At 31.3% G+C, this 72,089-nt stretch overlaps 1 long non-coding RNA gene and 2 pseudogenes across 1 annotated transcript; 2 read left to right on the top strand and 1 right to left on the bottom strand.

The window, feature by feature from the left end:
• Positions 1-30,601: 30,601 nt before the first annotated feature.
• LOC149493569 (uncharacterized) lies at positions 30,602-32,625 on the top strand. The gene is made up of 2 exons (XR_016322531.1): positions 30,602-30,845; positions 32,421-32,625. It is a non-coding gene; the product is annotated as an uncharacterized LOC149493569 (long non-coding RNA).
• Positions 32,626-42,701: 10,076 nt separating this feature from the next.
• LOC119369096 (receptor-like protein EIX2) lies at positions 42,702-45,467 on the bottom strand (annotated as a pseudogene).
• An 8,027-nt stretch (positions 45,468-53,494) lies between these two features.
• Positions 53,495-53,647, top strand: LOC149493568 (5.8S ribosomal RNA; annotated as a pseudogene).
• Positions 53,648-72,089: the final 18,442 nt, after the last annotated feature.

Raw genomic sequence — 72,089 nt, 5'->3', positions numbered from 1 at the left:
TTTTAAAAATAGAGGTTTTATATGTTAATTTGAGTATAGTTTAAGAATCTTTTTTTTTTTCCTTTTTTTTTACCCCATATATTTTCTGATGCATCATATGAACATTAAATTTATTATTGTTACTTCAAAAAATATAGAAATTCACTAATGTATTATGGAAGACCTTCTGGCATATCAAATTTTGAGAATGACTTCGTTATATATGAATTTTGTTAATATTATACATCTCTCTATATTACTAATAATAATTTTTAGAGTTTTTTATTTTTACATGCAAATACTGATTTGATATGTGGTTATTATAACTTTCAAATAATAATTTTCACAATTTTTAACTACCTAATAAGTGTTTAATTGATTTAATTTTAATATTGAAACATTTAATATAAATATTTTGCAAATTGAAGTGTTTAATGATACAAATATATAAGTTGCAGTATCTAAAGAATCAAAATAAAAATTAAAAATGCTAAAGGTTTTTTGCTAATTTATGTATTTTACCTTACTATTTTTTGTATCATTTAAGTGTTATTTTAAATTATTCCTTCACCACCTCTTAGAGGACATTTGATTTAACTCATTCATACAGCTAATAAATAATTCGTATTTAACAACTAGATTATAGCTCTTTAATAAGAATTTTAATCAATAGTTGATAGATGTGCCAATCAAAAGTTGCTAATTGCATCACTATGTTTTCGAACTTTTTTTCGTATCAACAGATAATTGATTTGTGACCTTATGAGAATAATTAGTAAGAAAATTATTTGTTTTTCAGATTAATATTTTTATTAATTTATTTATAATTATTTAAAATAATAAATTTCTATTAAATACTATTTTAAAATATTTATAACAAATTAAAATAAAAAACAATATAGTCTTCTTAAAAATTAATATATATATATATATCAACATAATGTGAAACGATTATACTATTAACCGTTATTTTATATTTTACCATCAATTATTACCAAAATTTATCAAATATTAACATTTATTAGCTAACTGCCATTAATCATCAGTGATAGCAACTGCTATCAGCCATTAACATATATGAGCAGTCAAACTAAATGAATTTTTAATAATTTTTGTGGTAAACAAACACATTAATTATTTTAAAAAAAAATAAATAAATAATAGTCAGTTACAATTATTTTTTTTCCACAATTATCGTTTAGATAGTAATTAGTAATACTACCTCAAACATATTACAAGTGTGTTGTTTAATATTTTTTTTATCCCACTTCATTTGTTAGTTAGAAATTAATTAGTTTTTTTAACGTTATCCTTGTCTTTTAGTATTTTCACTAAGTATCAATAAGCATTAATTATTTAGAGAATTGATAGAAGGATTTAGTGATTATAATTTTTTTGCCAAAATTTAGGTTGCTTGATTATTATTTTAATCCTTGTGTAATTATTTTAAACACATTTATAATGAAATAAAGACGGTAATTACAAGAGTGAAATCTTGTCAACTATGATGTTTTCTAGTTAATTTTCTCGCTATCTATAAGAACGTGAAAGCGATGGTTTCAAGTTCAAATCCCTCGGTCGTAAGATTTTTAACTAATTTAAGAAGTCAATTAGAAGACCATCTCATGTTATATAATCCATAATGTGTAATATCCTCAATTATAAGACTTAAGTGCTTATTAAGTATATTACGGGCGACATGCTATGTCTTACAGTAAGGTAAGGTGTGACATAATGGCTTAATATATAAATTTAACTTTGAATTTTCGGCGATTATCCTTATAGCGCCTTAAATTTTACGGTGGACTCATCATGATCCTGGACTTCTATTTTCTTCAATAACTATGACCCTCGTTGAAAGAAAAAAAATAAGTGTGTTATAGCATGTTGATGTGGACTTAAAAAATAACCGTGTATTAATTATATTGTACGTAGGATTATGCGATGTCACTTCCATTTAAAAATAAAATGACCTTCTAGAATCCTCTACCCACACAAACGATTCCTATTTGCCTTCTTCCTCACCTAGTCCTTCATTTTTCGTTTTCAAGCTTCATATATGTCTTCCTATACTGATAGGAATCAGCTCTAATACCACTCGTTGGGCATCAGTTCTAATACCACTCGTTGGGCTCTTTCAACTAATTAAAAGAAAATTAACGTAGCGAAAAATAGAAATGGAACACACAGAAATTTACGTGGTTCACCCTCAACTGTTTTAGGGCTACGTCCACGGAACAAACTCCGAATCATTCTTCCACTATTAAATAATAATAGGTACACAAAGAGAATAATACAAAAATAATAGCACACAAAGTGTTTTTCAAAAACACCCCATAATAATTTCCTCACTATTTTTTCTCTCTCCTAATTTTAGGAAACCCTTCCTAAAACTAGATAAACTCTCTTTTTCTACATTTTTTCTCTTTCTGCTTCTGTGTGTCTCAATTGAGGAAAATCCTCTCCTATTTATAGGAGAGGAAATATGAGAGCCGTGTGTGAGTTACACACGGCTCTTCATTTAAGTTGGTTGCCAATCTTTTACCAACCTTTTGCCAATCTTTTTAAATAACACGTTTTTTCCTTTTTTTTTTTCTTTTCAAACTGTGTGGTTCCCACTTTAGTGGGCACCACCACAACATATACTTGATCTCTACCGTTCCCTCCCTTAAAAGATCAAATAAAAACAAAAACAATGGGATCTCGCTATTTCATTGAATGGCGTCAACTGTAGTTGAAACCACCTTTTCTTTTCAATTTTAAAAAATCACTATTAGAAATAAAAAGAAAGAGAGAAAGAGAGAGAGAGAGCTGAAGCTTTGTCATGTGATATTACTATTAGGGATTTCATAATTGTACAAGTGAGGTTTTTGTTCTTCCTTTTTTTCTTTAGTATTATTATTCTTGATTCAATACTCAATTGTTCTTTATGTATTTATATCACTGTTAACAACAATAGAAGCGAAAAGAAAATGATAAGCTGAAGAAAATTTTTTAAATCCTTACAAACCTTTTTAAGTTTTTAACAGAGACCGGGAAAGAGAGAGTGAATCTTCAATAAGAGGAGGTGAAAGAGAATAGTTTGAGGTTTAGTCACAGTTAAGATTTTCGTCACTTCCTGCAGGTGTCTTTAGTGGCGATTGATCCTAAGAGCTTTTTCCACCTGCCTAGCCTATATTGCTAATTGAGCCACTACCCATAGATAGAGAAAGATAAATTTTGTTAACCTATGGATTGTGCGCGGTTTGTTTGGGAGGAGGTATACATGTGGACTGAAGGCTTTATTTGAGTTTGAAAGAGAAGTGCCACGCTGGACACATTTGGTATTAAAATTAAGTTTTCACTCTCCTTCAAGCGATTAAACGCATGCTCTTTATTTCCTACACAGCGAGATGCATAGTTACCGAAGAAAATAGATGTTTTCTAATTAATTTTCTCACTTGCGATTGAACACCATAAACTCTAGTATTACTAAACTCATAAAAAAAAAAAAAGTATTCATATTGATTCCTACACAATTGGTTAAAAAACAAATGCATAGAAAGAAAGGCAAATCGTATTGAATTATATAGCACTAATAAATCAAAATATTTATGAAATTACATAACATAAATGAGAAGAGAAAAACTAAAGGTTAATATTAATATCAAATATAATTAAAGTTTACTTATTATTGCAAAATCTAACTCGTTTAGTTATTAATAAACAAAAAAAAAAATTAGTATAATTAGATAAAACAAACTTGTTAAGAGTCTTTTATTAATAAAACCGGCAATCCATAAAACTACTTAAAATATTGGAGTTAAAATATTAATTAACATTCTTGCATAATAATTAAAATAATGTTAGAAAAATAGGAAAAGAACTTTAAAATTTATAAAAAATAATTTATTAAATTTTAATATCTAAAAAAATTCTAAAAATATTAAAATTAAAATATTATTAATTTTCTCACATAATAATTAAAAATAATATTGAAAAATAGAAAATATAGTTTAAAAATTATAAAGAATAGTTAGATACAAAGCTAAAATTAATAATAGAGAAATAGAAACGTGATTTAAAATCATTCTAAGTATGAAAGAAAACTATAGAATTAATTGCATGATTATCAAAATTAAATCCAAATAAAAAATAAAAATACAATTTAAAGACTACATATCTAAATAAAATTAATAATAGAGAATTTGAAAGTTCAGTTAAGATCATTCAAGAATAAAAAACAGAAAAGTACAAGATTAATTACATAATAATTAAAATTTAATCTAAATAACTATAAAATTTATTACATAATAATTAAAATTAATAAAAAAATGTCAAAAAAACAACAAAATAAATACTCAAAACAATAGAGTTCTACATAATATTGGAAAACTTCTGCTTTCACAAAATTATTCGAGACCAATGCTTTTTGAATCCAATCATGGATTTTATGCCAGTTTAGTCTTATTGGTCTTGTCATTTATTAGAGAATGAGAGATTTTAAGATTGATATTTTTAGATCACAAGAGTTTTACTAATTGAGTGAATAAATAAGAGGGTTACTCATATTGTGTACTCTAGAGAGTTCTTTTGACTTATTTGACATCTCAATAGTTTAAGAAATATATATTAGCTATGTGCAATAGTTGTACTAAACACGTCCTTAAGAACATTTTATTTCATTTATATTTGTGTAAACTTAGATCCTAAAAATATTTGATGTGGGAATAACAAAGAATGAACATTGGATTAACAAAGAATGATGGATTAATTGAAATCTAATCAAACTGAAATTGTTATAATAAAAATATTAATTGAATCAAATTAAATATAATAAAAATTCGAAAACAATATAACTCAATTTGTTATTGGATGATAAGTTATAATGTATAATTTGAATATTATTAACTAATTTTTATTAATGCTCTTTTAACAAAAAAAAAAAACAATATTAGTACGTATTACAACTAAAAGATAATTTCAAATTAAATATTATTAATAGAAATATGTTAAAATTAATATATCACTAATATAATATTCTCTCCATTGTTTTTATATAGGAACGATTGAATTTTCACTAAAATTAAAAAAGGCGGTTTAACCAATTTTTTTTTTACCTTTTGTTCCTAATTTCTCCTCAAATATAAATATATGCCTTAAATTAATTTTCAATCTTAAATAAGGTTTTAAATGCTTGGTTAAAATGAAGGAAATATAAACAGGTAAAAAAAGGTTTATACTCTAACCTTTGGAGGAAAATTTTTCTTCGGTCATTGTTTGAAAAAGTTACGTGAAAATATAAAAATTAGTTCTTATTTAATCTTTTAACCATCTTTGGTTATAGAGAACATATTATAAATATGACGTAATTTTTCAAATATTCAGGTAAGTCCATGAGGATTTTTTTGAATATAGTCAATCTGAAAATTTTGTAGTTCTTTTCTATTAAAACTCTATTTTAATATGCGCTCACATCGCTTATACACGCACATTTTTTTCAATGGAAATTGATGTAAAAACAATTCATTCTCCAAAATTTTTTCATTATATACTCATCTATACCATTGTCAGCCATTACCTTGAGAATCTCTCACAGTAAAAGCTTCACAAATGCATAAAACAAGAGTAACATAGATTTTTCATATTGACATTGTTTCCAAATTATCAAATCAGTCAAAATTCTCTATATAAAAAAACTTAAAATGAAAATTTTTCCTATAAAAAAAAATCGGAGGAAGCCATATTTTATAAGTTAATTAATAAAAAATTCCATTATTTCAAATTAATTTGTTTTTAATTTTTAAAATAACTAAACCAAAATCAAAAGTTAACATTTTTATAAATTAATAACTAAATGAACCAAATTGACCCAAAAAAAAAAAAGAACTGAATGAATCAAAAATTATACTCCCTCTGTTTTCTTACTTTAAAGAAAACAGAAAAAACTCTGGAATTAAGAAAGTAGTTAAACATAAAATTTTTTTTCTTTTTTTTGGTCTATAACAACCTTAATTAGCCTTCTAAATAATAATTAATTGTGATAAAGCCAACTCACTAATAGAGTATTCCAATGGTGCATTTATTAGCCAAAATGTTTAAGGATTGTGAGAGCCTTCTCCACTCAAATTATAATATTTGAATGCACATCATTTTCAAAATAGGGCATTAGTAAGAAGGAAATTGTCCTTAAAATCACTGGATGTAGGAACATAAAATTAAAATTTGTGCACACGTCAGTAAGGATTAATATCCATGTAAAGACAATTTTTTAAAAGTAGGGTGCAATGATATAAATCTGTGAATATATTTTATGCTGAACTTCCAAGAAAAATACTCGTGTTTAGTTATATTTGTGCTTCATGCGTAAATTAGTGCACACTTCTTAGAAACGGAGAACAAACTTAGTCAACAAAGCATTACAATTAAGTTTGTTGGAAGAATTTTAAATTTGTGTCCAAATTAAAAGTGTAATATGGATATAGAAATTTTTTTATAAGTAATGCGCAACAATTAAAAAGTGTGCCATAAACATGTCCAGTGTACGTACTTTAATTCGTGCTCAACTCTACGAAGTCAAGTACATTTCTATCAAACCGTTGATAAGCTATTATTTATGCTTTGAAAACATAAAATTATTAATTGTCCAATCAACTTTTTATCTGCGACTGTACTTGTTAATTGAGCAAAAGAAAGGCAATTGTTGTTAATTGAGAGTATATTAGACTTTTTCTTTTATCATTCTTTCCAAAATATCAATTTAAAATAAAATTTTCTATATAAAATAAATGTCCAAAATAAAAATTTTGTCTAAAGTAAGACTATCTCTGCGCTGAAATAATTGAAATTTTACTAATTTTAAATTATAACCGGATAAATCCTTAGTTTTAAGATTATACATGGTCCACACATGTGGTGTAAGATGTCTAGAGATTCCGCGTTGCCTTTGATGTTATCCTTAGCAGATATGGTGCGAGATAAGTTCTATGTATCCATGTGCACAAATTCACTCCCGTGTATCACGCATTTTACGTGTACTAATGCATAAATTAACCCTCTGATATTTTAATTTTACGAAACTTTTAAATTTTACTTTAATCCATAAAATATTTTAATTTATAAAATCATATATATTAAATACTTTAAACAGTAAAAATATTTTATTGAAAACTTTATATTATAAAATTAGAGTAATTAAACACGTATTAAATATTTAAAATTTGTAAAATTATCTAAATTTCACATCAAATCGATATTATACAGATAAAAATCAAATTTCAAAATTATTGTTTTTAGTATAGAAAATCGTACAATGTTATCAAAATTTATAAATTTAAGATAAAGTACTATTTAGTCCTCAAAATATTATCCAATTTCTTAGGTCGTCCCACTAGTTTGAAGAACTAAAGTTTGAGGTGACATAATGCTAGCGCGGAGAAATATACAATGTTATTGAATTACAATTTCATGGTATAATAAATACTCAATGAAGTTTGAGGTGACACAAATTTTTTTTTTAGTAAAGTATGACGTAAATTTATGCATCATACAGGAGAATTACTATTAAATTTCTTTAGTTTTGATTCAAATTATTATTTAATTCTTATTGTTTTGAGAAATTATTATGAAATCTTTAATTTGGTTCTATTAAATTAATTAGTCCTTCTATCGAAAAAAAATTATTTTTATGTTATATAAGGGATTAAAGAGTAACTAAGTAATTATTGTGAGGAATAATAATAATAACATTATTAATATTGGATTCAAACATTAAAATAGACAATGACTATAAGGATATTTTATAGCAAAAATACATTTTTTGAACGAAAGGATTAAAAAATTTAATGAAAGTAAATCTCAAAGATTTAACAGTAATTTTTCAAAAACATAGGATGAAATAGTAACTTCAGTTAAACTTTAATTATTTCATAGTAATTTATCTAAAGAGACAGTTTTGGGATTCAATGAAAATTTTACACAATTAAAATTTTCTAAACTTATAAATTATGGACCTAATTACCAAAAAAAAAAAAAAACCACTTAACTTTAATATTTTATTCAAGTTAATTGTTTTAATTTTATAATTGATATTTTGAGTTAATTATTTCGTGTCAATTATAACCTCAAATAATTCTCCGTCCAAAAATTGTCAATGTTGGCGTTCTCTTAAAAGTCAGCTACAAGCGCTTAATTAGTGAGCTAACTAAGCATCATACTTAGATCAATAATTAAATAAAAAGAAAAGGAAAATTCTTTTTTTTTTTTTATGAAAAAAAAGGAATTCATTTTTTGTCATTAGGCCAAAGTAAATTCAATAAGATAATAAAATCACAAAAATCAGTATGTGTATTTCAAAAATTTAAATAAAATTCTAATTTCTGTTAAATTTATAAAATTTGACCATTTTTTTCTTTTCGGTTAATTTGTTATTTTTTTTTATTTATTTATACTAGATGTGTTTCTTATTTATTAGGGTAAGTTTAATTTTTTTTTTAAGTTAAAATGGAAAATATTTTATTATAAAATCAAGAAATCCAGTAGAATAGAAGGTGGTATAGAATCCCAAACTCTCAAGTCAGCTTCGGAATGTATTCCAACTGCTAATATATGTGCAGCCACTCAAATCAATCCGCTGATTAATTAATTTGATACTATATATATATATATATAGATATGCTTTCTACAAATATACATTAGCTAAGGACGGGTCACTATTTTTTGATAGAGAGTTGAAAGAGAGAATGAAATTAATTGATAGAATTTGATTCAAGCATTTTCGTGTATGATACACATGAATACTAAATCACGTGGAAATCTTTACATGTGATTTGTCGTTTCCTTGAAAGAGAGTGTCTTTTATTTTCAGTGACCAAAGCAAACAATTATTGCCTCCACGTTTTGTCGTTATATTTATCTAACAATAATTATGGACACGTGGGCAGGCTCTCACCAGAAAATGATATTAATTAGATTGAACTCACAAATTTAATAATTTTGTTTGCACTCTATGAACCTATTGTTTGCTTACAATTTTCCAAATCTAAGTGGTTAGGAGATATGATTTAATAATATTTTTAAATGTGCCGAATTAATATACAGGCTTATCTGTAAATTTTTTTTTTTTTTTTTGAAATGGATCTATAAATTTAATTTAAACATATGCCAAGCATATTAAAAAATGTGTCGGTTGTTATAGATTATATGTTTATGTGATGTCCATATCATTCAATTCATTTCATAACTCCTAAAATAATTATATTGTATAATTTTGTGAATTAATTTTTTAATTCTTGTATATTGTTTTTTAAGAACCCATAAATAGAAACATTTTATATAAATAGATAAACAGTTAAAATGAAATTGAAGTTCTTTCTAAAATGATTTTTTTTTTTTGAGAAAAAATATGATCTTCTCTTTATTCTTCAATTTGTTTTGTATATTTTTCATATTTTTTTAGTTTTATTAATACGTTGTTAGTATGATTTTGTTCTATCACTTCTAATTTAATCAAATAAAATAAATTAAAAATAATTTATAATTTGTGACCACCCAAGTGTAAGGATTATATATTTGAATTTGTATATGCTTGAAAGGTAGTTTTTATTTTATATATTCTTGATAAAAAATATAACTGTAGTTAACCATATAATTTGTTATTTAAAAAATTAAATCTTCGCCACCATTATTTACTCAAATATTTTTTTCATGATTTGTATTTAGTTATTATTATAATATTAAATTAACTATACCCACATATTCTCTTTTTCTCTCGAAATCTAAAACCTAAAAGTTCTTTTTTTTTTTATTCCATGGGCGGCAACTGGTGAGCTCTCACTGGTGGTCACCCATTTCCTTTATTTATTTATCTTATTTGCAAATAATCCTCAAATCTGTTTATAGATCTGAATTTATTGTCGCCTAAATATTGAGATTTATTGTTGCGCATATCTAGAGATTTTGTTCTCAGATCCAGTTCTAAATTATTGTTATGTCATTATGGTGATTTTATCTAGCGTCTTTTATTATTTGGATAGTTATGCGAAAAGAAGTATAAATCTCTTCTCCAGTAGAAGGAATAAATTTGAAGGTAATCAAATCGAACTTGTACAAAGACTATAGAATCGAACAGTAGCTATGAATAGCCATCAAGTAGAGCAAGCGATCGCCTACGACATAAGTATTATACTCTGTCAATTCGATCAGATACTTCAAATTAAAATTGTGTTTTTTATTCTTTGTAGAAGTGGTTTATTATTAGACTTCCTATACAAAAATATAGAAACATATTGATCAGTATCCCATATTTATATACAGTTTTCAATTAATGAAATTTTTTTGATTTTTTCTATATATATATATATTAAATTAACTAATTATTCAAATAATTTCTTTTTTATATGTGGAGGTATCCAGGCCCGTCTCCATTTTAACGATGCATAGACTTGACTAATCTCCGCTTGCTTAGCCCAGAGGGAATTTGACTCATTGTTCAAATAATTGAAGGTAGTTCAAATGATTTCACGAATTAGATTAAAGAAAAAGGGGATGTCATCAATTAGAGGTATTCATGGAATTACGGGTATTTCGTTCGTTCTCAAAAATCATCCCAAATTTTCTTCTTCAAAAAAATCCAATATTAATTTGTTGATAGTCTCATTCCAAAAGTAATTCTGGAACGGGCTAAAAATTGACCCATATCAATATAAAGTCCTGTCTCATTCCACCTTGTTCTGAAAATTAGATATTACCATCCTATTTTTTCTTACAATTCTAGGCGTCTCCCCTTTTTTTTATCAATCTTAAATAATTTACATGAAATCACTTTCATTCTTTTTCTTTTTCTTTTTAACTTTTTATTGCAGTAAGCATTGGTTCAGGTAAAAATAATATAAAAGAAAATAAATATATTTTCCTAAATATAAAATGGATGAATTATTAAATAAAATTTTCAAAAAAGATTTTTCTATATTATTCTTCTATATGTGTTAAGCAAATCTTTTTGAATAAATTTATATTTAACAAAAAATGAAAAATTAACAGCAAGAGAGAAAACATTAACTATAATCTAATTACTGGTTATATTTAATACTATTATCATTTTATTTTTAAGATGACGATGGGGATTATATAAAGTGAATACCAAAATTTGAATTAGCTTAAAAGTATAGTAACAAAAACAATTAAGTTAAAATTCATAAAAGTATGTCAAACTAAATTGTATTGAATATTTACATTATTTTCTTTTATTATACTTAATACTTTTGTAAACTAGAAAGTAACATTAATAAATCTTCTATTATGATTTTAATAGTAGATCAATAATTGAAGTTTGACTTTTTTTTTTACTCAAATTTCTATTAATAAATTTTGTTTAATTGTAATTGATAATTGATAAGCTAATAAAAGTATTAAGAAAAAAAAATCAATAGTGAATTAATAATGAACATTACATATCTTATTTTGATTATATATAATGCTCGGTCAAAAGAATTATTAAAGACATGAAACACATATACATGGTCATCAATAACTGTATCTCCCGTTCGGATTTGGATAACGACTCTGCCACATTTCCTATAAATTAGTTTTTTTGCAATGAGAGTTGCACGTTTCTATTGCTCATTACTCGCTGTTTATACTCATTTATTTTTTATACAATATTATTAAGTATATATTTTAATTTTCTTTTATATTGTGTACATAGAGCATGATCACATTCTGAGATTTAAATAAACATAATATTTAATTTATATTACACTTTAATAATATAATAATGTATTTATATCACATTTAAATATGTTATGGATTATAAATTATTTAACATGTGATAATGGGTCAATTTTTATGAAATTTCTTTTAGTATTATTTTATATTTCACCTAATCACAGCCTGTCCATAGAGCCCCTAATTAAATGATAGTTATGTCGGTTTAGAGATCAAGTCAACCAACTTAGAGCATCTCCAATGCAAATGTAAATTGCTCTTATTTAATTGTCATATTAGAAAAATGGAAAGACTTGTTAAAAAATGTTCTCCAATACTAATATTTATTTACGATGTTAAGCTGATGTGTCAAACAAAATCAATATACATTGTCAACTACATCTTCTATTTCTAGATACTCTCTTAGATAATGTTAACATTTATTGCTCTTTAGTGATTGATTGCATTTTAAATTGTGGGTCCAAAAAAGAGAGAAAAAAGAGAATAAAAGAAGATTCAAAACTAATGCATTGGAGAGAGTTTTTAAAATTCATTGTTTATAAATATGCAATCAACCATATCATCATTCACATCTTCTATTTCACATGACACATCAGTCACCATCCATGCTAGTATTATAGATGTTGTTATATATTCAAATTTAAAATATAGTTTGGTGAGAAAAACCCAAACAGCCCATGTGAGTATCATCTAACTAGGATATACTCTTTGGTAGGATATATTTTGCATCTCTATGATTCGTATGAATGAATTTGATATATATATATATATATATATATATATATATATATATATATATATATATATATATATAGACAAGAAGAAGCTATATGGACCCCTTTTTTTCTTGTTTTATTTCTTTTCTCCAGAAAATTATGGTAGAGATGAAGTTGGCAAATATTAATTGCAAACAGTGGCATACACAATGACCAAAGGGCTCTGCTTTCTAGTGAGCAACTCAGCTATTCTTTTATTAGGCAGTGATGGACCTACAGATGAAAATTAAAGGGAAAAAAAAATTTCAAAAATCTGGGAGTAAAATAAAAAAATTCATTATTGTAGGGATAAAATTTAAAATGTCACAATTTTAAAAGACAATATTTAAGGCAAATTTTAGGGTTTATATAAAGAGAGGCTATTTACTAATTGATTAAGCAAAAGTACCACTTTTATGTGTACCTAATTTTTTTATTTTAAATAGGAAATGTAGAACTAATTGAATTTATTTTTATTATGCTTTTTAATTCATTTATATAATTGCTCATTATGCTAATTTTATTTTTTCTGAATGATGCTAACTTTATTCTTGTATTTATTTAGTTGGATTTATTTTCCCCTTGCAATGCATGTTTTTTAAAGCTAATTAGATTTGAAATAAGATTTTCACAACTTCCATAATAATATTCTTTATAACTTTAACAATAATTGGTATAATAGGAATTTTATGCCAATAATAATTGATAAATATTTTTTAAAAAAAATCTTCTACTACAAATTACAAAAAATTGGTCGCCAAAAAAAATTAATTAATAAACTAAAGAGATTTATATAATGTAATCAGTTGAATAAGATAATATATATATATATATATATATATATATATATATATATATATATATATATATATATATATATATATATATATATAGCTTACAACAAAATTAATTTGTTGCACAAGTTTTTTGCAAAGAATTGGCAGTGATTATGAAGATAAGTACCCTTATATGATGGATGCAATTATAATATGATATTTGATTAGTCTAACAATTTATGAAAATTCGAAACGCGCCTAATGAATTAATGGCTGCCTATTTATATGGCTAACTTGATGTAGATATCTATATAAAAATTCTTGAAAGACTCTAGTTGTTTAAAGCATAAAATTAAATTCTCGAGAAATTTATTCGACTAATATTATAGAGCTCTATATAGATTACAAGATAATGATATCCATGAAATACTGAAAAAATGCTTGAAGCAAGCAAATCTAGACCCCAAGAAATATATTCAAGATTTCTATATGGATTAAAGAAATCTCAATACATATGGTATAATTCCCTTAATGATATTTATGGCTAAGAAAATATTATATTTTATTATTGAAAGCATATTTTTGATATTTATTTTATATGCTATCATGAGTAAGGTGATTTTTTGATTAGTGAATATTTGTTAAAAGAATATTATAATAATATTATTAAATGTTCATTATATATATATATATATATATAAAGAGATTTGAATATGAATTTATCAATATTTGATTTATGAACATTATTGGAACTTCTAAGAGCTTCTAAAAATTATAGATTCCTCAAAGAAAGAGTTTGAGATAAAAATTATAGATTCCTTAATGATATTTATGGCTAAGAAAATATTATATTATTTTATGATTATATTTTTTTATAATATTTTATTATTGAAAGCATATTTTTTATATTTATTTTATATGCTATCATGAGTAAGGTGATTTCTTGATTAGTGAATATTTGTTAAAAGAATATTATAATAATATTATTAAATGTTCATTATATATATATATATATATATATATATATATATAATAATAAATAGAAATGAATTAATATTGCAAGATTTTAGTAAGGCTATAGATGATTGGGAAATACCTAAAGTAGATAAAGAACAAATTTATAAAATTAGTAAATTTCCTTTATGGAACACAGATTATGTTATTAAAACTGAAGAACGTGATTTTCAATTAAGCAAACCTTTTGAACGAATCACTCTTCTTTCATCTAAAACATTACAGCAACATAAAAGTAAAAAGTATAAATATATTCATATAGGATTAATACAAGTAGGTATAAAACCTCTAACTAGAGAAGGATTAAACACTAGTATATTGGCAGTAGTAAGAGATGCTAGATTTTTAAATTTTCAAGATTCTTTGTTAGGATCTGTTGAAACAAGCTTAAGTGAAGGACCAATCTCATTTGAGGTTTATCCAGATATGACTGTTTCTTTAAATGATCTTAATATTCTAGAAAGTATAATTTTAGAAGTTAAAACTCATAATTATAAAATGAAGCAAGGATCTATTCCAATTGCTTTAATCTATAAAATCCATTATAAAGCTATGAATTCAGCTTTTAGTACTAAATACAAATTACAACCAAAAATTGGAGAGACTAAGTTTCTTCAAACTGATTTGGCTAAAACCAACACCGTTATACCTAAAACCATCCAATGGAAGGATATCACCTTACCAGAGGAATGGATTTTGGAAGGGATTGTCCCTCCCCCAGAACCAGAACCTGTTAAACCAAATGTCAATTTACAAAAAATTGAACAATTTGAAGATGGTAAAGTAACTTTAAAATTTAATAGGAGTCAAAGTTCTAGGTATACAGGATCAACATCTTCTGAGATTATAGATGATGATAAGCCGAAAATACCTTCAGTAATTTATGCAAGATATAAAGAAAATGAACCTAAACCAATTATTCAAACCTTAGTAAAACCTAGGTATTCTACTTCAGATATACCTGCATCTAGTCAATCATTTAAAATGAAAGGAGTTGATTATAGTAATTCAGTCCCTCAGGCAGTTTATAACCCTGTTGACAATTATTTAAATCAACAATCTAATTTAGTAAACACTTAGGTCAATTTCAATTATATAAAACCACTTTTCTTACACGATTAATGTTAAGAGAAGATTCTAATCAAGCTTTTTGGAAAGAAAAATTCTTAGCTGGTTTACCCTATTTTTTAGGCGAAAGGGTTAGGAATTATATTAAACAACAACATGGTAACCCAATTCCATACAATAAATTAACTTATGGCCAATTAATAAGTATAATTCAGAAAGAAGGATTACAAATTTGTCAAGACCTAAAACTTCAGAAAACTTTAAAATATGAATTAAAAAAGACTAAACAAGAATTAGGAAGTTTTTGTAAACAATTTGATTATAGTATAACCCCAACTCAGCAATGTAGTGGTCAATGTTCTAAAACACCAAGTTATAAAAAACATTATAGGTCTAAACCTAGTAAAGAAGAATTTTATCACCACTATAAACGTAAACACCATAAAAAACCTAAGAGTAAAAAACCATACAAAAAGACTAATAAAATTTCATATAAAGACTTAACTTGTTTTAAATGTGGTAAGAAAGGACATACATCTAAATTTTGCAAGTTCAATAAAAAGTTGCATGAATTAAACTTAGAAGATGATGTGATAAATAAAATTCATGAATTGTATCTTACTTCTGATACATCAGATTCTGAGGTACAAGAAAGTGAACATCAAATTGATGAACTAGGTTCAACAACCAGTTCTTCAGAAAAATCAATAAATATGTTAACAAAAGATCAGAGTACACTCTTAGAAGTAGTAAATACTCTCACAGATACTAATCTTAAAAGTCAACTTCTTAAAAAATTAATTGCAAGTTTTGAAGAAGATAAAGAAGTAAAAATAATCACACCTAAAATTCAGACTAATACTTATGATTTAACTACTATATTAAATAAGAATAAAAAATTAGAAACAAAAATATCATTAGAAGATCTATATAAAGAACTTAGAATTTTAAAACATGAAGTCAAAGAATTAAAACATCAAGCACAAGTACATGATGCCAAAATAAAACATTTAGAAACTCAATTAATATCTAGTTCCTCTTCGGATGAACCAGATGATAAAATAACAGATGGAATAAATGAGCTAAATGAAGATGAAGACATAAATCCACATTTTCTCTTTCTTTTACAAGAAATAACATCTAGAAAATATTTAGTAAAATTAAATTTACAAATTTCACATGATTTTATAATAAATGGTATAGCTTTATTTGATACAGGAGCAGATTTAAATTGTATAAAATCTGATTTAATTCCACATAGATTTTGGTCAGAAACACATGAAAAACTGACTACAGCTAATAAATCTAAATTAGAAATTCTTGGTAAAATTGAAGCAGATATTATAAATAATGGATTAGAAATTAAAACAATATTCTTACTTTCACCACAGATAAATTATATGGTAATCTTAGGAACACCATTCATTAACCTAATTACACCATATTCGGTAAAAGAAGATTGCATTAAATTCAAGGTAAAAGGAAGTAGAGCTAGGTTAGAATTTACTGAAAAACCTAGGAGAAAAAATTTAAATTTATTAAGAGCTCATTCTATTAAAACTTTGGAAATTAATTCTTTAATAAAATCTAAAGAAGAAGACTTAAATCATTTGAGAAATTATACATATCTTCAAAGGATTAAAAAGCAATTAGAAGATGAAGATATTCAAATTAGAATTGGTAAATTAAAGGCATTTATGGAAAATAGATTATGTGCAGATCACCCAAATGCATTTTGGAATCGTAAACAACACATAGTAGATTTACCCTATGAAAAGGACTTTGATGAAAAGTCCATTACAACTAAAGCCCGACCTATTCAAATGAGCCCTGAACTCATCGACCATTGTAAAAAAGAAATTCAGGATTTAGAAAATAAAAAATTAATTAGCAAATCTAGAAGTCCGTGGTCTTGTGCAGCTTTTTATGTCAATAAAAATGCTAAGATAGAAAGAGGAGTCCCTAGATTAGTAATTAATTATAAACCACTGAATACAGCCTTAAAATGGATAAGGTATCCATTACCCAATAAGAAGGATTTATTAAAACAATTATATCAGGCAAATATTTTTAGTAAATTTGATATGAAATCTGGTTATTGGCAGATCCAGATTCATCCTAATGATAGATATAAAACAGCATTTACAGTTCCCTTCGGTCAATATGAATGGAATGTAATGCCTTTTGGATTAAAAAATGCTCCTTCTGAGTTTCAGAGGATCATGAATGATATATTTAATACCTATAGTGAATTTTGTATAGTATATATTGATGATGTTCTAGTTTTTAGTAGAACATTAGAAGAACATTTTAAACACTTAAAAACATTTTGCATGGTAATTGAAATGAATGGATTAGCATTGAGTAAAACTAAAATGGACTTATTTAAAACTAAAGTTAGGTTTTTGGGTCATTACATAGAACAGGGTATTATCCAGCCCATAGAACGAGCTATGGTATTTGGGTCCAAGTTCCCTGATGAGTTAACTAATAAAACCCAACTTCAACGTTTTCTTGGATGTTTAAATTATGTTATAGATTTTTATCCAAACCTCAATTGCATGATAAAACCTTTACATGATAGGCTTAAGAAAGATGCTGGCCCATGGACAGCCCAGCATACACAGTTAGTAAAAAAGATAAAGGCCTTAGTCAAAGAAATTCCATATCTTTATATCCCTCATCCAACAGCATTCAAGATAGTTGAAACCGATGCTTCAGATGTTGGATATGGCGGTATTTTAAAACAAGTAATTAATGGTAAAGAACGAATTATTCAGTATACGTCTGGTCATTGGAACCAAACTCAAATAAATTATTCTACTATTAAAAAGGAGATTTTAAGTATAGTAATTTGCATCAATAAATTCCAATCTGATTTATTAAATCAAAAATTTTTACTTCGTATTGATTGTAAATCTGCAAAAGATGTTTTACAAAAAGATGTCAAAAATCTGGCTTCTAAACAAATTTTTGCAAGATGGCAAGCTTTACTTAGTATATTTGAATTTGATATTGAATTTATTAAAGGAGATAAAAACAACATTCCAGACTTTCTGACTCGCGAATTCTTACAAAGAACTTTGGGGGGAGAGGATGAGAGAGTGTTTAGTATATGGTTATACAAGCTTATGCCTTCACAAGAGGATAGGCTCCCTTTAAATAACATAGAAAAGAATCTTTACTATTCTACTTTTACTATTTATGAACAGTGCTTGGTCTGCCACCGAATCTTGAGCAGTGTTGACCTTTACTGTGGATGAATAGTTGTTGGTCTGCCACCGAATCTTTACTGTGGATGATGCGTTGGCTTTTCCTGTAGAAACAGTGATTTATCTTTTACTGTTGAATGATGGTGAAATAAGGTTTCACCTGCCTTTTACTCAGATGAGGACAATGTGTCCTTCTTTTTCTTTTCTTTTTTCTTTACTTTGCTTTTTTGTTTTAATTTTTCTTTTGCCTTCTCAGCTTTACTTTTGACTATAATGGATTCAAAATCTTCATCATTACTATCTTCGTCAGAGGATAATGGGAATGATGTTGATGAGGAAGAGGAAGCCATGTCAGCCCACTTCTGTTTACTTGATTTAGATATTTTACTGGAACAGTCTGCCTGCTTTTTACTTGATGAGGGTTTTACTGGAGAATCAGAATCATCCGATTTAACATTACTTACAGATCGACACAATAAAGGATCCATTGTATAATATATTAAAGAATCTTAGAAGCTACCCGATTATGCCCTCCGGTTATACCCTTCACTGCCCAACAAATCTCAACAAATGGGTCTTACAACGGGTTCATATGGAATCGGCTCAGTGGGCAAAGCTAAAAGCTTCATTAATATAGTAAACAATCAACACTTTATTGGGTGATAGTAACCAATACTTAAATCGTTTGGCTCTGATACCATAAGCTGCCAAGATCGACCGATTTAAGTATCAATTAAACAATAAATGATTTATATTATCCAAATTTATATCAAATATATCAACTGAAATAGATCTATTATTTAAATCAATTAATATTTCAAAAATATTTAAATTAATATTATATATTGTAATTAAAATATTATTTTCTCTTAAATTTACAAAAACATGAATATAATTCATATGGTACTTAGCGTTGTAGCACAAAGTTTCCCTTGTTTATCAAGTGCAATGATAAACACCAGGAGGTTATGTGTTTCCAGCTGATATACCAAAGAATTTTAATTTGAACAGTAGTTGTTTAAAGATAAACAGTATCCGTTTTAATCTGAACAGTTAATGAACAGTATATGTTTATGAACAGTATTTCTGATGTGGAAGATCACACGGAGGTGCAACCACAGAGCATACTTATCAATTTACAAACTAATATTTATCAATTAACTCAACCAACTTTAATTGTTTAAGGTTGAGGGTTCCTGCAACCTTAGCCTGGGATCCCCAGAACTAAGTCAGAGTGTGGAGGGAGAAGAGAAGGAAGCCTTTAACAGGGCTTAGTAGTAGCAATTTATAAGTTTAAATAAATAACTTTATTCAAATATGAAAATCAAATTTAAACTTACAATTTAAAAGTTCACAATCCAGACTTCGAACGTTGAATGCTTACAAAGAACTTTGGGGGGAGAGGATGAGAGAGTGTTTAGTATATGGTTATACAAGCTTATGCCTTCACAAGAGGATAGGCTCCCTTTAAATAACATAGAAAAGAATCTTTACTATTCTACTTTTACTATTTATGAACAGTGCTTGGTCTGCCACCGAATCTTGAGCAGTGTTGACCTTTACTGTGGATGAATAGTTGTTGGTCTGCCACCGAATCTTTACTGTGGATGATGCGTTGGCTTTTCCTGTAGAAACAGTGATTTATCTTTTACTGTTGAATGATGGTGAAATAAGGTTTCACCTGCCTTTTACTCAGATGAGGACAATGTGTCCTTCTTTTTCTTTTCTTTTTTCTTTACTTTGCTTTTTTGTTTTAATTTTTCTTTTGCCTTCTCAGCTTTACTTTTGACTATAATGGATTCAAAATCTTCATCATTACTATCTTCGTCAGAGGATAATGGGAATGATGTTGATGAGGAAGAGGAAGCCATGTCAGCCCACTTCTGTTTACTTGATTTAGATATTTTACTGGAACAGTCTGCCTGCTTTTTACTTGATGAGGGTTTTACTGGAGAATCAGAATCTGTTGAAAGATGCTGAAGCATTTCTTGACAGATTCGTCTATACTCATCTGGAGTTTTAGCAGCAGCTAACCTTGCTTGGCATTGTGCCTTTTGGATTCCGAAAGTCGGTTGATCTTTTAGTGCAAGAGTTGTTGCATAGGTTAATGGAGAAACCTGTTTTAATTTATCACGTATCCAGAGATCAATTTTTAGTTCCGTGGTAGAGTTCTTGAAAGATCCCCACCATTTAATCTTATGTCTTTTTACCAACATAGGAATCTGGTACGTTCCTACGGCATACTGAGTGTCCAAATACCATTGATATACCCAGGGCGTGAAGAAGGCCATACAATAGTACATAAGGGAAGGAATATGGGCTTCTGCAGGTTTGGGTTTATAATGGGCTTTAAAATACTGATATAATGCCTGGATTGGAGGAGGGATAATTTCATTGGAAATTCCCCTAGTTTCCCACCATTTTTTAAACCAGTTAGGCAATTTACAATCAGTACGAAAGGATGTGTCAAAATAGATTAACCATGAATGCGTAGCAGTAGGATTTTGAATAGCAAAAATTTTATCCCATGCATCACGATAATCAAAATAATTGTATACAGTACTGTGTACATGTTTATATAAAACTTTAAATTGTACAGGGGTAGAAAGAGAGGGTTTAGGCCAGTCCTTTGGATGAAGAATCCGTTGGATTTTAAGTGAAGAATATAAAATAACAGATTTATTTTTTGAATCATAATTATGTTTAATTTTTACAGAACCAGTATCCAAGAGAATATTATGATAATATTCTTGGGGTTTTGAAAGATCAGTTGGAGCAAAATACCAATCCTCAGGGTAGTACTGTTTTAAAACAGACCAAGGATTAGTGTTATTATATCCATCTTCTATTTCAATTTCATAATGAAAAATAGTTTTAAGAAACCATTTATGTATACCTTGCGTATACTGGATTTTTGGCAAATCCACAGCCATCAACGGATTTGATAAGTCTTTACTGCCTACCGTTTGAGACAGACTAGCCGTACCATGAACGGGTACGATCGCTTTAGGTGTAGAAGACATACCTGGCGCCTCTGTGGAAGAGGACGCTATACTTTGTAACGCCTTAAACACTTCAGGCGATTGACTTAGCTGTTCAATCCATTTTTTAAGATCTGGAGAAAGTTTAGTGTTTAGGGTTTTAGGTAAATCTTCTGAATGCTCAGAAAGGGCTTTAGTAGGTGATTCAGGTTCTTCTTTAGGGGCTTTGCCCTTATCCTTTTTCCTGCCCATCGTTCTGTAAGAATTCGCGAGTCAGAAAGTCTGGAATGTTGTTTTTATCTCCTTTAATAAATTCAATATCAAATTCAAATATACTAAGTAAAGCTTGCCATCTTGCAAAAATTTGTTTAGAAGCCAGATTTTTGACATCTTTTTGTAAAACATCTTTTGCAGATTTACAATCAATACGAAGTAAAAATTTTTGATTTAATAAATCAGATTGGAATTTATTGATGCAAATTACTATACTTAAAATCTCCTTTTTAATAGTAGAATAATTTATTTGAGTTTGGTTCCAATGACCAGACGTATACTGAATAATTCGTTCTTTACCATTAATTACTTGTTTTAAAATACCGCCATATCCAACATCTGAAGCATCGGTTTCAACTATCTTGAATGCTGTTGGATGAGGGATATAAAGATATGGAATTTCTTTGACTAAGGCCTTTATCTTTTTTACTAACTGTGTATGCTGGGCTGTCCATGGGCCAGCATCTTTCTTAAGCCTATCATGTAAAGGTTTTATCATGCAATTGAGGTTTGGATAAAAATCTATAACATAATTTAAACATCCAAGAAAACGTTGAAGTTGGGTTTTATTAGTTAACTCATCAGGGAACTTGGACCCAAATACCATAGCTCGTTCTATGGGCTGGATAATACCCTGTTCTATGTAATGACCCAAAAACCTAACTTTAGTTTTAAATAAGTCCATTTTAGTTTTACTCAATGCTAATCCATTCATTTCAATTACCATGCAAAATGTTTTTAAGTGTTTAAAATGTTCTTCTAATGTTCTACTAAAAACTAGAACATCATCAATATATACTATACAAAATTCACTATAGGTATTAAATATATCATTCATGATCCTCTGAAACTCAGAAGGAGCATTTTTTAATCCAAAAGGCATTACATTCCATTCATATTGACCGAAGGGAACTGTAAATGCTGTTTTATATCTATCATTAGGATGAATCTGGATCTGCCAATAACCAGATTTCATATCAAATTTACTAAAAATATTTGCCTGATATAATTGTTTTAATAAATCCTTCTTATTGGGTAATGGATACCTTATCCATTTTAAGGCTGTATTCAGTGGTTTATAATTAATTACTAATCTAGGGACTCCTCTTTCTATCTCAGCATTTTTATTGACATAAAAAGCTGCACAAGACCACGGACTTCTAGATTAATTTTTTATTCTCTAAATCCTGAATTTCTTTTTTACAATGGTCGATGAGTTCAGGGCTCATTTGAATAGGTCGGGCTTTAGTTGTAATGGACTTTTCATCAAAGTCCTTTTCATAGGGTAAATCTACTATGTGTTGTTTACGATTCCAAAATGCATTTGGGTGATCTGCACATAATCTATTTTCCATAAATGCCTTTAATTTACCAATTCTAATTTGAATATCTTCATCTTCTAATTGCTTTTTAATCCTTTGAAGATATGTATAATTTCTCAAATGATTTAAGTCTTCTTCTTTAGATTTTATTAAAGAATTAATTTCCAAAGTTTTAATAGAATGAGCTCTTAATAAATTTAAATTTTTTCTCCTAGGTTTTTCAGTAAATTCTAACCTAGCTCTACTTCCTTTTACCTTGAATTTAATGCAATCTTCTTTTACCGAATATGGTGTAATTAGGTTAATGAATGGTGTTCCTAAGATTACCATATAATTTATCTGTGGTGAAAGTAAGAATATTGTTTTAATTTCTAATCCATTATTTATAATATCTGCTTCAATTTTACCAAGAATTTCTAATTTAGATTTATTAGCTGTAGTCAGTTTTTCATGTGTTTCTGACCAAAATCTATGTGGAATTAAATCAGATTTTATACAATTTAAATCTGCTCCTGTATCAAATAAAGCTATACCATTTATTATAAAATCATGTGAAATTTGTAAATTTAATTTTACTAAATATTTTCTAGATGTTATTTCTTGTAAAAGAAAGAGAAAATGTGGATTTATGTCTTCATCTTCATTTAGCTCATTTATTCCATCTGTTATTTTATCATCTGGTTCATCCGAAGAGGAACTAGATATTAATTGAGTTTCTAAATGTTTTATTTTGGCATCATGTACTTGTGCTTGATGTTTTAATTCTTTGACTTCATGTTTTAAAATTCTAAGTTCTTTATATAGATCTTCTAATGATATTTTTGTTTCTAATTTTTTATTCTTATTTAATATAGTAGTTAAATCATAAGTATTAGTCTGAATTTTAGGTGTGATTATTTTTACTTCTTTATCTTCTTCAAAACTTGCAATTAATTTTTTAAGAAGTTGACTTTTAAGATTAGTATCTGTGAGAGTATTTACTACTTCTAAGAGTGTACTCTGATCTTTTGTTAACATATTTATTGATTTTTCTGAAGAACTGGTTGTTGAACCTAGTTCATCAATTTGATGTTCACTTTCTTGTACCTCAGAATCTGATGTATCAGAAGTAAGATACAATTCATGAATTTTATTTATCACATCATCTTCTAAGTTTAATTCATGCAACTTTTTATTGAACTTGCAAAATTTAGATGTATGTCCTTTCTTACCACATTTAAAACAAGTTAAGTCTTTATATGAAATTTTATTAGTCTTTTTGTATGGTTTTTTACTCTTAGGTTTTTTATGGTGTTTACGTTTATAGTGGTGATAAAATTCTTCTTTACTAGGTTTAGACCTATAATGTTTTTTATAACTTGGTGTTTTAGAACATTGACCACTACATTGCTGAGTTGGGGTTATACTATAATCAAATTGTTTACAAAAACTTCCTAATTCTTGTTTAGTCTTTTTTAATTCATATTTTAAAGTTTTCTGAAGTTTTAGGTCTTGACAAATTTGTAATCCTTCTTTCTGAATTATACTTATTAATTGGCCATAAGTTAATTTATTGTATGGAATTGGGTTACCATGTTGTTGTTTAATATAATTCCTAACCCTTTCTCCTAAAAAATAGGGTAAACCAGCTAAGAATTTTTCTTTCCAAAAAGCTTGATTAGAATCTTCTCTTAACATTAATCGTGTAAGAAAAGTGGTTTTATATAATTGAAATTGACCTAAGTGTTTACATTTTAAATTACATAAAAGTTCAGCATTTTTATCTTTTATATGTGATGGATCGCCTATAAAATGTAATGAAATGGTTAATATTAAGGTTGCAACTGCATCTTGAATAGGTTCACCATTTTCATCAAATAAAGGTTGATCCTGGTCATTTACTTGAACTGCATTTAAAATATCTAATTGATCTTTTTCAGTGAGATGGTAGTCCCACCATCCCTTTAATTGTCCTGTAAATCCTGCAATGAGGATTTCAGCAACGGCTTTATCAGATATAGGTGACTGGGTTTTATAGGCATTCGCAGCCATGGTCATTTGTTGCAAAATGCTTAATATTTTATATTCAGATAAGCCATCAATATTCCATTCATATAATGTATTAGCATTATAATGAAATTGGGATATGTATGGAGGTTTATCAATTAATCCTAAATCTGGGGCCCTAGAGACTATTTCTCTATGGGTTATATTATTTACAAATTGTTGAGCACTATCTGAGTCAGGTTTACTATCTTCAGAGCTAGAAGTTTCTTCTAAAAGATTTATATTTCTAGAAGCATTAGTAGAATCCTGAACTACTTGGGGAGTAGATCCTGAACTTGCCTCAAGTTGACTAAGCTGTTGTTTTAAAGTTCCTATAAATTGTGAATTTAATTCCTTTTGACTAGTTTTACTTACCTGAAATGGTTTAAACATATGTGACTTTACTAATTCTTTACCTTTAGATTGTTCAAGTACTATGGGTTTATCTTGAAGTAATTGTTCTATCTTTTTTAATTGTGTATTCAAACAAATTAAACTAGCATTACTAAAATTATTTTGCTCAATTAGTTTTTTATCTGAATCATTTTCTCTAGTTACTTTATATGGTGCACAAGTAATATCATTATCTTGATATTTAAATTTACTAATGGCTTTAGGAGGAAAATCACTTTGAATTATCCTATCATTTACTATCCATTCTGGTCTTTTATCACGAATTGTTATTGGGTTAAGACTTTTAGTTGAATTATTTTTAATTAATGAGAACCAGTCTAAAAATCTAATTCTAGTCTGAGTTTGAAATTGATATTCAACATATTCCTGTTTTAAATCTTCAAAATTATGAGTTTTTAATATTTTATTAAACTTCATTAAATTCTTTGTTTTTGTTATTTCTTTTACCAAATCTTTATTAATTTCATCTTTAGTTAAAACATTTAGTTCTCTATTTAATTCACTAACATTTTCAGTGATGGCTGAAGCTGTTGGTGACTCTGGTGAAGTGTTTACTAAATTAGATTGTTGATTTAAATAATTGTCAACAGGGTTATAAACTGCCTGAGGGACTGAATTACTATAATCAACTCCTTTCATTTTAAATGATTGACTAGATGCAGGTATATCTGAAGTAGAATACCTAGGTTTTACTAAGGTTTGAATAATTGGTTTAGGTTCATTTTCTTTATATCTTGCATAAATTACTGAAGGTATTTTCGGCTTATCATCATCTATAATCTCAGAAGATGTTGATCCTGTATACCTAGAACTTTGACTCCTATTAAATTTTAAAGTTACTTTACCATCTTCAAATTGTTCAATTTTTTGTAAATTGACATTTGGTTTAACAGGTTCTGGTTCTGGGGGAGGGACAATCCCTTCCAAAATCCATTCCTCTGGTAAGGTGATATCCTTCCATTGGATGGTTTTAGGTATAACGGTGTTGGTTTTAGCCAAATCAGTTTGAAGAAACTTAGTCTCTCCAATTTTTGGTTGTAATTTGTATTTAGTACTAAAAGCTGAATTCATAGCTTTATAATGGATTTTATAGATTAAAGCAATTGGAATAGATCCTTGCTTCATTTTATAATTATGAGTTTTAACTTCTAAAATTATACTTTCTAGAATATTAAGATCATTTAAAGAAACAGTCATATCTGGATAAACCTCAAATGAGATTGGTCCTTCACTTAAGCTTGTTTCAACAGATCCTAACAAAGAATCTTGAAAATTTAAAAATCTAGCATCTCTTACTACTGCCAATATACTAGTGTTTAATCCTTCTCTAGTTAGAGGTTTTATACCTACTTGTATTAATCCTATATGAATATATTTATACTTTTTACTTTTATGTTGCTGTAATGTTTTAGATGAAAGAAGAGTGATTCGTTCAAAAGGTTTGCTTAATTGAAAATCACGTTCTTCAGTTTTAATAACATAATCTGTGTTCCATAAAGGAAATTTACTAATTTTATAAATTTGTTCTTTATCTACTTTAGGTATTTCCCAATCATCTATAGCCTTACTAAAATCTTGCAATATTAATTCATTTCTATTTATTATTCTTTTTATTTCTGAAGAATCAGAATCATCCGATTTAACATTACTTACAGATCGACACAATAAAGGATCCATTGTATAATATATTAAAGAATCTTAGAAGCTACCCGATTATGCCCTCCGGTTATACCCTTCACTGCCCAACAAATCTCAACAAATGGGTCTTACAACGGGTTCATATGGAATCGGCTCAGTGGGCAAAGCTAAAAGCTTCATTAATATAGTAAACAATCAACACTTTATTGGGTGATAGTAACCAATACTTAAATCGTTTGGCTCTGATACCATAAGCTGCCAAGATCGACCGATTTAAGTATCAATTAAACAATAAATGATTTATATTATCCAAATTTATATCAAATATATATATATATATATATATATATATATATATATATATATATATATATATATATATATATATATATATATATATATATATAAACACTCTCTCATCCTCTCCCCCCAAAAGTTCTTTGTAAGCATTCAACGTTCGAAGTCTGGATTGTAAACTTTTAAATTGTAAGTTTAAATTTGATTTTCATATTTGAATAAAGTTATTTATTTAAATTTATAAATTGCTACTACTAAGCCCTGTTAAAGGCTTCCTTCTCTTCTCCCTCCACACTCTGACTTAGTTCTGGGGATCCCAGGCTAAGGTTGCAGGAACCCTCAACCTTAAACAATTAAAATTGGTTGAGTTAATTGATAAATATTATTTTGTATAAGTATGCTCTGTGGTTGCACCTCTGTGTGATCTTTCACATCAGAAATATTGTTCTTGATTGTTCATAAACATAAACTGTTCATTTACTGTTCAGATTAAAACAATATATATATATATATATATATATATATATATATATATATATATATATATATATATATATATATAAAGAGATTTGAATATGAATTTATCAATATTTGATTTATGAACATTATTGGAACTCCTAAGAGCTTCTAAAAATTATAGATTGCTCAAAGAAAGAGTTTGAGATAAAAGATATTGTGAATATAAAATTTTATCTTGGCCTAAAGTTCGAGCATTTTATAAATGGAATTTTGTGTATAACTCCATATGACTAAGTTATTAAAATAATGTGGATGCTAATCGCTATGAGGTCACTTGATGAGAAGATGACCATTGTTCACTTTGAAAAAAAAATTATGAAGAACTTATTGGTCCTAAAATATCATTTATTAATGTAATAAAGTCTTGCTAATCATATGGCTAGATATAAGCATTTTTATAAATTTTATTTGCAAGATATAATTCTTCTTGAATATGAAGAAATTGAATAGAGTTAAATATGTATTTTGAAATTTCCATGGCATGATATGTATGAGTTATATTATAACTAACATGACGGAGAGTAAATACGCACTGTACTCTTTTTCTCTTTAACTAAGGTTTTTTCCCACTGGGTTTTCCTAATAGAAGTTTTTAATGATGCAGTATTTCAACGCGTATTTAAAAAAAAAATTGTACTATTTATCCTTCACTAAGATTTTTTTTCTTATAGGGTTTTTTCTTAGCAAGATTTTAACAAGGCATATTCTTTAAAGAATGGACATCCAAGGGGGAGTATTATGAAATAAGTGAATGTCGTATATGGGCTAGAAGTCTGTATTCTTAATTATTGCGAATTGTATCTTCCTAATTTCTGTAGAACTCTATTAGGGTTCCATTTATGTAACTATATATATATATATGGCTTCTCATCAATAATATGACACTCTCGTATTCTTTCATATTTCGCTCTCTATTCTTTCTTTTTCTTCTCTTTAGTTTTATATTATTTTATAACATAATTGAATGTTAGTTAGTTTTCCATATTAAGATGTAAAAAGACCAACTATTTACTTTTAACAGACTAATTTTAGTTTCTATGTTTAAATTTAATTTCTCTTCTTTTAAACCCCTTTTCAAACCATTAAACCACATCAAGGAAAAAATTTACCTAGATCGGGTCTATAGTCCTATCTATGGACCAAATCAAATAAAACTCTGAATTCTTTAAAAAGTGTTTCGACTTTATTTTTTTTTTTTATTTTAGTGTATGGTTTCAAATACCCACGTTTCAATAAGAATATTTAATTTCATTGATTTGGTTCATAGATAGAGCCATGGACCCAATCTAGGTAGGTTTTTCTTCAAATCAAATTGCCATTCTAAGTTTAATTTGATTTCAAAATTTTTAACCGCTAAACCAAACTAAATGGAATAAAAATCACCATTCTAGATAAATTTTGATTGTTTGATTTGATTCAAATTTTCCAAAAGACTTGTGCAAAACTAAATTTTTATATACGTATGCATTAGTATTACAATGCTTAATAAATATAGTTCCTAATAATATTAAAATTATGTTTAATATTATGCAAAATGATACTATAATAAATAATTCTAATAATATTATAATTATAACATTACTATTAAAGAAAAAAGTTTTAAATTGTAATTATCTAAATGTAATTATCTTAAAGATAATAGTTAAATAAGATAAAAATAATTTAAAATTTTTAAATTCATAATAATCCATACAATAATTATTAAACTTCAAAAATATATTTCAACATCCAATCAAACTATAAAAAAACAAAAAAAAAAAATTTTAAAATTCCTAAAAAAAGAAAAATAGAAAATTGAAAGGAGAGAACGTCTTGTATATATATAATATCTTAATTTCGATTAGAGTTAATTCAATTGTCCAAACTTTTTTTTTTATTGTTACATAAAGGAGCATAAAAAAAAAAGATCTATCTCAAAAAGCTAAGCATCAGCCCAGAGAATCAGGGATAATGAAGCAGAACTAGAATCCCAAATATATAACAAGATAGTGATAGAATGAACCAACCTAGTCAGATGATCAGCCGCAAAATTGGCTTCCCGATAAGCATGATGAAGAGAGCACTCCTAATCACAAACCAAAAAAGTCTGAATATCCAAGACAATAGGTGTAACGCCCCATTTTTCTGTGTCTGAAATAGTAAGTTATCGGTCTGTGAATAGTATCATCGGTCCGGGAATAAATATTATTTTTGTCCGGAAAAATTACTATGTATGTTTAATATTTTCTTTAATATTTCTGGAGTATGTATACATTATTTTTATGGGTAGAAAGTAAGTAATGAATATTTTTGGAGAATTTAGAAAATTAGTGAATAGTTAATTAAGGAGTGATATTAATTAAGAAAATTAGAGGCAATATTTGTATGGAGTAAATTTGAAATGGTGTTATATTAATTAAGGAAATTAGATGAATTATTTTTATGGAGTAAATTTGAGGATTTTATTGTGGATTTTATTGTGTTAAATAATATTTTGAAAGAATTTAATTTGGAGAATATTTGTAGCCATTAGATTACAATGACTCAATCCTAGCCATCCAATGTTGAGAAAAGACTAAAATACCCTTGTGCTCAATAATTTGAGCAACCACTTTCTCTCCTTCTTCTTCTCTTTGGCGTTGGCTATCTCCTTCTTCTTCTTCTTCTTCTCTTTGTTTTTCTTCAACTTCATCCTTAGCCAAATCCATCAAATTCAACCCATTTAACTTGATTTAAGGAATCAATCCTAGAGTTTAAAGCTTGAGAAATGATATTTGGTGAATAATTTCAAGTAATTTGGAGGACAAAGGGTGGAGAACTTCCTACCAAAGACAAGGGAAAACTAAGGAATCAAGAGTCTTATTTAAGCTTGTTAGAGCTTATGTTTAAGGTTAGTGTTCATAAACACTCTTACCTTGTTTCAATTTTTGATTTTGTGAAGTTTATACTATTTTGTGAAAATTGGAAATTTTATATGAAATAATTTTATTATTAAATTTTGGTGGTATAAATGTGTTCTTGGGAGATTTCTAAGCATGCTTATATGTTGAATTGATAAGGAAAACAATTTCTTCTTCATCCTCCAAGAGTGGCAGAACCTATTGATGAATAAGGCCTTAAGTTTTCTTGTTATTATTTGTGGATTTATGATCTTAAGATGATATTTGATGAGTAATTAGTATGTGGTAGAAATCTCTACCTTGTATATGATTTAAGTAAGCTGAAATTAGGAAAAAGTGTTATTGGGTGTGATTAAGGACTGTTTTTCGATCTTTTTCATTTTCCATTGGTGTCTGAGTCTTTCATGAAAGTTGTAGCTCTACTTCTTAGCTTTCCAACCCATCCTCTTGTGTCCAATTTGGATATGTATAGCTCAACTTATGGCTAAAACACCTAAACTGACTCTGTTATGACGGGCCACATGTATCACTGAATTGAGTGCCCATTTTGACCACTATAATGGTAATATTATGTTCTGAGTTCTTCATGAGAGTTGATTCCCTGTGTCTTGAGACTTCTCTGGTTTTGGATTGGATTGATTTGAGTGTCTGGATAAGTAGGAATTTGATAAACATTGGAATTAGTTCTGCTGAATCAGGTCTGGACTATTGGTCTGTGTTCCTAGCCGTTTTTCACCATTTTACAGATTGATCTGGGCTGTTGTCCCTTGATAACATTTGTATAATTTTGTCTTATCTTTCTAATGAATCAAACTTCACTTAATTTGGAGATCTAGAACTCAAGTTATGTCTTAAAAACCCAGCAAAGGTCAAGGTTATATTAATGCTGGAAATTTTCTATGTCATGAATCATAGGTTTATTTGGATAAATGAAGGTATGAATTATGTGTGATGAAGTTCTCTTCATTCTTTGTATCCTTTAAGATTTATTTGACAAAAATAAGACATAAGTTTGAAAAGTGTTGTTGTGGATATGTTTAAATGGATATAAATTGGAAAGGTGTGGAATTGATTTAGATAATGCATGATAAGGGTTGAAATGGATACTTTTGTGCATAAGAGTTATGTTAGCATGCTTGATTGGAGAATGAAATTCCTCCCTTTGGTACCACCTTAAAGCTTACTTAATTATTTTATATATATGACATAAGTATGATTATTTGATAACTTATATATGTTTAGAGTTTTAACAAAGAAATGGGTATTTAAGGTGTATGTGCTTTGAATTTTTAATAAGGAAAATATGATTTTATATGATAAGAAATTGTCTATGTTAAGTAATTATGTTTAAGTATGATTCTAAAGTAAGCTTACATTATAAATTTAAGAAGACTAAAGAATAAGACAAGTTTTCTGATAAGTGATATGAAGTACGAATTAAAACAAGGATTTTGGGCTCTAATATACTTAGTGTGAATTTGATGCGTGATTTGATTTTTATTCTGTCTGATGAGCATGCTCGGCATTTGATGCCATTCTGATAAGAAGCTATGATCATATGCTAGACACGTGGGTGTCTTCTGTTCTGTTAGGGCGGACGCGCTCTATATGTTATGAAAAGGTTGGCGACCTAAGGCCATTATGAATAAGTTATGAAAACTTATCTGCTTCTCTTTCTCCTAAGTGTATGCGAGCCCTATGGAAAATATTTGTAAGACAATTAAACGAATGAGATCATATTATTTTAGTAAACCTTACTTTGGAAATTAAGGATTATGTTATCAAATGAATTATCAAAGCATGATATTTCGGTACATGGTATTAAATAAAGAGTATATGTATTGGTATAATAAATGTTCAAGTAATGACTTTATGATTTGAAAGAATTATTTGAAGTCAGTTGATATGATTAGTTCATTAAGACTTGATAGATATAATGAATGCAATTAATTGATGGATCTAAAATACTATTGAGGATTTATTCAGTTATAAAAATATAAAGGTGTTGTTATGTTATAATGAGTATTTGGAGATGTTGGAAGTTTAGAGTTTAATTGGGAGTATTTTGTATTCACATGTTTGGCGAGCTCAGTTTTTATAGGAATATTCTTACAGTATTTCTGTAGGATTTTTCCCGATGTATATATATATATATATAAAAAGATAAGAAAAGGAAATGAAATATTACTATTACAAAAAAAAAAAATTTACTCGTGAAACTGGTGACTACTCAGTTACTTCTAATTATAAATTTTAGTTTTATGATTTATATGTTAAGTTAAGACGGTGTCTCCGGCACCAAATGTGGCATCCGCCGTCGGGTCTCTCGGGACTGGGCGGCGGGTGTTACAATAGGTACTAAAGGATGAGCAGGGTATAAATCTGAAAGGACTAACCTCACAGCCTCCAAATAATCAGACTCCACAATAAGCTGCCGAAACCCACGATCCCAGGCAATAACAAGACTTGCCCGAATAACTGACAACTCTCCAATCAAAATCAAAGAGGGACCACTATTGAGAGAAAAGCCCCCAAGCCATTTCCCCCTAGAATCACGAAACAAATCACCACCACTAGTAAGACTACTACCATCACAATTAAGCTTCACCCAACCCTCCTGAGGAGGCTCCCAAGTAGCACTAATCTGTCTGCACCTACTAACAGCCGAAACAGAGGACACAGAAGACTACCCAATATCCAAGGCAACCTTAAAAACACACATGTTTAACTGAGATAAAGTAGTAACAACATTTTGAAAAACATGCAAATTTCTCCCTATCCAAGCCCACCAAATACCAGCTAAAATCCAATGATGCCAAGAAACACCAAGAAGCCTAGGCATACGGCAAGATAAATTCATCTACAACCACAAAACAACATCAGCCAAGATAAAAGAATTAGGAGGCCAACGCCATTACTGCCACCAAGCCTGCATAATAGCACAATCCCGAAATAGATGCAAGAGAGACTCCTCACTAATACCACAACGACCACCACATGTGGAAGCAGCCAAACCCTACAAAAAATGGAATGAATTAGTAGGAAGCCGATGATGAAGAATCAGCCACAAAAAATGCCTCAACTTAGGCAAACCATCAACACACCAGATCCAAGAAAAGTAACCAACCCTAGAATCCACCTGTAACCCCTCAAACAACAAAGAAGAATAAGCTACTTTGATAGAAAAACATCATTAGAAGAAAAATCCCACAAGGGAACATCATGAACAACAACCACCAAACAAAGCGGAACAGCCTGAATTAAGCATTGAACATCATCCGGAAGAAAGGTACACAACACTGAAAAATCCCAGGTACCATTTTGAATAAGCACACCCACCCTAAAATGCTCCTCACCACCTGCATTAGTCTCTAACAAGTGCACCAAAGGACTCACCGATAACCAAGAATCATACCACAAATTAATTTGCTGCCCATTCCCAACTCGCCATCTAACATAAGACTGCAAAAGATTAAAGCTACGAACAATACCCTTCCACGTACTAGAATTAGAAACTCTCACAACCAGATGAAAAGAACGCTCAAACAATACTTGTAAGACAAAACTTGAACCCAAAGGGCTGAATCATTAATAAAAAGCTTCCAAACCCATTTCCCAACAAAGCTTTATTAAATAGACGGGCACTACGAAATCCCAACCCACCAAACCGCTTTGGCTTAATAAGACAGTTCCAAGCCACCAAATGCATCTTTCGATGCTCCATAGAAGAACCCCAATAGAAATTACAGGCTAAACGATCAAGAGCGCCACAAATAAAAGAAGGCAACCATACAGTATTTATAACATATACAGGTAAGGAAGAAATAGAACTTTTAATAAGAACTTCCTTACCTCCAGGACTCAGCAACCGAGAATTCCAATTAGCCAGCGAAAACCCCACCTTCTGAATAATACTTTGATATTGAGACAAGAAAAAGCGACCATGCAACAAAGGCACACCCAAATACCTGCCTAAATCCAAGGTAGCCGCCACCCCAAGCTACTATTGAATTCTACGCTGCACAACACGAGAAATAGACTTAGAAAAATAGATGCGAGATTTGGCCAAATCAGCCTTCTGACTGCTACCACTACAATAGGCAACCAACACATCGTGAACCACCTTAGCCTACCGCACCGAAGCTTTCCCAAAAATAATCAAGTCATCAGCAAACAACAGATGGCTAATAGGAGGGCCACCTTTAGAAGCACGAACAGGAACCCAACTCTTTTTGACAACCTACTAATGAATCAATAATGAAAGTCCCTCCTCACACAACACAAACAAATAGGGGAAAGAGGATCACCTTGCCGTAAACCCCGCATTGGCGAAAAGAAAGACGAAGGGCTTCCATTCCCAAGCACGACCAAAGAAGAGTGAGATAGGGCACTCATAATCAAAGAAACCCACAAACTAGGAATAGCTAAAAGAAATCAACACAAATCGAAGAAAGTTCTGGTTAACTCTGTCATATGCTTTCTCCATATCAACTTTCAAAGCAAAATGGCTCAACTTACTCTTAGAGAACCGAAAAAAATGAAGAAGCTCCTGAGAAATAATAATGTTATCAATTGTAGTTCGTCCAAGAATAAAACTGCTTTGAAAAGGACTGATCAAACTATCAATGAAAGGCCAAACCTGTAGAGCAAGAACCTTCATAACAATTTTATAGAACACATTACACAGAGTAATAGGCCTAAAATTAGTAATCTTTTTCAGCACAGACACCTTAGGAATAAGAATAATAAACCCCTAAGCCATCTGGGGACCCATGATATCAAAAGTGAAGGTATGAGAAACAAAGGACACCACCTCATCACCCACTATATCCCAATATTTCTTAAAAAATAAAGGCCAAAAACCATCAGGCCCAGGAGCCTTAAAGGAACCCATACTAGAAACCGCAACCCAAACCTCCTCCCTAGACACAGGCTTCTGCAAAGAAACAACAGCATCTGTTGGCTCAAGGGTCAATTTCTAATCTCGAATTTTGATGATTAATACAAAACAAATAAATTTAAATTATGTTATTTGTGCTAATATTATTTTATGCAGAATTACTATGGAAAGAAATCATATAAGGCAAGTCCTACATTGAGTGAGAAGATATTCGAAGACCCTAGTGGTTAGGTATTTAGGATACTTTGTAGGATAGAGAGAAAATCTATATATGAGCACATAAATTAATTTTTCTCTCAACAAAAATATTTTTCGGGAAATTAGATTCTTCAAAATAATTTCTTTCGTAAAAATATTTTATTTTCGAAAATATTCTTTAAAATCAAAATGATTTAATTTCCTAAAACTAAAGAGATTACGTCTCCAATGTTTTTGGTAATAAATCATACTCTTTACTTTTCGAAAATATCCTTTGAAAATCTAAGAGTACTTCAATTTATTCTCTTACCTTAAGATGAAGGGAGAAATCTTTTCGTTTTTAGTAAGAGCATCTTATTCGAAAATATTTTCCAAATAATGTTGCCGAAAATCTTTTTGTTTAAAGGAAAGCAAAATCGTGTTTTATTCTCTTACCAAAAAGGATAAAATAAATTTTTGGTAACAAAGATTTTCGTATCTTCTAAATAAGGAAAGCAAATATTCTGATTTCAAATGAAATATTCACGTTCCAAAAGCAAGAGACACGATGCTCTCTATAAATAGGAGCTTTCACGTCTTAAGCTATGGTGAAGTAAGAGTTTTCGTTTTAAGAGCATTCTCTCATTGATCAAGTCTTTATCTCTCAAAACTTACTCTCTACCCCCCATTTTTCTTTTCATTTTTACACTTAACATTTTTATCTTTAAAGTGAAAAGAATTTTTACAACTACTTTTGAAAAACGGTTCTGTGTTCTAATCGATTTTCTAATCTGATAAACTGTTTTTCCTGTGCTTATATATGCATTTCTTTCTGTCTATTTAGATTTTGTAATCTATAGTAGACAGGTTTTTATTTGTTAAACATTTGTGTGTAATAGCTTAGGTTAGAAGCTATTGTGAAAGAGGTTATCAAGCGACCTTCTCCTTGTACGAGATTCTAATGTCTTGAATTGAGTTTCTGTACTCTGCCAAAAACAAAAAGGGTTGAGGTTAACTAGAACCTTTGGAAAATCTAGTGGGATAAAAGGGTAGATCTAGGTGTTGATCTATTGCCTTGTACTGTTGGTTTGTCTCTTACCCTTGAAAAGAGATAACATAGTTGAGGATCTCAAGATGCATCTTGGGGAGTGGATGTAGGCGAGTTAGTGCCGAACCACTATAAATCACTGTGTTAATCTTTCATTTTCTGAAGTTTGCTTGATATTGCTTTTATTACACTTCTGTTTACATTTTAGAAATGCTAAAGTTGAAAATGAATATGATGTTCTAAAATGGTAATAAGTCTTATCTTTTCTGAACATTAGAACTCTGGAATTCTAATAAGTGAATATACCATGTTCTAACTGTTCTTCTATTCACAGTATATTTCACTGCTTGGGTTTCTAATTAATTTTCTAAACTTTATGAGGAAGTTCTAATTACAATAGCTTTCCATCATAAAGTAGTTCTGATACTTGATTAAGGCTTTGTGAAGCAGTTCTAATTTTAATAACTGTCTCTCACACAGTCTTATATGATTTTCTAAACTTTATGAGGAAGTTCTAATTTCAATAGCTTTCCTTCATAAAGCAGTTCTGATATTGGATAAGACATTGTGAAGCAGTTCTAATTAATAGCTGCACTTTGCATTGTCTTTCTATCTTTTATGAATAGAACTTTGTGAGGTAGTTCTAATCCATATTCTAATCTCATGAGTTCTTTATTTTTCCGCTGCACTTAGAATCCTATATTTTGTTTTAAAATTCTAAATTTATATCTGTTTTTAGAAAAACCAATTCACCCCCCTCTTGGGTTCTGCCATACATATACGGGACCCACAACATCCTCTGATAAATGAGGGAAAACAATATTCTTAAAAGTAGTAGGAGAAAACTGACAGTCAACTGAGAATAACTTCTCATAAAAATCACAGGCTAAACGCTTCAAAACAACAGGGTCAGAAACTCACTCCCTGTTCTCAGTTCGCAGACACTCAATCTTATTCCTATTTCGTCGTACCCAAGTAACAACATGGTAAAATTTAGTACATCAGTCCCTATCAGAAATCCAAGAACTATGAGATTTGTGAAACCACAAAAGCTCCTCCTGCTGTAGATTTAACTAATATTGAGAAAGCAGATCTTTCTCAAGATGCAATAAAAAATCAAAAACTTGTTGTTGCAGCGCAGCCTGAACACCCTTAATACGTCTCAATAAAACATATGTATTATAGTAAATATTACCAAAAACCTCTCTGTTCCAAACACGCGCTTGCTCCTGAACACTAGAGAGAGCCCCAGAAATGGAAAAATGAGGCCGAGCCCAAGCCGAAGCCACCACAGCTTTAAACTCATCCTGAGTAGTCCAAGCTGCCTCAAATCGGAAAGGTCTATTGATAGGAAAAGCAGAAAAACCCTTCATAGACAACGACATAGGAAAATGATTAGAATAAAGTCTAGGCAAAGTCATAACAGAAGCCTTCGAAAAAGCACACCGGCACTCAGAATTACATAAAGCCTGATCCAACTGCTCTTGAATAACCCCTACACCTGAAATGGTACAAGGACAAATAAACGGGCCAATATTAGGCCTATATATGAACATATATGTGTGTGTATATATATCGATAGAGAGAGAGAGAAGGTGCCAATATTAGGCCTATATAAATTTTAATTTTTTTGTAAAATAACATTCAAAATTAACTGTCATTTTGTTAAGGTGTTTTATTCATATATTTTCTGTGTTTTACTTATTTATTTTTCTATTTCATATAATCACTGTTTATGTCTAGTTCATGTTTTGTATTTAGAGAATTTGGTCATGCTCAATTGCGTTTTAACAAAAATGATCCTTTACTCCTACTCTTCCTTCATAGGAGATAATGATATGAAATTAAACTCTGAGCTAAATAGCAACATATTGATTATTAGAAGAAAGGATGCTGTTTGGCATACAAAATAGCAAGCCCTAACTAAGGCATCACTAAATTGATGATATTTGAAGAGAATCCTAAGAAAGTACATGGATTTACATTGAAGCAACTTAAACCCTGGTCTGAGATTGATACAAGATCTATCATATTATATAGTTGCTAAAATTTTATGAATTTTCACTATCAAACTATAGAAATTGTACAAATGGTGAGATTACAATGAAGAAGTCTACATGCAATAATCAAACTCATTTTCGTATTATTACATTCTAAATTTCCATTATTGAAGAACCAAAAGAAAAGATAAACAAAGATAATATATACGTTAAAGCCACCAGCCACATCTAACGTTTGATAAGCAGCAACAAATCCTAGTGTCAAGAAAACGAGCAAATAATAAAAAGAAAAAAGATAGTTAGTCCATATATAAAACATAAATTATTTTTCAATTTAAAAATTTAGATTTAAAGTGAAGCTATTAATGCCTGACTAGTAAGTTTAAACAGAAAGAGTAACAAAGGTCTTACCTTGATTTTTAGCAATCCCTTCATAAAAAGTATTGTTCTCACATAAAGCCAATCTCCCAATTTGTCGAGGAACTTGAAAAAGGTACAAGAACCAGCTTGCTAGCTTAGATAATTTGGTCTTAATCATGGTCAACTGATTTCTATTTTGCTCCTCTAACAATTGTTAACAAAAATGATCCAATCAACAACTTTGGCCATGCTTATCATTTTGAGCAGGATGCAGTTTTGATACCAAAGGAAACCTCCTGGTCTGGATATTATACAGATGGATCCTTTACTTTGAGACCATATCTTGTGAAGGCCATTCTCAGTAGTTGGCTTTAGATATTGAGTCAATAGCTTCTTTTGTAAAATAACCATATAAATATAATGAAAATATCATTTGTCATTTGAGAGAGTGAAGTTCTATGTTTTCTCCATGATAATTTCTTTGTTATGAACTCTGAGCTACTTGTTCTTACAACTTTGCATCAGTATTTGAAGCATAAAGAGTTGTGTGAGTTGCTCTGCTTGATTGACTGATTCTCTTTCTTAAAGAAATCATATGACTGATCATTATTTCTTTGTTGTACACAGTTTGGATAATGAAAGTTACAGTGGTCCATTAATGTTGCTGCGGAAGAATTTCTTCTCACACAAATATGACTTACTAAGATTTATTGCTTCTCATTTCTTCAAAATGAAAAATTATTGCTTTACTTCCTGTAATTTTACTCCAATATAAGTTGACATATATTAACTTTTCTGATCACAGAGAGGTATAAAAACAAGAATTAGACTTGTCTAAACTAGGTCTATCACCTCATCTATGAACCTGAAAATATAAATTTTTTAAGAATTATTCATACTTTATATTTTCTTTTTCAATGTATAGTCAGAAATATCATCGTTTTCAAAAAAATCATTTTTTATTGATTTGGTTCATAAGTGAGCTCATAGATCAGTTTGATAGGTGTTAATTTCATAGTATTTTTAATATAGTTTTTATTAGAATTTCAGTAAGTTTTTATTACTCTAATTTGATTTTAATTCACTTCTAGTATAATTGTGTTCAAAGCTTCCTTGATTCTTAACCCGCTTGATCTAAGAGAAAATTGTAGGAAATTGGCTCAGAAAAGAGCTTTAAAATGCAAGACACTTAGCTTCTAGCACGCCTAGGCCGTGCTGGAAGGCACAACCGTGCTAGAAGCTAAGGAAACCAAAGGAGAGACAGAAGAGAGCACGGCCAGGGTGGTGTCAAAAGGCACGGCCGTGCTACAAAGGGACCAGGGCGTGTCAAGCCTAGCACGCCCATGGCAATCCTAGGCAGACTTCCAGAAGAAAGCACGCCCTGCCTGTGCTTGGTAGCACGCCCGTGCTTCAGTGAATCATTAGCCCGTGCTGCCTAGCACACCCCGTGCTTCACTAGCCAGACTTCCAGATTAAAGCACACCCAGCTCGTGCCATGAAGCACGCCCGTGCTGCGCAGGCGGAACCGACGTGAACTAGATACGCAAATCAAGCTTTTTCTCACATGGGCCGACCTCGGGGAGTTTCCTAAACACACTAAACAAGACCTAGACCTATTTTGGGAGAAAAAGGAGTCCTAATCAAGAGAAAATCAAAAGCCTAAATAGTCATGATCTCCTATAAAGGATTTTGCACTAAATAAGGATTTTATTTTCCTAAAAGGAATCAGATTCACCTCCAGGAGCTCTATATAAAGAGGGAAACTTCTCATTGTGGGGGATCTCGTTTTTGTGCAATTCTTTACATAATTCTCTCTCTCTAAAAGATTTCAAGCATCAAATAATTGTGCCAAGAATCAAGGAAGCCATCCACATAGTTTTTGACAGTTTTTATTCTAAACTCTTCATCTTGTTCTTTCTTTTATTATTGTCTTTAAATATGATGAATGATTCGAGTATGATTGAGTTTAATTTAATTACTATGTCCAGCTAAACTCTTATACTAGGGATTTGATGTAATTTAATTCGATTCCAGTTTATAATATTAGATTTGTTTTTCTTTGTTCTCGTTATAAATTATTATTGTGCTTAATGCTTCCAGGCAGAATATTTCTCCTGGATTGAGTTATTTCAATAATCACATTTGGGAGAAGGGTTATTGATATGAAAAAGATAATAATTTACTTGAGAATAATAACTTGATGCGGAAGCTATATGGTTTGACTCAAGGGGGGTTTTCATAAGTTAATAAAGTATTAAGTTGTGAACTCACAAAACAACCATAAAACCTAATGATCTGATTTATGTTTAATTTCACTATTAAAAGATAGGTAATTAAACTGGATTAGAATAGCTAACAATAAATCGAGAGAGCTTGTTAGTAACTTTAGGGTTGTTTCTCCTACTTGAACAATTAAAATTGATTAATGAACTAATAGAATAAGCTGGATAGAATTAAGTGAAATCAATTTCCCTAGTAGCTTAGTTCTCTGATTTCTTTTCACCTGAATTTTGTGTTGATCTCTTCTGTTTTTACTTTAAAGTTTATTTACCTTATAGCAATTTTCTCTTACCATCGTCTAAATAATAATAGGTTAACATAATTTTGGTAATTGATAAACAATCCCTGTGGATACGATACTCTCTTACTCTATATTACTTGTTGCGATTTCGTACACTTGCGAAAAGCGCTGTCACAGTTCTAGGTAAGTCAATCTATAAAAAGAAAGCTTTTTATCTTACACTGACTTTTCGGATTTGCCATTGTTACAATTGCAAAAAACATAAAAATAGAAAAAGAAAAAAGCAACCAAAGAATGTAATTGCAATGGCATTATAACAAGTTGTTTACGTATGAAGATAAATTTTAGACAATTGTCTCAAATTTCAGAACAGCAGTTGGTGGTTTAGATCAGTTAATTTGACATTATTTGATGAGGCTTTTATTTTCTTCCTTTTTGTTTGAATGTAAACAAGTTTTTTTTTGGAGGATCCTTTTTCTATTTTCCTTTTTTTCTCTCTTTAATCTGTTTGTACCCTTTTTTGTGATATACGTAGTAATGAACTTTCATTATCAGAAATAGTACGAACGGTGAGATTACAAGAAGTCTTCATACAATAATCAAACTCATATTTTATACTATTACATTCTAAATTTCCATTAATTATTGAAGAACCCAAACAAAAGATAAGCAAAGATCATAGGATACGCTAAATCAACCAGCCTCAATTATGTTTCATAAGCAGCAGGAGCTCCTATTGTCAAGAAACAGAGTGGACGAGCAAACAACAAAAATGGGAAAGAGAGTTAGTCTATATAACGTTATTTTTCAATGTATAAATGAAGACTAGAAGCAAAGCTATTAATTGCTAGCTAGTAAATTGAAACATAAGGAGTAAGAAGATATTACCTTGATTTTCTGTACTCTCTTCATGCACATCATTGTTCGCACGTAAAGCCAATCTCCCAGTTCGTCTAGGAACTTGAAAAAAGCACGTCTACAAGAACGTTGTAGGAGTAAAGTGCCAGAAATTCCACAAAACCCTACAACGAATCCAAGCCCCATGCCAATATAAAGTGATTTCTTGAATTCATCTTCTAGATCATCTCGGTCATCATGATTGGATTGAGAATATTGAATATCATCTTCCGGACATGTTTGGGGAAGTGGAAACCCACATAGTGCTGAATTATCACTGAATACTGAAGCATTGAAGGTTGAGAACTGAGGACCCAATGGAATTCTTCCGGAAAAATTATTGTGCGATAAGTTCAAGGTATTAAGAAAATTTAAATAAGACAGTTGCACGAAGTTTGCCTGATAGCCGATTTTGAGACAGATCGAGTGATTCTAATTGTTTCAGGCCATCAATTTTTTCAGGGATTGTGCCGCTCAACTTATTATTGGACAAGTTTAATTGTCTAAGACTTGAGAGAGTTGCTACTTCTTTGGAAATCTCTCCTTCAAGTTTGTTGCTTGAAAGATTAATTATCCTAAACTGTCCAAGATTTTTATCTAATATGTACATTAACCCCTTCCAAAGAACCAATGCTTTATCAATATAATGAGAACGTATTGTCAACGCTATTGGTATCACATGATCATGATCAATTGTTTCATTAGATTTCTCATCAGCCATGGCTCTTAAATTGTTGAGGCAATGTGGGACAGTTCCATGGATGTTATTTAAAGATAGATCTAATATTTGAACATTTATCAATCGGCACAATTGCAATGGCATGATTCCATGGAATTGATTGGATCGTAAGCTAAGATATTGTAAACATGTTAGGTTTTCTCCAATCCACGTGGGTACATTTCCAAATAATTTATTATTGCTTAGGTCAAGGAATTTCAGTTTCATACAATTCTTTAAAGAAAAAGGTAACACTCCTGACAATGCATTATTTTCTAAATTTAGTGTTTCAAGTTTGGAAAGATATCCAATGGAAAGAGGAATTTCATTGGATAAATTATTATTAGCTAAATTCAAGAATACTAAATTTTGTATATTCATAAAACAATTAGGTATAACTCCAAAAAATAGATTATTTGATAGGTCAAGGTAGAAAAATGACTTAGATTTTGAAAGAAATTTCGGCAAAGGCAATGGACCAAACAAACGATTAAAACTCATATCGATAATATAAAAATTAAAAGACTCCATGGAAAAATTTGGCACTGTCCCGTTGATGTTGTTGCATGAGAGGTTTAAATAGTAAGCTTCATAAGACAAGTTCCAAAACCAGTTGGGAATAGAATCAGAAATTCTAGCATTGGACATATCAAGTTGATAATAATTATTTTGACTTTGAAGCCATTTTGGAAAATGAGGTCCAATATTGCAAGACTGAAGAAGTATATATCTTAAATGAAAAAGAGGAATCCAGTCGAGACTTACATTCCAAGTGAGGGAATTGCCTGATAAATCTAACCACGTTAGTTTTGACAGATTTGAAAAGTGGTCTTGGGAGATGACACCATCCAATGAATTCCAACCAAGGTCCAATACTGAGAGTTCAGACAAACGTCCAATGCTTTTGTCTATGGTCCCATTCAAATGATTGTTTGCACGTGATAGAGTTGCTAAAGATGAAAATCTTGAAAGATCAACAGGCAATGAGCCTATTATTTGATTATTGTCCAAGAATAAGTACTCCAATGATCTCTCAGCGGGTCCAGATAGATTTTGGATCAAGTCAAAAAGTTGTACGTTGAATTTGTTACTTGATAGGTCAAGAGTATGCAATCGAGACATGTTCCCAAAGGATTTTGGAATATAGTCCACAAGTGTAGTATTAGAGAGACGAAGATATTGAAGCGAAATCATTTTATCAAAATCAAGAAGAACAGAACTGTGCAAAATGTTATGAGAAAGATGAATAATTTGGATATTTTGAGTGATGTTAGACAACCATGGGTATATTGAAGGAATCACAAAGTTGTTTTCAAAGAGAATGATCTCTGTAAGAGCTGAAGAAGAATTGATAGGGGAAAGTGGCAGAGTGTTAATCTCATCTCCAGAAAAGCAAGAGTCTAGCCACAATGTTTCAAGGTGAAGGAGCTTATAATTGTTAACTACTTGCAACCAATCATTAGGGTTAATCAGTGGAATGTAAATCAAACAAGGTGAACCAAAGAAGAAAGCCCCGAAAGCCACTCATTGTTTCCGATATCATTAAAATTATTAGATCTTAGAAAAATAGTTTGCAAGCTGGACATATTCCTAAGCAGGGAAGTGATGCTTCCACCAAAATTATTATCTGAAAGTTGAAAGGATCTCAACTTGGTGAGAGAACCATTTTTATTGATCGGAAACTGAGTGCCACCAAAATCATTACCACTTATATATATGGTAATTAGATGTCTAAGTTCAAACAAGGAATGACTCATCTTACCTCTCAAATGCATCTCTCCAAGATAAAGCTCTGTAACATGACCTGTTCGGTTGCTGCAAGTGATGCCATTCCATTTGCAACAATCTCTTTTATCTTCTTCACTTCCCCAAGAAGAGAGATAACCATAGTCGTCTATAAGGTCATGTTTGATGTTAAGGAGTGCTTCTCTCTCCCTGTGTTTGCACATAATAGAATCATTTTCGACTGCAAAAGCTATTATGATGTGCATTAGTAGGAGTAAAACATGATAGAGATATACTATTAACCATGCATATGTAATAGTATAGCTATGAATGATTTTCTATTGACAATTATTTCTTTGTATTTAATTGGAAATTTGCATTAAATAAATGTTATTAGCATATGAACAATAATTGTGATTAGTACATTTTGTATGTATTTAATTGGACCAAGTAGAGAATGGATGTTTAGTACTGACTGTTAAACATATTCTCTAGGACATTAGAAATAATGTTTATTGTTCTTAATCTTGATTTATTTTAATATGAGCAAACATTGATTGTCTTGTGCTTTGATTCATTAAAGGGTGAGTTTCATTATTGGAATAATATTCTCGGTGAATTGGGCAAAGATATTTTGTGTTTGTGAAATATTAATTAATGATAGAATCCATGTCTCGGTTTAGAGATTGATGATGCACTTTAAGTAAGCTTATAAGGTTTCATAGTGTAAACCCTGCAGGTGGATATTGAATCCGACACATGAAATAAGTTGAGCGACAATCTTAAAGTTATATTGTGATTTAAATAAATTGTCAGTAAGTTATTTAAATGACAGCATCTGTAATCTTAACGTGGGGAACATTATTTTATTATGTTGTGGAATTGTAAAATAAATAAGGAGTTCAGTCATGAGTTTTTAGTGGAATAATTCATGATTAATTATAATAAGAATATGTTGGTCTACATAGGTTCTTATTATAATTAGTAGCCTGATTTATTTTATTCCTGCGGTCCCTGTAGTGCCCTAATTATTTGGAAAGTTAAGGGTGTATTAAATAATAGATAAATTATTTAGTTTTAAAATAATTGATAATTATTTAAATTAAATAATTTTTTATTTAATTTATTTTATATTAAAAAAATATCTTCCTATCGAAGAGAGGTTTTTTTAATATAAGATTGGAAAACCCTAAGAATAAAGAGACGCACGTTATTCTATTCTCTGCCACTCAGAGAGTTCCAAAAGAGAGATAATTAGGGATTACTGCAGAAGATCGTGGGTGACTCCAAGATCTCTGGAAAGAAGACCGGTGAGCGATTCTGCGCTTCAAGAGGTCAGTTTATTGATTTGTTCGATAATATTTTTAGTTTGCTTCATATGGTTTCGTTAAGGGTTGTTTTCGCTTTATACCCGCTCCCATCAATTGGTATCAGAGCCATACGAAACTGTATGATGGTGGCTATTTTGTCATGTTTCAATCGTGTATCTATAATCTGTTTTGATTGTTTGATTGGTACATGGTTAAGAGAGCTTTAAGAGTTTTTGAAGGACAGTAGCACAAAAGTGCAGTAACTGATACAAACTTTTTTTTGAAACTGTGGTTTTTAATGGGCATTAATATATATATATATATATATATATATATATATATATATATATATATATATATATATATATATATTGGGTTTTGTTTCGATGAACAGGAGAGGGGCAAGAAAAAACAAAATTTGGTTTTTGTTTTGAAGATCAGTAGAGGGGCAACAAAAAAAAAAAAAAAAGGGCAGCGGCGTTAATGGAGGTTGAAAGGAAAAAGGGGCGGCGGCTAGGGCTTCTTCGTGAAGAAGAAGCTGCTGCTTGCCAAAATTCCCATCTGGTCCCTCAAATTTTTAAATTTTATATTTTGACCCCTGATCTTTAAGTTTTTATTTTTTTGACCCTGGATCTTCTGTTTATTATATTTTAACCTCTGAACTTTAATTTTTTATATTTTGACCCAGAAAGTATCAGTTATTCCGTTTTGGCCCCCTGGAGTTATTTAAATTATAAAGTGACCCTGATTGCTTCTGTTTTTATAAAAATTGCCTAGACTATTTTCAGTTTTTACAATTTTGGCCCAATAGTTTCTGTTTTATGCAAAATAGTCCAAACAAGTTCTGAAACTTGCGAAATGGCCCAGAATTTTTCTGTTTTTGCAAGATAAACCCAGAATGTTTTATTTTTTTTGCATAAATAGACCAGAACACTAAATTTTTAACATTTTCAACCAAAAATGTTAATTTTATTTGCAAAATTGTCTTAAAAATATATTATTTTGCAATTTTGATTATAATTAATTTATTTTAATTATATGAATTAATTTGTGAGTGGTTTTTTATTACTCTCTAGTTGTAATTATTTGCATTTCTTCCCCATCGGAAGATGTCATGTTTTAATATAATTACTGAATTAGTCTAATTTGTCTGTATTGATTTAACTCTCCATCTGAGTAAATTAATTAGTGACATGAATCAGATGTAATATTTTCTCACACATTAATGTTAATTTAAGAGGCATGTTATCTCCCATCGAGTAGTATGTGCCGGTCTTATCTAATTATAATATGCAAAACATGTGATTGGTTGAATTCTCCCATCGAGGTTGCTATTCATGAATGTTGTGAATGTGTATTTTTTTTTTCTTTTGAATTGTGATATCAATGTTGTATGTTTGCAATTTTGATTTATTCAATGTTTATTATTGATATGCTAATTTTGTTTAATGCATGATATAGAAATGGCATCATTCAGTCCCCTTGCAAACATCTTAACCCAAAACAAACTTGAGGGTCCAAACTATGTTGACTGGAAGAGGAATTTGGACATTTTGCTTACTACTGAGGAGTATAAGTTTGTGCTTACTGAAGTTTGTCCTGAAAAGCCCGGTGAGGGTGCCTCTGAGGAGGTCACCAGAGCTTACCGGAAATGGGTTAAAGCTGATGAGATGGCGCGATGTTACATTTTGGCTTTTGTGTCAAATGTTTTGCAACATCAGCATCAGAAGATGGACACAGCTTTTGACATGCTCGAAAATCTCAAGGAGATGTTTGGAGATCAAACTAGTGCAGCAAGGCAAAATGCACTAAGGGAGATTCTTACTTCCAAAATGGAGGAGGGAACTCCAGTTAGAACTCATGTCTTGAAGATGATGAGTCTTCTGAATGACATGGAGGTTCTTGGTGCTGAGGTTGACAATGCTACACAGATAGAAATGATCTTGAACACTTTGCTAGCCAGTTTTCAGCAGTTTCGTTTGAATTATAACATGAATAAGATGGATTTCACTCTGTCTAAGTTGCTGAATGAGCTGGTGGCTGCTGAGACTATCATTAAGCAAGGAGCTGCACCTGTTGTGCTTAATGTTGAGCGAGGTTCTTCTTCTGCCCAGAACAAGGGTAAGAAGAAGAAAAATGCTCACAAGGCTAAGCCTAAAACAAGTGCTGCATCTACTAGTGCAAGTGTTGCTGTGAAAAAGCCTAAGGGTAAGTGTTTTCACTGCAAGCAACCTGGGCACTGGAAGTCACAATGTCTAACATGGTTAGCCAAGAAGAAGCAAGGTATGTCTCTGTTTTATATGCTGATAGTTGAAACTTGTTTAGCGGTGTTGAGTACACTCCAATGGTGTGTAGATTCTGGAGCCACTAATCATGTCTGCAATTCATTGCAGCAGTTTCAGGTAACTCGTTAGCTAAATAAAGGAGATGTAAGCATTTTTCTGGGAGATGGCACAGAAGTTGCAGTTCTAGCTATAGGAAATGTTTCTTTGAATTTTGAGAATAATAGAACATTGTTTTTGAAGGATGTTTTATATGTACCTTCAATTAGAAGGAATTTAATTTCAGTTTCTAGTTTGAGCAAGAATGGATATTCGGTTTGTTTTAATGAATTTTATGATGATTCTGTCGTTATTAAATTTAGAAAACAAATGATATGTTCTGGCTCAATGATTGATGATCTTTTTATTCTCAAAGTTTCACCTGAACTGCAAATTCCTAATTCTGAAGTTAATAACTTTGATGTCATTGTTCCATTAAAAAGAAAACGTCCTATTGAATTTAGTCATACCTATTTGTGGCATTTAAGGCTTGGTCATATTAATTTAGATAGGATTTCTAGGTTGGTCAAGGATGGACCATTGAGTTCATTGAAAGTGGAGGCACTACCAACCTGTGAATCTTGTTTAGAAGGTAAAATGACTAAGAGGCCTTTTCCTATAAAGGGTAATAGAACTAATGATGTACTTGAATTAATTCATTCTGATTTGTGTGGTCCAATGAGTGTCCAAGCTAGGGGTGGTTTTGAGTATTTTGTGACTTTCACAGATGATTACTCAAGATATGGACACATTTACATGTTGCGCCGTAAGTCTGAATGCTTTGAGAAATTCAAAGAGTTCAAGGCAGAAATGGAGAAACGACATGGAAAATATATCAAGTCGTTACGGTCTGACCGTGGTGGCGAATACCTCTCTAGGGAATTCATTACTTATTTATCAGAACAAGGAATTACTTCACAGTTGTCTGCACCTGGTATGCCACAACAGAATGGTGTAGCAAAAAGAAGAAATAGGACGCTTATGGAAATGGTTAGATCAATGATGAGTTATTCAGATTTGCCCATTTCGTTTTGGGGGTATGCCATAGAAACGACAGCATATATTCTGAATTTGGTTCCATCTAAGTCAGTACCTAAAACTCCTACAGAACTGTGGACTGGGCGAAAGCCAAGTCTAAGACATGTTCGGATGTGGGGTTGTCCAGCCCATGTGCTGAAAGGGAAAGCAGATAAGTTGGAATCAAAAACAGACTTATGCTTCTTTATTGGATATCCTAGAGGAACGAAAGGTGGTTTATTTTATAGTTCTCAAGATAAAACGGTCATTGTTAGCACCAATGCACATTATCTTGAGGAAGACTATATTAAAAACCATATTCCCAAAAGTCGATTAGCCTTGTATGAATTGAGAGGAGAAAATATACCAACTAGAACCTTTCCATTAGAACAACAACCTAAACCATCAATGGTTGGAGCTGACATTCCATTGCCTAGTCGTAGTGGAAGAAATGTTAGTCGACCAGTAAATCAACATCAGCCTGAATATTCAGTACCTAACATTTCACTACCACCTGAAAGTAGTGGGAGTTATGTAGAAACTGAAGTGGCAGCTGTTGATCCAAATATACAGGAGCACAATGTTGGGGCTTCTAACATTTCATTGCCTCCTGGTGATGACAGACATGTTGAAGTTCCAGAACATGATCAAGATGTAGTCCCACCAGTCATGGACTTGCCGGCTTTACAGCCACAGCAAAATGAAGGTGTGATTGCAGAACCTGTAGTACTTCGTCGTAGTGGGAGAATTAGATGACCACCGGTTCGATATACACTTTTGGGAGAAGCTTTTGATAGAATCCCTGAAGAAGTGAATATTGAACCTGTCTGTTACGATGAAGCACTACAAGATAAAGATGCTGATAAGTGGCTTGTAGCTATGAAATCTGAGATGGAGTCCATGTACTCTAATCAAGTCTGGGAACTTGTAGAACCACCTGAAGGGGTTAAACCCATCGGATGCAAGTGGATCTATAAGAAAAAGAGGGGTATAGACGGTAAAGTGCAAACTTATAAGGCAAGGCTTGTTGCGAAAGGGTTTACTCAGAAAGAAGGGATCGATTATGAGGAAACTTTTTTGCCGGTAGCCATGCTAAAGTCTATTAGAACTCTTCTATCCATTGCAGCTCATTATGATTATGAGATTTGGCAAATGGATGTCAAGACAGCTTTCCTAAATGGAAGTCTTAATGAATGCATCTATATGAAGCAACCAGAAGGTTTCATAAACAATGGACAAGAAAATTTGCTTTACAAATTGAATAGGTCCATTTATGGGCTTAAACAAGCATCTAGGTCATGGAATACTTGTTTTGACCAGGCGATTAAAAGTTTTGGCTTTGATCAGTGTCATGATGAGTCTTGTGTGTATAAGAAATGGAATGGTAGTAAGGTTGTTTTTCTGGTACTATATGTGGATGATATTCTGCTTATAGGGAATTGTGTAGGTATGTTGAATTCTGTCAAAGATTGGCTATCCCAACGTTTTGATATGAAGGATTTGGGAGAGGCTGCTCATATTCTTGGGATTAAGCTTATGCGAGATCGCAAGAAAAGGATGATTGGCTTATCTCAAGCACTTTATATTGATACCATTCTTGCACGTTTCAGCATGCAGGATTCCAAGAAGGGTTTTCTTCCCTTCAGACATGGAATCACTCTATCTAAGGACCAATGTCCTAAGACACCTAAGGAGATAGAGAACATGAAGGCAATTCCATATGCTTCTGCAGTTGGAAGCCTTATGTATGCAATGTTGTGTACCAGACCTGATATCTGTTTTGCTGTTGGCATGGTTAGCAGATTTCAATCTAATCCTGGGCGAGAACACTGGACTGCAGTCAAGCATATAATCAAGTACTTGAAAAGGACTAGGGATTATATGTTAGTTTATCAATCTGACGATCTTGTACCCATTGGGTATACAGATTCGGATTTTCAGACTGATAAGGACTCTCGGAAGTCAACCTCTGGTAATGTTTTTGTCTTGGGAGGTGGAGCCATAAGTTGGAGGAGTATTAAGCAAACTTGTGTTGCTGACTCCACCATGGAAGCTAAATATGTGGCAGCTTCTGAACCTGCAAAGGAAGCTGTATGGCTTAGGAACTTCCTTATGGATCTAGGCGTAGTTTCTTCAGTGCAATTGCCTATTACACTTTATTGTGATAATAGTGGGGCAGTTGCAAACTCGAAGGAGCCACGGAGCCATAAAAGGGCAAAACACATTGAGAGGAAGTATCATTTGATACGAGACATAGTTCAAAGGGGAGATGTGGTAGTGACAAAGATTGCATCGGAAAACAACCTGGCAGATCCTTTTACAAAAAGCTTACCAGCAAAGACTTTTGACAGTCATGTAGAAGGAATGGGAGTTAAAATTATAGATGCATGGTTATAAGTCTAAGTGGGAGATTGATAGAGATATACTATTAACCATGCATATGTAATAGTATAGCTATGAATGATTTTCTATTGACAATTATTTCTTTGTATTTAATTGGAAATTTGCATTAAATAAATGTTATTAGCATATGAACAATAATTGTGATTAGTACATTTTGTATGTATTTAATTGGACCAAGTAGAGAATGGATGTTTAGTACTGACTGTTAAACATATTCTCTAGGACATTAGAAATAATGTTTATTGTTCTTAATCTTGATTTATTTTAATATGAGCAAACATTGATTGTCTTGTGCTTTGATTCATTAAAGGGTGAGTTTCATTATTGGAATAATATTCTCGGTGAATTAGGCAAAGATATTTTGTGTTTGTGAAATATTAATTAATGATAGAATCCATGTCTCGGTTTAGAGATTGATGATGCACTTTAAGTAAGCTTATAAGGTTTCATAGTGTAAACCCTGCAGGTGGATATTGAATCCGACACATGAAATAAGTTGAGCGACAATCTTAAAGTTATATTGTGATTTAAATAAATTGTCAGTAAGTTATTTAAATGACAGCATCTGTAATCTTAACGTGGGGAACATTATTTTATTATGTTGTGGAATTGTAAAATAAATAAGGAGTTCAGTCATGAGTTTTTAGTGGAATAATTCATGATTAATTATAATAAGAATATGTTGGTCTACATAGGTTCTTATTATAATTAGTAGCCTGATTTATTTTATTCCTGCGGTCCCTGTAGTGCCCTAATTATTTGGAAAGTTAAGGGTGTATTAAATAATAGATAAATTATTTAGTTTTAAAATAATTGATAATTATTTAAATTAAATAATTTTTTATTTAATTTATTTTATATTAAAAAAATATCTTCGTATCGAAGAGAGGTTTTTTTAATATAAGATTGGAAAACCCTAAGAATAAAGAGACGCACGTTATTCTATTCTCTGCCACTCAGAGAGTTCCAAAAGAGAGATAATTAGGGATTACTGCAGAAGATCGTGGGCGACTCCAAGATCTCTGGACGCGTTCGCGGGTCGTTCTGCCCCCGCGCGAGCCCAAAGGCCGAGCCGGGTGCTGCTGGGAAATGCCTCGGCCCTTCCCGCACGCTCGACCCGGTCCACAAACCAACCCCGGCGCAGGACGCGCCAAGGAAACACGAAACGAGAAGAGCACGCGCCCGTCGGCCCCGGAAACGGGCAGCCTCAGGGATGCGCTGTCCTCTATCTATAACCAAAACGACTCTCGGCAACGGATATCTCGGCTCTCGCATTGATGAAGAACGCAGCGAAATGCGATACTTGGTGTGAATTGCAGAATCCCGCGAACGGTGAGCGATTCTGCGCTTCAAGAGGTCAGTTTATTGATTTGTTCGATAATATTTTTAGTTTGCCTCATATGGTTTCGTTAAGGGTTGTTTCCGCTTTATACCCGCTCCCATCAAAACAAACACAGAGAAATGAAGAAGGGAGTACTTGTGATGCATTATCATCTCTATGATTGCACAATAAAGTTGAAATCTAATATGGGCAGTAATATAGGTTAGAATTGTTAATGGGTAATATGTTTGAGTTATCAAAGCCAATTAATCACTGCTTTTATAGATGAAAAGTAGGGACTATGTTATTACATGGTCAATTGCACTTATAATTTTTTTTTTTTTTTATCTAGAGATAAAAGGAGAGGGGTTGGTGGGAGCTGTTTGATCCCAGCTTAACCATGCAAGTGCATAGAAGCATACCGTTAGATTAATCTCTTAATTTCAGATTTTGAGTTGATTGAATTGTCCAAACTTTGGACTTTGGTAGTCTACCACTAATTAATTTACCAAGTCAATTAACAATTTTATAAAATTAAAGATTCAAATTAATTCTAATGGAAATTTAAAAACTAATAAAATTTCTCACTTCATACTAATTTTTTTGATCTCTTAATTTCGATTAGGGTCAATTGAATTCTCCAAACTTTACCACTAATTCGAAACAAGAACAAGTACTACATGAAATCTGGACATTCAATTGAACCGAACAAAATTATTATTCTCCATCTTTATCTCTCTCAAAACTTAAAATCTAAAACCTCATTTTTCTTCTTTCACGGGTGGCCACTGTGGTCACTGTTAAATCAGAGAATGAGAATTGAAGGACAGGAAGAAGGATTGAGATAAGTGTTCACTTCTTCATTACTGTATCAATATGATTTTTATACAAGAGATTATACAATAACGGAAACAATCTATGCTAATAATGTCAGTTATTCTGTGCAGGAAACTTTCCAAAACAACATATTTGACTTGCTGGAGAATAGGCTCTAAATAAGGAAATGATGATCTGCATAATCTGATCCTATTCTGGCTAACACTCCCCCTCAAGTTGAGTAGTAGGATCTCTAATACTCAACTTGCTCAGTACCTTCTCAAACGACCTCCCATTGACTGCTTTGGTTAGAATGTCAGCCAATTGGTCTTCTGATCTGACATAGGGGAGATCAACAATACCTGTCTCGATTTTTTCTTTGATAAAGTACCTATCCACTTCAATAAGCTTGGTTCTGTCATGTTGAACTGGATTCTCTGATATGCTGATAGCAGCCTTGTTGTCACAAAATATTTTGCATGTGTCTATAGGAGGAAAGCCAACCTCTGTGATTAATTTCCTGAGTCATAAAACCTCTGTAAGACCTCTAGCTACTCCTCGAAATTCAGCTTCTGCAGAGGAGAGAGCCACCACCTTCTGTTTTTTACTTCTCCAAGTCACCAAATTACCACCAACCAGTGTGAAGTATCCTGATGTAGATCGACGATCAATTGGACTACCTGCCCAATCAGTATCAGTGTAACATTGTACTTCTAAGTGACCATGATTTTTGAACACAACTCCTAGTCCAGGAGTACCCTTGAGATACCTTATGATTCTGATCACAGCTTCCATGTGGTGTTTCTGAGGTCGGTGCATGAACTGGCTAACCACACCTACAGCATATGCAATATCAGGACGAGTATGGGACAAGTATATGAGTTTTCCTACCAGTCGCTGATATCTTTCCTTGTCAGTTGATTCTCCATCTTCTAGAATTTGTAGTCCATGGTTTACTGCAATGGGGGTATCAATGGGCTTACAGTCAACCATGTCTGTTTCAGCTAGAAAGTCTAGAATATACTTCCTCTGGCAGATAAATATCTTTTGTTGAGATCTCAGAACTTCTATGCCAAGAAAATACTTCAATGCTCCCAAATCCTTCATCTCAAATTCTGCAAACAATTTCTTCCTGAGGCTGGCCATCTCTTCTGTGTCATTCCCTGTGATAATCATATCATCGACATAGATTATTAAGCATGTAACAAGATCATCTCGTCGTTTGAGGAAGAGGGTGTGATCTGAGTTGCTTTGTTCAAATCCATAATTCTTCATTGCCATAGTAAATCTCCCAAACCACGCCCTAGGAGACTGTTTAAGACCATACAGAGACTTCTTCAAACAACAAACTTCACCTCTTTTGAAATTGTCTAAGAAACCTGGAGGAGCTTCCATATAAACTTCTTCTTTGAGATCACCATGTAAGAAGGCATTATTGACATCGAACTGGTGAAGAGGCCATCCCTTGTTAGCAGCAATAGAAAATAACACTCTTATGGTATCAATCTTGGCGACAGGAGAAAAAGTTTCTAAGTAGTCAATCCAGTATGTCTGAGTGTACCCCTTTGCTATTAGGCGAGCCTTGTATCTTTCAACTGTCCCATCAGGCAGGTACTTGATTGTAAAAATCCATCTGCACCCCACTGGTTTCTTTCCACCTGGAAGTTGGCACTTTTCCCAAGTCTCATTTTTTGTCAGGGCCTTCATCTCTTCTTCCATAGCCCTAGTCCAATTTTCAGACTTCAAAGCTTCTTCTACATTTCTGGGAACTTCCTCTGCATAAAGTTTGGATAAGAAAGCTTTGGCACTCTTAAATAAGTTTCCTTCACCTATGTTGTTTACAGGGTACCTTGATCTTGAGGTTTCCCTTACTGGAGAATATCTCTTAGGAGGGATCCCTCTATTGCTTCTAGGTGGAAGAATGTATCTGTTACTACCATCTGGTTCAGTAGTTTCTTCACTCACATAGTACCTTGGAGACTTTTCTTCTGTTACATCATAAGGATTATTATTCAAAGGCTCAAGAGAGTCAGGACTTCTTACCTCGGATATTGGAGTCAGGGCAGATAAATCTTCAGTGGTACTGACTTCCTCAGTCTGTACTATTATTTTAGAGCTTAGCTCGGTGGTCCTGTTAACTTGCTCTTTTGGGTCCGCTTCAATAAGAGGACCAGACACAGGTAACCAACCTAGGGTGTCACTCTCTGTATTCTCCCCCTGACCACTTGGTTGGTTATTATAGAAAAATTCTGTTTCTAAGAAGTCACAATTCATAGTGGTAAACATTCGCTTATTCTTAGGATCATAGCATCTATATCCTTTTTGGTTCACTCCATATCCTAAGAATACACACTTAATAGCACAAGGATCAAACTTAGTTCTATCACTTTTGGGTACATGAACAAACACAGTGCATCCAAAGATTCGAGGTTCAAGGTTCAAAGAGGATGGAATTTGGGTTTTTTGTGCTAAAGTCTGGAGAGGTGTTTTAAGGTTAAGAATTTTTATGGGGAGTCTATTGATCAGGTAGGTTGCTGTAGCTACTGCTTCAGGCCAGAAAACTTTTGGAACATGAGAATCAAAAAGTAAGGCTCAGGTCATCTCTAACAGAATTCGGTTCTTCCTTTCAGCTACACCGTTTTGTTCTGGTGTATGTGGGCAAGTAGTTTGATGAACTATGCCCTTTTGTTGGGTAAAGTCTTGAAGGGTAGAATTGATGAATTCTCCCCCATTATCAGATCGAAGGATTTGGATATCAGTGTGAAATTGTGTTTTGATCATATTATAAAAAAGCATAAATTTACCAGGAACCTCAGATTTATTTCTCAAAAAATATACCCAAGTCATTCGGGTACAATCGTCCACAAATATCAAAAAATATCTCTGACCATGACTGCTCACTACTGGTGCCGGTCCCCACACATCAGAGTGAACTAAAGAAAAAATAGTGTTTGTTCTGGTATTATTATGACGAAAAATTTGTCTGTGACTCTTAGCGAACACACAAGTCTCACACTTCAAATTATCAATAGATTTAAAAAACTTAGGAAAAAGAAGTTTTAAATAATTAGTTGAAGGGTGCCCTAGGCGACGGTGCCATAACCAAGCATCTCTATCAGCAGTCCCGTGAGCTAGCATCACAGTACCTTGTTGAGCCACCTCATTCACATAGTACAGTCCAAGTCTTTCAGTGCCACGTCCAATTATCTCCCCCGTCCGAATATCCTGTAATAAACAAAAAGTTGGAGCCATTAGGATAATGCAATTCAATTCTTTGGTAACATGACTGATTGATAGAAGCTTGTGAGACAAAGACAGCACATAAAGACAATTAGACAATTTTAACTTAGGAGAAATTTCAATTGACCCAGCTCCTTCTACCGGTGTAAGTTCCCCATTAGCCGTCTTAACATGAGTTTTTTGAGGTTCTGAAGGCTCAATAATGTCTTTTGCATCATTTGTCATAGTATCAGTAGCACCAGTATCAAATACCCATTCATTTTGTTCATCTTGGTCCTGAATAAGGTTTGCTAATCCTATTTTTTCATGTTCAGGGGTTAAACTACAATTATCAGAAACTATGGGAACCTTAGTGTAATTCTGAGGACAACAATTATCATTCACATGTAAATCTGGACCAATTTCAGTATCAACAATATTCCAGGTACTATTTCTGTATTCACCAATATCATACAGATTAACTAAGTAACCAGGGAGAGTTTGAGGACTTGAGTGTAATAACTCAAGTCCTTTACCTATAAAACCATCGGTTTCCATATTAGGAGAAAGCCTAGCCGTTGCCACCATAGCTCTCCCCTCTGTTCCTGTTCCTGTTCCTCGAACCTGTTTGCCGTCGCTGTTGTCGGTAGCGCTGTCAGCGTTGCCCACGGCGGTGATAGATTTTCCCATTGAAGTCCCCTTGTTTCTGTGTTTTTCAGTCCACCATTCAGGATATCCCACCAGTTCAAAGCATTGTTCTTTCGTATGCTTGGCCTGACCACAGTGAGAACAACGAAGTTTTGATTTGTCTAGTCGGAAGGATGAGTTTTTCTCTGACCGGCGTTGCTGCTGTCCACGGGTGAGAAGGCCGACCACTTCAGTTATGAGTCCTTCTCCGATTCCTTGCGAGCCTTGGTCTCCCCCTGTGACAGAGCTCCCGATTATCTTTGCTGTTGCCGATTCCTTTCTTACCGTGGCATACACCTCTTCCACCGTTGGAAGGGGATCGGTTCTTAGTATTTCTCTCTTAATCTGATCATATCTGTAATCCAGTGCATTTAGAAATTGAAACACTTTTTGTTCTTGTCTGATTTGATTAAACTTTGCAATATCAGACGTGCAGGTCATTGGGTTGGGTTCTCTCCGATCTATTTCTTCCCATACCCCTTGCATGATGAGCCAGAAATCTTCAAGTCTTGTTGTACCCTGTTTCAGTCCATTAGCTTTAACGTGAAGATCAAAAACTTGAAGTTTATCACGGACACTGCAATAAGTGATGGCAAGGGCATTCCATAAGGCTTTTGCCGTCGGATATTCGGTAAGATTGCTTGCAATTTGTGGTTTTATATTCTGAATTAGCCAAGAGAAGACCGCTAGGTCCTCTTGTTCCCACCTTTCGAAATTCGGATCTGTGGTCTGAGGAGGTTCAGTTCATCCAGTGATGTGGCCCAGGAGTCTCTTAGATTTGCCTCCAATGGCAACTCTGATCATCCTAGACCAGAGTGCATAATTCTGGGTGTTAAGCTTGGTACTGATGGTCAATTGGTCTGGAAGGTTCTGTTTCTGGTTTGAGCCGAGTCCATTCTTTAGTAGATTGGCTATTTTAAGGGTGAGTTCATCATCCATAATATCTGAGGTCTCTTCGTCAGACATAATGGATGGATGCAAAATTTTGATCTTGGTTTTAGGGTTCAGAGAAGGGTAAAGATAAATGATGAGATTGGTTTATTTAGGCCACCTGGCCAGCTCTGATACCATGTTAAATCAGAGAATGAGAATTGAAGGACAGGAAGAAGGATTGAGATAAGTGTTCACTTCTTCATTACTGTATCAATATGATTTTTATAGAAGAGATTATACAATAACGGAAACAATCTATGCTAATAATGTCAGTTATTCTGTGCAGGAAACTTTCCAAAACAACATATTTGACTTGCTGGAGAATAGGCTCTAAATAAGGAAATGATGATCTGCATAATCTGATCCTATTCTGGCTAACAGTCACCCCTTTCCTTTTTCTTTTTTTTTTTTTTGGTAAATAATCATCAGATTTGTTTATAAATCTGAATTATTATTATCCAAATTAATATTGAGATTTATTATTTGTCATATATTAAGATTTATTGTTTGTCATATATTGAGATTTTATTTTCAGATCTAGTTCTGAGTTATTGTTATCACCATTATAGTGATTTTGTCTAAGATATTTTATGATGTAGATAGTTATGCAGAAAAAAATGCAGATCTCCTTTCCAATAGAAGGAATAAATTTGAATTAATCATATCGGACTTGTAGAAAAACCATAAATAACCACCAAGTGAAGCAAGCGATCACCTATAGCATAAGTATTATGCTCTGTTAACTCGATCAGATACTTAAGATTGTGTTTTTTTATTTTTGTATAAGTGGTTTATTATTAGACTTCCTATATAAAAATATATAAACATCTGTATCTCATATCTGTATATAGTTTCCAATTACTGAAACTTCTAATTTAATTATACCACTAATTCAATTACTAAGTCAATTAACAATTTTATAAAATAAAAATTTCAATGAACTCTAATGGAATCTTATAAACTAAAATTACTCACTTTATATTATTAATTTAATCTCTTAATTTTCTATTAGAGTTAATTGAATTCTCCAAACTTTGGACTTTGGTATTCTACCACTAACTAAATTCTACTAGTAATTAAATTGCTAAGTCAATTAACAATTTTATAAAAACAAAGATTTGAAAACTCTAATGAAATTTTTAAAAACTAAAATTACTCATTTTATATTATTAATTTAATCTCTTACTTTCCACTAGAATTAATTGAATTCTCCAAACTTTGAACTTTGATAGTCTACCACTAACTAAATTCTACCATTGAATAAATTACTAAGTCAATTAACAATTTTAATCATTCTATTTCATATATTTCAACTTTTTTATATCTAGTTCATGTTCTGTATTTTTAGAATTTGGTCATGGTGAATTGATTTTAACGCAAATGATCCGATCAACAAGTTTAAGAAAATGAGAATTGAATGCTATTTGGTCTTAATCATGGTCAATTGATTTTTAAGATAAATGATTCGATCAACACGTCAGCTTTCCACCGGCTAAAGACAAGGAAATGGGTAAAATAACTTTACTATAAATTAAAGTTGTTACATTTTTATGTAAGGAATTAAAATCTAGGTACAATTAAACAATAGACACTATAATATAGAGATGACGAGTGAAAATAAGCCCACATACGATAGGGCCACTGGCTGTACTCTCAAACTGCCATGGCGGGTTTGTATCAGTAGCAACGTCTTCATTGCATGGCTGCTCTTCTCCAGCAGTAGCAGAAGCTCAGGCGTTAAGAAAGGTATTATCCTGGGTGCTGTCGGGTCACTCTACTTTGACGATTCAGGTTGAGACCGATTGCCTTCAAGTTTATCATGCTATAAGGAGTTCTGTCTACGATTGGTCTGAGTTTGGTGTTGTCATCTCTGAATGTAAGCTACTCTTAGTCCAATTGCTAATGTCACATTGGTTTGGATTAGAATACAAGCAAATGATATAACTCATGTATTGGCTAAATCAGTCCCTAACGGAGCTTGTTTTCAAACTTGGGATAGTTTTCCCGCTTGTATCACTCGTTTCTTCCCTTATTAATATAATCCATAATTCAAATGTCAAAAAAAAGCCCACATACGATAGTCAAAGTCAAATTCCATAATCGTATTGTCTTCAAGGATTTTAGTTAAATGTCAGGAAAATTGTATTGATGGTCATCAAATTGTGCATTTAATTTCATCAACACCACAAAATTTTTCAATTTATTATTTTTTAATCATTAAATTTTCTTCAGTGACTAAAAATACTAGAATAGCACTTTAAAAGTAAAATATCTTATTAAAAATTTTATTTTCTCATGATAAAATTTTTTTGAAGGGTTTTTCTCATAATAAATTAATATGTGACTTGCTCATTAATTTAATTAACAAAAGATATCCATCCACATGAAATAGGTGTAAAACGACAAAGAAAATTTTTCCCTTATGTTTTCAACCATCTTCCTAAGCTAAAGGCATTATCAGTTTACAGAATAACTGATTGGGTATCCATTTTCATTTCTTTCTTTCTTTTCTTCTGTTTTCAAGTTTTATTTGAAAGGCTTATTGACAGTTTTGTCATCTTGCTTCGTAGGTTCAACATGTGCCAGAAAACCTATATAACCATTTTCAGCAATGTCGAAAATCTAAAACTGGATTTCTATAGAAAAACAAAATTTGACATCTTGAAGATGCTTTCTATTCTTAAAGCCTTTCCTTGTTTGAGTTCATTTTCCTTGTTAGTAAGTTAAGGTTCTACTTTTCTTTTCCTAGCATCTTTTGATTTTATAATTCTTGCAGTAACTCGGTTTTTGCTTCTGATCGAAATAAGATTTTTATGTTATTATTATATATAAATGGATTGTCTGGAAGACAAAGAACAAGAAAATTTTCTGAAGGTGTAATGTTGATTGTCCGCTAAATGTCTTCTGTTTTTATTTATATATATTTAGGTATTGCCTATTTAAAATTAGGACAATTTCTATTTATGTTTTAGAGACAATTTAAGCTTGAAATATCGAAATTGAGTTCGGTTCATTTAAAAATTTTCAGGCTTGTTTTCTAAAATTGTTCTTAAAAATATTCTCAGCCTATTATCGAGTTAATAATGTAAAGTCTCTTGTTAAAAGTATACATATAGAGTAAGAAGATTTAATAAAAAATTATAATAAATTCACCTTAAAAAATAATAAATTGGAGTAAAAGATAAAAATCTTAAAAAATAATTTTTAAGGAGCAAAAATATTAAAACTTGTATTGATGACCATACAATTTATTTGATATCTAATAAATTGTATAATTTAACAAAAACAGTTGTATAAAAATATGCAAATACAATAACATATGATATTTAATTGTTGAACTTTGCAATTGAATATGTATGTATATGAACAATTTATCAACTGAATGTACAATTAATATTTCAACATTATGGAATGTAGTGGCGCAGGTTGTGCTTGTTATGAATTAATCTCAAATAATTCAATAATAACCTAGATCGTGCAAACCACTAGATTCAACAAAATAGATTGAATAAGAAAATGTTGCGTACCTGACATCGTTGTTCGTCGATCTTGATGTGTAGAATTAGGTTTGCAGCCTTCCAGAGAATTGAAGAATCGATTTAGCGGAAGCAGTACGAAAGGAACGTAAAACTGAATCGTATTCAACTCCTCTGGGGACCACGACCTTTATATACCTGTAGGGTTAGTACAATTCCTATTTCGGTCCTTTAACGAAATAGGAATTATATAATGGTCTCTACACTTAATATCTATAATTAGTTGATACCTCAATAGTCAATTATTCACAATCAAGACTACATTTAAAATTGACTTTACAATTGTACTGCTGTACATATTTAATTTTACATATTAAGCCCACAATAGAAAATTAAATCCAACAATCTCCCACTTGGGCGAACATATGTTAAATAAAATACATACACCAAAATGAGCTCAACAAACGCAGTCATACAAGGTATCCAAAAACAATCTCGTCCATTAGTTATATTGATAAAGAGCTGAAGAAAAATTCGCCATATATCTCATGACTAAGTTCATCATCAACTACATTACCAATATCCCTAAATGACATAGATTCATTATAGAAGTGTAGCATGAAAACTACATGCAATGTGATCATCATGTCTGTTTCCAACTGGTCACCAACAAAAGTGAGATCAAGCAAAACAATAATAATAATACAGAGTGTAACAATCAACCAAAATGAGTACTCAACAAAATTTCATAATAAAACATATCCAAAACAAAATAGAGCATTCAAAAATATAATGTATACATAAAGAGCAAACTCCCACTAAAACTAGACAGTCTCAAACAAAACGATACCCATATGAGCAGTGTGCTCATGGAAAACTTTCGGTATCACTGCCTTTGTAAGCGGATCCGCAATCATAGAGTTTGTTCCAATATGCTCTAAGGATATCTGTCCACTCTGTACCCTCTCCTTCACAGCCAAGAACTTAATCTCAATGTGTTTTGATCGAGAAGAGCTCCTGTTGTTGTTGGAGAATAAAACGGCTGACCTACTGTCACAATACAACTTCAGTGGTCTTTCTATTCCACCTACTACACGCAGCCCAGTGACAAGGTTTCTCAGCCAAATAGCTTGATTGGATGCCTCATAAGATGCTACAAATTCAGCTTCCATGGTGGAGGTTGCTACTAGAGTTTGTTTCACACTCTTCCAAGAAATAGCACCGCCAGCCAATAGAAAAACGTAGCCAGATGTGGATTTTCTACTGTCTTGGCATCTAGCGAAATCAGAATTAGTATACCCAATGATCTCAAGCTGATCTGATCTCCTATATGTGAGCATATGTCCCTTAGTCCTCTGAAGATATCTCATGACTCTTTTGGCTGCTTTCCAATGATCCATTCCTGGATTGCTAAGATATCTACCTAACATGCCAACTATAAAAGAAATGTCTGGACGAGTATAAACTTGAACATACATAAGACTTCCTACAGCTGACGCATAAGGAACCTTTTGCATTTCCTAAATTTCAAGTTCACTCTTTGGACACTGTTGATTACTAAATTTATCACCTTTTGCAATAGGGGTATCCAATGGTCTAGAATTCTGCATACCAAATCTCTTGAGCACTTTATCAATATAGCTCTTTTGTGATAATCCAAGAATACCTCCAGAACGGTCTCGATGTATCTGAATCCCTAAAACAAAAGAAGCTTCACCTAAATCTTTCATCTCAAAATGCTTTGAAAGAAAAACTTTGGTTTCATGCAGCAAGACTTTACAATTAGTAGCAAGAAGTATGTCATCCACATATAAGACCAAAAAGATAAACCTACTCCCACTGAACTTATGGTACACACAATTTTCAACAGCATTTGCCTCAAAGCCAAACGAGACAATTACTTGGTTGAACTTAAAGTACCATTGACGAGAAGCTTGCTTGAGTCCATAAATGGATTTCTTTAATTTGCATACCAGATGTTTTGGATCTCCAATTACAAAATTTTCTGGTTGCACCATATATATTGTTTCATCAATGTCACCATTGAGAAACGCAGTCTTAACATCCATTTGATGAAGCTCAAGATCAAGATTTGCAACTAAGGCCATGATTGTCCTAAAAGAATCCTTCGAAGAAACTGGAGAGAAGGTTTCTTTATAGTCAATCCCTTCCTTTTGAGTAAAGCCTTTTGCTACAAGACGTGCTTTATATCTTTCCACATTACCTTGAGAATCCCTTTTGGTTTTAAATATCCATTTGCAACCAATGGGTTTCTTTCCTTCAGGTAATTGAACAAGATCCCAAACTTGATTGTCTTGCATAGACTTATACTCTTTGTTCATTGCCTCAATCCACTTATGGGAGTCAGAACTCTGCATGGCATGATAGAAACTAACTGGATCATCATCTATCATGTCTACAGTATCCTCATGTTCCTGAAGAAACACTATATAATCATCTGGAATAGCACTTCTTTTTTCCCTAGTAGATCTCCTCAAAGGCATTTGAACAGGCTCTAATTCTTGAGGTTGTTGAATTTGTTCTTGAGGAAGAATAACATTGTCTTGAATTGGATCTTGAATAGCGACAGGAGCAACTGGAGTCTGTACGCTATCAGAAACAACAAAAGGAATGAGAACCGAATCATCCTTACTTGGTTCCTCTTCAAAGACAATGTTTCTTTCTTTATTTCTCCCTCCAAAATCAACATCCTCAAAAAATGTTGCAATTCTCGTTTCAAAAAAAGTTCTGGAAGTAGGATTATAAAACTTGTAACCCCTAGACCGCTCAGAATATCCAACAAAATAGCTGCTGATAGTTTTGGAGTCCAGTTTTGTTTCATTCGGCTTGTAAGGCCTTGCTTCAGCTGGACATCCCCAAACATGAAGATGCTTTAGACTAGGCTTACGTCCAGTCCAAAGTTCATAAGGTGTTTTAGCAACTGCTTTAGATGGAATCCTATTGAGAAGATAAGCTGTTGTCTTTAGCGCTTCACCCCACAGAGACTCTGGTAAAGTAGAATGACTAATCATACTCCTTACCATATCCATAAGAGTCCTATTACGTCTCTCAGATACACCATTCATGCTGGGAGTACCAGGCATTGTATATTGAGGGACAATTCCACATTCCTGTAGGAAAAGCGCAAAAGGTCCTGGACGTTGTTCGCCTGAACCGTCATATTTACCATAATATTCACCACCACGGTCAGATCGAACAGATTTAATCTTCTTTCCTAGTTGATTTTCAACTTCGGCTTTATAAGATTTGAACACGTCCAAAGACTCAGATTTTTCATGAATGAGATATAAGTAACCATAACAAGAATAGTCATCAATGAATGATATAAAATATCTTTGGCCATTTCTAGCTGCAATATGGAATGGACCGCAAATATCTGTATGAATCAGTTCTAAAACATTGGATGACCGAATGGCACCTAGTCTCTTTTGTTTAGTCTGTTTTCCTTTAATACACTCAATACAAGAATCCAAACCTGTGTAATCAAGTGTATCTAAGATACCATCAGAAACAAGACGCTCAATTCTTGATTTGGATACATAACCCAAACGTCTATGCCAAAGTACAGCTGAGTTATCAATATTCAACTTTCTTTTGGTACCTCTTGTAGTAACATGCAGGGATTCATGATAACTAGTATCAATGTCTAACATATATAGATTATCACATTCATTCAAGCAACCAGTACCCAAAACTTTTGAATTCATAGATAAAGTAAATACACTGTCTCCAAAAGAACAATGAAAAGCATATTTGTCCAAAAAGGAAACAGAAATCAAATTCCTTCTAAAAGAGGGAATAACAAAAGTATCTATAAGATCCAAAAAATAGCCAGTACTTAAACATAATCTAAAATGTTCAATTGCCTCTATTTCAACCAGATCGCCATTTCCCACATAGACGTATCTTTCACCGTCAGTTGGCTTTCTGTAGTTGAGGCAGCCCTGCAATGAAACACTTATATGAGCGGTAGCACCAGAATCCACCCAATAAGTGTTTTTAGGAGCTGAAGTTAAATTAACTTCACAACAGACTAAAACAAGGCACTTACCCTTCTTTGCAAGCCAAATAGCAAATTTAGGATAGTCCTTTCTCAAGTGATCCGTCTTTCCACAAAAGAAGCATTTTGGCACATAAGGCTTCTTTTGTACTGGATCTACAGCAGTAGCAGCAGTAGGTTTCTCAATAGCCTTTTCAACAGTCTTTGCAAAAGGCCTCTTTCTTTTCTTGTTCTTGCCCTTCCCAGCTAAAGAGACAAAATGAGCACTCTCTCTTTTGTTAGAATTCATCTTTTCCTCATCATCAACACAATGAGAAATGAGCTCGTTAAGAGTCCATTTATTCGGCTGACAATTATAGGAAGTCCTAATTTGTCCATACTGAGAAGGAAGAGAATTCATAACCAAATGGACTAAAAGGTCATCTGGTAAAGCCATACCCAGCGCCTTCAGTCTCTTTGCAATCTGAGACATGCTAAGAATATGCTCCCGAACACCACCATTGCCAGCAAACTTCATGGAGGTTAATTTTCCTAAAAGTGTTCCCACTTCGGCTTTGTCATTCTTGACATAAGCCCTCTCCAGCTCGGCAAGATAGTTTTGAGCATTGTTCTTTTCAGCCGAGACAGAGTCTCGAACATGTTCTGGGACTCCTTTCTGCATGATCATCAGACCTAAGCGATTAGAACGCTCCCACTTCTCATACTGAACCCTTTGAACATCAGTGCTCGTATCAGTAGGAGGAGCAGGTTCGTCCATCCTAAATGCAAGATCCAAATCCATACAGCCCAGAAAGATCATAATATCTGATTTCCAAGACTCAAAATTTGATCCCTCAAGTTTAGGGACACAATCAGGATTAAATGACATGTTAGCTGACATCAGAGAAAATAAACAAATAGACAAGTATAAGCTCACAATCCACAAATGAAACAATTCACGTAAGTAGAGATCAAAAATTGGAAATAAGATACAGACACAACATTAATATTCTCATCTTTGGATGTAAAACATTAACTTGTAATAAGTATCTCAACGCAGCAATCAAATATTGATAACATAGTCCTGACAAATAATAAATCTTCCTTTGGGCCGATATATCATTGTCATGGAAAATAATCAAACAATTATCACATACTTATTGCCAAACATGTATTCAAAACTCAGCCAGATAGCAACCTTCCTTTGGGCCGATTAACTATCCGCAACGAATTTTAATACACCTGTCTAATATTCTAAAATAAATCAATTCAAGCAATAGAGGTCACTTTGGTGACTTATTGATCAAATCAATTTATTTTAACAAATATCAAACACAATAGGGACTTAATCACTCCAAAATTTAATCTCAAGTCGACAAATTAAATCATTTAATTGTAATTAAAACAAAACAATTGCAATTAAATGAATTGATTGTCTAAATATTTAATAATCTAAAATTATTTAGCCCAAAAAAAAATTATAATCTAGTCTTTAAGTCACTAAATTAGAGACTAAGTTATAAAATAGGACTAAATAAATTTGAATAAATAAAGTTCGGGGTCTAATGTAATTAAATATATGTCCATGGGTCTAGACGAAAGAAAACAGAAAATTAAGAGCCTAATCTGAAGTTACAGAAAATTAGGGGCCTAATCTGAAGTTACAGAAACTTAGAGGCTTAATCTGAAGTTACAGAAAAATTAAGGACCCAATATGAAATTTTCCAGGGGACCTAACTGTTATTTTCCATCCCTAACCCTAAAAACACAAAAACGATTAAAGAGGAAAATAACAGGTGCCGCCGACTTCCTCTTTTTTTTTTTTTTAATAAAATCCTGCCAAAAAAAAAAATACCAAACGAACAAGTAATCATCAATGGCGTTAGTCCAAAACCTCTTAACTGTTCTTGGAGAATCCGAAGAACAGTGAGAACAAAAAAAAAAAAAAATTTTTTTTTTTTTATTAAACAAAACCCTCAATCCGTAAACAATAGGGTAAACAAATAAAAAAAAAACATACGAAAATCAATCTAAAATCTAGCAATTATGCACAAGGCTCTGATACCACTTGTTAAGAATTAATCTCAAATAATTCAATAATAACCTAGATCGTGCAAACCACTAGATTCAACAAAATAGATTGAATAAGAAAATGTTGCGTACCTGACATCGTTGTTCGTCGATCTTGATGTGTAGAATTAGGTTTGCAGCCTTCCAGAGAATTGAAGAATCGATTTAGCGGAAGCAGTACGAAAGGAACGTAAAACTGAATCGTATTCAACTCCTCTGGGGACCACGACCTTTATATACCTGTAGGGTTAGTACAATTCCTATTTCGGTCCTTTAACGAAATAGGAATTATATAATGGTCTCTACACTTAATATCTATAATTAGTTGATACCTCAATAGTCAATTATTCACAATCAAGACCACATTTAAAATTGACTTTACAATTGTACTGCTGTACATATTTAATTTTACATATTAAGCCCACAATAGAAAATTAAATCCAACAGTGCTCGCATCAACAATATAGAAATTAAGATGAATTTCTACTATAATTAAAATTGAAAGAATTAATAAGATAAAAAGAAAAGCATATTATGGCTCTATTTGTTTTCGAAAAATAACTTACCTTTGGAAAATATTTTTTTTCAAGAAAAATATTTTTCTTCATATGACTTATTTTTCATTATTTGGCTGCAATATTGAAAATTAGTTAAAAATATTAAAATTTTTATCTCATAAGACCATAATAATAATAATAATATAAATTTCGTATTTGAACATTTTAATTGTTAAATATGAGAATAATGCAAAAAAAAAGGTAAATTATGAAAGTCGCCGATAACCGGTGGTGGTAGCCAATGGTGATTGCGTGTGGCGGTGGTAGTGGCTACTGTAAATTAAAAACTATGAATTTATAAGGTTATAATAAGTTTGTCAAGTTCGGAAAATATTTGATGCTTTTAAAAATGGAAAGTCATTTTTCTTAAAAATGGCTTAATTTTCTTTTAACCAGGAAAATATTTTCGTTCGACTTATTTTCTTGATGCTCCCAAACAACCGAAATTTCTAAAAAAATATTTTCTGGAAGTTATTTTATGAAAAAAAAAGGGGGGGCCTATGTGTCTCAACAAACCATGACTTTTTGCATCCATCCTAATATTTTTTTTTTTTTTTCAATTCGCGTATGTATATAGATATAACATATTTGGAAATCTGTCTCATTTAAAAATTTCAAGACAGTAGTTTGTATATAATGTACCAGACATGCTTTGCACACATATAAATAAGATCATGGATAGATGGTTAGAGCCTAGCAAAGTTGAATTAAAAACTAGTGTAACAGTGGGTCATGGTATAACAAACTGCAAAGTATATAAAGTTCATATGAATCCCACGTATTTAAGTTTTTACATTAAAGCATTAATTGATACCTAGTTAGAATCTAACCATGTATATTTTCCCCACAAATAACTAGTTTATTAAACAATTAACTCAAGTTGGGGTAGATAATCAGGTGTCGTTCGTTGGTCTTTGCACTTATGATTTCGAGTCCTCTCGATAATAAGAGTTTTCATCAATTTATCAGGCTAAAAATTTCAAGTTGTTATAAAAATTACTCCATCTGTTCTCTTTATTTAAAGAAAACAGAAAAATCTCTAAGATAAAAAAAGTTAGTTAAATTAAGTTTTCTCCTTAAAATATCCTTCATTTCATCATTAATTATGAGGCAATCCTAAAAACTACATTTATTGCCTACTTGCACCATTCGGCCATTACTTTCAACCTTCTTTATTAACTTTATTAAAATGGGGATGTTTTATATAATATGTGCACAAAAATGAAAAAAATTTTGAAGTTAAATTAAAAGTCAAATTTTTGAACTTATTCATTGAAGGCCACAAATTTCTAAAATTTTCGGTGACAATAAAAAAGGGAAAACTTGAATTTTGGCTCTAACTTGTTTAAACTTGTATATTTTTTCAATTCAAATTTAAAATTAAAAGTAAAATTTGGTTTCTCCAAATTTAAATGAAATTCAGAAAGTAGCGCTCAAATACAATACATTGCTTCAAAATAAAATAGAATTTGGAGTCAAAATTTTTTGAGTTTACAATTAGACTCCTTGACTTCTAAACCTTGGCTACATATAAATGAAATCACAGTTAATAATCTGATTCAAAGAAAATCTATTCACTTCTCCGTAACGTCTAAATGGGTTACACCATATCTAGAAATGGCCACATTTTGCATCCTTCAGACTTGAATCCTATACATAATAACGCAGAAATAGCTTCAAAATAAAATAGACTTGAATCCTATGAATTAATCACATTAATTCTCTTCTCAATTTGTAATCTTGTTATCTTATCTTATCAATTTATATTCACATACTTATGCATTCTCAAAAATTATTTGACCTATTGTATTTGGCCTTTTAACAAGTTTTAATTTGAAAGTAAATACTAAAATTTGAATTTTAGTGAGTTTGAAGGCACAATTTTTTAAAAAGTACACCGTCTAGCAAAATGTGACAACTTTACATTTTGAAAAATGCACAACTAATAATAATAAAGCCACAACATGGCTTATAAAAGAGTACAACCATTATAAGGATTTGAAAAGTGCACTGGTACTAAAAATAAAAAGCCACTAAGTGGCTTACAAAAAAGTTAAAGATAATCAGAAAATGCACAATTACTACCAATAAAAATTCACATTAACCTATTAAATGTCACCATTCTTACCTAGATCGGCATAAACAACAACAAGTGTGTCCTCCATAATTTTTCTTACTAGGTCATCTATCTCATCAAACATATAAATAAGGGCTAACTCTATATTTATGTGGCTAAATTTATAAAAACGACCACCGTTACTATAAAATGAAATTAAAAAGTGAGTTGATAACTTGTCCCTTGAAACACTCGTGCATTAAATACTGAGAATATTTGTGTCTGTCACTTTCCTTGATTGTTGACCTTCAAACTTAAAAAAACACATATGCTTCAATGGCTTTCTAGTCTTTTTAACTTGGTTTGCATCCCAAAGTTATTATTTAGAGTAACTTTCTCTATATAAAAAATACACCCAAAAATAAAATTTTCTTTAAATAAAGAGAATGGAGGGAGTAATGATTTAAACTAAAAATTTGAATTATCTTTTCATCTTTACAATTATTATCGAAAATATTATATCTATTATCAAGTTAATAATTTAATAATTTTAATAGTTAGCTTTGAGATTTTGCCTATCAGAAGTCATTGAAAAGATTTTCTCCTCCTCTTTTCTCTCTAGAGGGTTTCTCTTCTCCTCTTTTTTTCTCTAGTCTTTCTAACTAACCTTAGTTTTTGTTTGAGGCTGCCGCTATTGATTAG

This window comes from Jatropha curcas, chromosome 9 (assembly GCF_041381405.1).
Source record: "Jatropha curcas cultivar XTBG-Jc1 chromosome 9, XTBG_Jcur_1.0, whole genome shotgun sequence".
NCBI classification, from domain to species: Eukaryota; Viridiplantae; Streptophyta; class Magnoliopsida; order Malpighiales; family Euphorbiaceae; genus Jatropha; species Jatropha curcas.
Note: the sequence above shows the minus strand (reverse complement) of the source record. Positions and strands in the feature narration are given on the sequence as shown.